General features: G+C 35.2%; 6 protein-coding genes across 6 annotated transcripts; 3 read left to right on the forward strand and 3 right to left on the reverse strand.

Annotated features, from left to right (window-relative positions):
• Positions 1-6022: 6022 nt before the first annotated feature.
• Positions 6023-7678, forward strand: LOC130715807 (F-box/LRR-repeat protein At3g58900-like). Its single transcript, XM_057565931.1, has 4 exons — positions 6023-6094; positions 6215-7198; positions 7286-7429; positions 7604-7678. Exons 1-4 carry the CDS (start codon positions 6023-6025, stop codon positions 7676-7678), a joined length of 1275 nt encoding a protein of 424 aa, XP_057421914.1.
• A 25044-nt stretch (positions 7679-32722) lies between these two features.
• On the forward strand, positions 32723-34804 carry LOC130728576 (uncharacterized). Its single transcript, XM_057580083.1, has 2 exons — positions 32723-32887; positions 33812-34804. The coding sequence occupies exon 2, from the start codon at positions 33907-33909 to the stop codon at positions 34705-34707; it is 801 nt and encodes a 266-aa protein (XP_057436066.1). The 5' UTR covers positions 32723-32887; positions 33812-33906; the 3' UTR covers positions 34708-34804.
• Positions 34805-38111: 3307 nt separating this feature from the next.
• Positions 38112-40798, forward strand: LOC130715848 (uncharacterized). The gene is made up of 2 exons (XM_057565984.1): positions 38112-38292; positions 39207-40798. Exon 2 carries the CDS (start codon positions 39251-39253, stop codon positions 40796-40798), a length of 1548 nt encoding a protein of 515 aa, XP_057421967.1. The 5' UTR covers positions 38112-38292; positions 39207-39250.
• A 1375-nt stretch (positions 40799-42173) lies between these two features.
• LOC130728577 (chaperone protein ClpB3, chloroplastic-like) lies at positions 42174-49073 on the reverse strand. Its single transcript, XM_057580084.1, has 10 exons — positions 48679-49073; positions 47858-48076; positions 47458-47695; positions 47051-47246; positions 46343-46397; positions 45925-46075; positions 45365-45673; positions 44628-44893; positions 43461-44387; positions 42174-42700 (listed from the first exon to the last, which is right to left on the reverse strand). The coding sequence occupies exons 1-10, from the start codon at positions 48904-48906 to the stop codon at positions 42371-42373; spliced, it is 2919 nt and encodes a 972-aa protein (XP_057436067.1). The 5' UTR covers positions 48907-49073; the 3' UTR covers positions 42174-42370.
• A 740-nt stretch (positions 49074-49813) lies between these two features.
• On the reverse strand, positions 49814-53488 carry LOC130732354 (glycosyl hydrolase 5 family protein-like). Its single transcript, XM_057584419.1, has 3 exons — positions 52594-53488; positions 50875-51472; positions 49814-50311 (listed from the first exon to the last, which is right to left on the reverse strand). Exons 1-3 carry the CDS (start codon positions 53170-53172, stop codon positions 49890-49892), a joined length of 1599 nt encoding a protein of 532 aa, XP_057440402.1. The 5' UTR covers positions 53173-53488; the 3' UTR covers positions 49814-49889.
• A 3134-nt stretch (positions 53489-56622) lies between these two features.
• LOC130728578 (membrane-anchored ubiquitin-fold protein 2-like) lies at positions 56623-60653 on the reverse strand. The gene is made up of 4 exons (XM_057580085.1): positions 60313-60653; positions 59522-59811; positions 58085-58249; positions 56623-57131 (listed from the first exon to the last, which is right to left on the reverse strand). Exons 2-4 carry the CDS (start codon positions 59652-59654, stop codon positions 57076-57078), a joined length of 354 nt encoding a protein of 117 aa, XP_057436068.1. The 5' UTR covers positions 59655-59811; positions 60313-60653; the 3' UTR covers positions 56623-57075.
• Between the last annotated feature and the right edge of the window lie 295 nt (positions 60654-60948).

A 60948-nucleotide genomic window follows, 5' to 3' on the forward strand; every position in this document is an offset into this window, starting at 1 on the left:
TTATTTACCATTATAGTGTACTTTTTTTTTTATTTACCAAAGCAGTATAAATCGCCACTAAGAGTGGCGATACATATATATTTTTTTGCTTTTTTTTAAGAAATCGCCACTTACATTGGCGACACTTTAAATTATTATTATATTTTTAAGAAATCGCCACTACCAGAGGCGACACCTAAATTTTTTTATTTTTTGACTTTCTATTTTAGTGACGGAAACAAACCCGTCACAAAAGCCTGGTAAATAATTGAAAGGAATCAGTGACAGAATATGGAGAAAGAACTTTTCCGTCACAAAGGACTTAATGACGAATTTTATTTATGACGAAGTCTATTACATCCCAAAATCCAAGAGAACAATATTAAATAAATTAGCGACGGATATTTGAAAAGGGATTCTTCCGTCGCAAAAGGGTTAGCGATGAAATATGTTTTTTGTGACGGATAGTTTCTCAATCCATGTTCTGTCACTAATTCTTTTAAATCATATACCAGGATTTTGTGACGGATTTCTTTCCGTCACTAAAATAGATAGTCAAAAAAATAAAAAATATGGTGTCGCCACTACCAGTGGCGATTTCTTAAAAAATATTAATAATTTAAAGTGTCGCCATTCACAATGACGATTTCTTAAAAAAAAACAAAAAATATATATATCGCCACTTCGAGTGGCGATTTACACTAGTTTAGTAAATAAAAAAAAAAGTTACACTATAATGGTAAATATGTTCCAAAACTGCACTATGGTGGTAAAAAAGTCGAATTATACATTCTTGATTCTTATACGAGTATAAGATTGTCTAGTTCAATCCCTTCAGCTTGAAGCTTTCCAAGGATTCTTTCACGGCCATCTTAAAACCATTTTGGATAAAATCATGAAATAAACAACCTAAATTGTAATCAAATCTAAAATTTAAAAAGGTACTAAAAAAATATAGATAAAAACTATCAAAATCTAGCAAATCACAATAAAAACTCATAAAATTCTGAATTAATTAAAAATCCGAAAATTCAATTAAAATACCATAAAAATTAATTAATACTCTAAAAATAAATCAAAAATAAATTAAGATAAAATCAAGAAATAAACAACATAAATCCTAATCAATTATAAAATTTAAAAATGTATTTTTTTATGAAAATTAACCTGAGAATGACACGTGGAATTTTTTTTATGAGAATGACGCGTCACTAAATCAACCTGATAGAAGTTCTTCTTTTCTAATAAAAGTTCTTCTTTTCTAATATATATTGATTGATTGATATTGATATTAATATTGATTGATTGATGATATTGATTGATATTGATATTAATATTGATATTAATATTAATATTAATATTAATATTGATATTGATGATTTTTGACATTTAATTAACTAATAATTCTGCAAAAAAAATTAACTTATAATTAAAAACAATACGTTTTGTTTAAAAAAATCAAATCATCCTAAATTATCATGATAGGTTGTTATATTTAACCTATATACATAATGGGGTTATATGTATTTAACCAATCTTATGTATACTTTCAAAAAAAAAAATCTTATGTATATTCTTTTCTTTTTTTCGGAAACATCAAATCATAGATATATTTTGTTTCAAAATCAATCAATCTTGATATATTTTTGTTTTAAAATCAAATCATCCTAATCTACATAAAGGGACTCATGGGTTGGTAGTGCCCATGCCTCTGTTCGACCGCCAGAGGGTGGATGTATGCAAAAAGAAGATGCCACAAGCAAGGATGGGAGTACGAATTCAGATGGCAAGATGCGACGGGAACGAGAGAGGAGTTTATCTCCTGGGGCCTCTAAGAGGTCTAGTTAAGAGACCTACCACCCTCTCCAAGTTTTTAATGTTAGGGTTCGAAGATTTTTCTATCTTTGTGTGGAATGTTAGAGGAGCGCTAAGCTCTAATGCTAAGCTTGCTCTCAAAGAGTATATTAGAGTGAATAGACCAGACATTGTAGTCTTGGTTGAGACCCACTGTCAGTTCCATAGGGCCCAACGGTTCTGGAGGGCACAGGGTTTCTTGCCTAGTTGCATTGTTGAAGCTACTGGGCACAGTGGAGGAATCTGGGTATTGTGCCACCAAGGCTCAAATGCTCGTATTTCTTTGGTGGATTCTATGGCTCAGATTGTAACCTTTGATATTGAGATAGGTGCTTTCTCTTGGACTTGTTCTGCAGTTTATGCAAGCCCTATACCAGTCAATCGTGAAGCGTTATGGGGATACATGGCTCAACTTCGAGATAGGGTAACAAAACCTTGGATGGCAGTAGGAGACTTTAATGAGGTTCTTTATCCCTCTGAGGTCCGAGGAGGAGCTTTTACCCAAGGCAGGGCGTTGCTCTTTGCTGAGGCTCTTGAGAATTGTGACATGCTTGACCTTGAGGCTAAGGGCGGTTTGTTTACTTGGCACAGGAAGGAGATAGGCATACTGAGCATTTCCAAGCGTCTTGATAGAGCTATTGCTGATTGTTCTTGGCGTTTGACTTTCCCAGAAGCATATGTGGAAGTCTTGACTCGAGTTTATTCGGATCACAATCCTCTCTTGGTCCGTTGCCATGCTCCTTCTCCTAGCCCCATGGAACGTCCTTTCCGTTTTCTGGCTGCCTGGGTGGACCACGAGGAGTACCGAGGAGTCGTGGCTAATGCTTGGAGAAGCCTGGGAGGTGATGTCCAAGGTAAGCTCTCTCGGGTCCAAACAGATTCACTATGGTTTAATAAGCATACCTTTGGAAATATTTTCCAAAGGAAACGACATGTAGAGGGCAGACTTAAAGGCATTCAAAGAGATCTTGATATGGAAGTTCGCCCTAGCATGGTTCGTTTAGAGGCCCAGTTACAAGGAGAGTATCGGGAGATTCTTCGTCAAGAGGAACTCCTTTGGTACCAGAAGTCCCGTGAGCAATGGGTGCGCTTTGGGGATAGGAACACTAATTTCTTTCACGTTCAAACGGTAATTCGGCGTAAGAGGAATAAGATCCACAGGCTGCTCCTTAGAAATAACACGTGGAGTACAGATGAGGCAACACTAAGGACGGAGGCCCAGGGTTTTTTCCAGGAGCTTTTTGGTGCTGCTAGGGATGGCATTCATCATGAGTACGAGGTGAGCAACATGCCTCATATCCCGAATGTGTGTGCTGCAGCTTTGCTTGAACCTGTGTCTCTTGAAGAGGTTCGGCGAGCTCTTTGGTCTATGAAGTCTTTCAAGGCCCCTGGGCCGGATGGTTTCCAACCAGTGTTTTTCAAGAAGTATTGGGACATTGTGGGTCAGGATATTTGGAGGTTGGTGAGCTCTGCATTTTCTTCAGGTTCTATTGAACCTTCTCTTGCAGAAACCCTGGTGGTGCTTATTCCAAAGGTAGATGTACCTACTAATATCAAGGAATTCCGTCCGATAAGTTTATGTAATGTGACCTATAAGATCATTACGAAGGTCTTGGTTGCTCGTATCAGGCCCTTCTTGGATTAGTTTATTGGGCCTCTCCAGTCCAGTTTTGTTCCTGGGAGAGGAACAACCGATAATGCAATTCTTGCTCATGAGGTGATCCACCACCTAAATAATTCCCATGCAAAAAAGGGGTCCATGGCGCTAAAGATTGATCTAGAAAAAGCATATGACAAGCTTTCTTGGAGTTTTTTGGAAGGTACCCTTAGGGACTTGCACTTCCCGGATAGCATTGTGAGATTGATCATGAGTTGTGTGACTTCGTCTCGTTTGGCTCTTTTGTGGAATGGCTCTAAATTGCCTTGGTTCTCTCCAGGGAGGGGATTGCGTCAGGGTGATCCCATGTCCCCGTATCTTTTTGTCATGTGCATGGAAAAATTATCTGTTCGTATTCAGAATGCGGTTCATGACCAGATTTGGCACCCGATTAGTGTTTCAAGAGGAGGCCCATCTCTTTCCCACTTGTTCTTCGCGGATGATGTTCTATTATTTTGTAAAGCTGAGCATAATCAAGTTGAGCTTGTGGCTAGGATGCTTGGGGAGTTTGGTGAAGCGTCTGGTTTGTATGTTAATGTTGCAAAGTCTAAGGCTCTTTGTTCTCGTGGGGTTCCCGCAACTCTTAGGAGAAATTTAATGGATTCTTGCCCTATCCCTTTTACTCGTGACCTTGGTAAGTACCTAGGATTTCCCTTGGCAAGCGGCCGTGCTTCTCATGACAAGTTTAAGTTCTTAATTGATCAAGTGTCTCGACGGTTGGCTTCCTGGAAGAGTCGTCTGTTGAATACTGCTGGTCGCATTTGCCTAGCTAAATCCGTTCTTGCAGCCATTCCCACATATACCATGCAGGTTGTGTGGCTTCCCAGGAGAACTACGACGTGCCTTAATAGAATCACTCGAAGTTTTATCTGGTCTAGAAATTCTGGGGGGAAGGGTTGGCATTTGTTAAATTGGGAGACTTTGGTCTTACCCAAGCATGCTGGGGGTGTTGGTATGAGGGATGTTGCTCATGCTAATACCTCTCTAATGGGGAAGCTTGTTTGGTCTCTCCTTCAGAATTCTGAGAAACTTTGGGTCCGGGTGTTGGCTCATAAGTATCTTGGTAATGGGTCGGTGCTAGAGGCAACAACGAGCCCGAGCTCTTCTTCTCTCTGGAAAGGAGTATTAAAGGCTAGGGATGTTTTGAAAACGGGGTTTGAATTCAAGTTGGGTAATGGAAGGACCTCGTTTTGGTTTGAAGATTGGTCCGACCATGGAGCTTTGGGGCGGTGCATCCCTTTCATTCATATCTCTGATTCTGCTTTGACGCTGGCGGATGTGTTAGTGAATGGTTCCTGGAATATATCGCGGCTAGCTACCATTGTTCCGGAATATGTCCAGCAACGTCTTGTGGAAATCCAACCTCAGACAAGGGCTAATATTGATGACCATTGGGTTTGGAAGCATAGCTCGAAAGGAGTGTATACAGCGTCAGATGCTTATGCCTGGATGTGCCATTCTGGACCCCAGCTCCCTTCAGCAGATTCTTGGTCGTGGCTTTGGAAGACACGAGCTCCTGAGAAGGTTCGTGTGTTTCTGCTCCTACTTTTGCATGGTGTGATCCAGGTTAATAGCCATAGATTTCGTTGCCATCTCGCAAATTCTCCTGCTTGCCCCCGGTGTTCACACCATCTTGAGGATGGGCTTCACTGTCTTCGTGATTGTCCCTATTCGCGGGAAGTCTGGTCTAGGTTGAACGCGCTCAACTGGTCGAGGTTTGCAGCTGATAATGTGAAGGACTGGGTTCGTTACCAGGTACAGGGGCCTCATGCGACGTTATTTGTCGCGGCCATATGGGGTCTTTGGCGTTGGAGAAATATCTCAGTGCTAGGAGATAATGATTGGACTGTTGATGTAGTGGTTCGTTGGATTCTCCAAGAGCGTAAGGAGTATGAGATGTGGCTTGGGAACGGGACAGGTCTCGAGGCAGGTACGGAAGTTGTTCGATGGAAGCTCCCCCCATCTGGTTATTGTAAGCTCAATACTGATGGGGCCTATAGTCATAGCCAGCAGCGTATGGGGTGTGGAGGGCTTGTTAGAGACACTGGCGGAGCTTGGGTTAAAGGCTTTATGGCTGGTAGTGGTGGAGGGGATCCTCTTATGGCAGAGATCCTAGCTTTGAAGATGGGCCTTACCCTCTTGTGGGATAATGGCATTAGATATGCATTGTGTGAAGTGGACTGCAAGGAGATTGTTGACACGCTACATGGTGATCATTACCACTTTCATCAGCTAGCTACTGAGTTTGGGGAGATTAAGACGTTGATGAATCAAGAATGGACCATCCAGATTACTCATATTCCTCGTAGTGCGAATGATGCAGCTGACTGTCTAGCAGAGCTGGGAGCTGTCCGCCAGTGTAACATTCTTTGGTTGGAGGATCCTCCTCCTGAGCTTAATCCCATCTTGGCTAGGGATCTGTTAGCCTTGTAGCTTTTCTTGTCTTTTTTTATTTTCCGATGTACCAAAAAAAAAAGGGACTCATGGGTGGTGGTACCGTGATCATAATTTAACCTAATAATCTCTTTTGCAATGGCGGCGTGTAAACATCTTGAAGGGTCTCCTCCTGCAGTGCCTCGTCTTCTCCAATCAGATGTTGAGGGAGTTAAGTGTTATTTTTTATTTCTCATGATGTGCTGTTTCCATGACATAACTGTTACGTATAATTTTAAGTCAAGTCAATTTAATTTATTAATTTTTTGCTGTTCTGCAAAATTTTCACAGCCAAAAGTGGATTATATTAGTGCGTTGCCTGATTGCGTCCTGTCTTGTATCCTATCAATGATATCCATGAAAGATATGATGAAAACTAGCATACTGTCTAAAAGGTGGTGCAACCTCTGGCATCTACGGAGAAATCTCAAATTCGATGCTCACAATATGCTTGGAAATGGTCGTATTATGAGCAGTCATGATGAAAGGAATGAATTCGTAAAACGAGTGAATCAATTTCTCAAGAATTATAAAGGAACAAAGATTGATTCATTCATGGTAGATTTCGAATTAAATTACGAGCCGAGCAGCACCATCGATGAATGGATCAGGTTTGCAATTGCAAGAGGAGTTGGAAGAATCGAGCTGCTTACACCATCTTATTACAAGTTTCCCTTTGGCTTATCTTTTGAGGGTAAAGATCCGACACTCAAGCATATGCATCTCAGACGGTGTATAATTTGTGATCCTGGAACATGGTTTGGCAGATTTTGGCGTATGGAAACAAAAGAAAATTGTCATCCTGCAACAAACATTGACCTTTTTACGTTCACAAATTTGAGATCTCTTAAAATTGAAGGTTCAACTGTGGATGTAAACTTGCTCACAACGCTGCTATCTAATTGTCTCCTACTTGAAGAGCTCAGCTTAATTAGTAGCAGCATAAATTCATCATCCTTAAAAATAGAAAGTTCATCATTATGCCATCTCAAGATTGAAGAGTTGTTCTGTTCAAAAAAAAAGATTGAAGAGGATTTGGACGACCACCATTACCATAGGCATTTAAAATTCATTTCCTTGGATTGCCCAAAACTCACATACTTCTATTTTGACAACACTATATCAGGGAGCTTATCGATGAATGCTCCTATATTGAAGACTATTGAATATATTGTTTCCTCTCATGCTGAGAAAATACATGATGCTTTTGCCCTCTTCGCCAAGCTTCCTAAGCTTGAGACTCTGAATTTATACATCAATAAAAATACTTTTGAGGTTAGCCTGAGAAACTGTCTGAACAGTCTAGATTTTAGTTTCTTTTGGTATTTTAGTTTCATCAATATTTTAAATGTCATTGGTCAGGTAACACCATTACAAGGTATTCAAACACTGGAAAATCTCAGACAATTCAACTTGAGCATTGATGCTACATATGAGGATTTTGATATTTGGTGGATTTTACCTATTCTTCAAGCTTCTCCCTTTCTGCAGAAACTTTCAGTTACGGTGAGTCAATACACATGCCTTATTTTGTTTTTTGTGGTTAATTATTTTATCTCATATTTAACCATCCATAGCTCTGAACCATGTTTTTATTATTAATATTTATTAGAAACCCTAATAGGGTGAAAAGAAAAGGAATGGAAATTATTTTCTATTAATTTAACGTATCAAATACAGCAGAGAGGTTCTCTTTATATAGAGACCTTGGAGGCTGGAAGGCTTGCACAGCAAGCTTATCTTAACAAACCCTAGCCGTCACAGAGGCTACAAATAACCTAGCTGCCACATAGGCTACAAATATTTATTTTAATATAAAATAACAGTTATACTAATTATCTCTAATACTCCCCCCACAAACTGAACTGTGCATATCTGTCACGGTCAATTTGGCTCTCAAATCTTTGAATAAAGCTGAACTGAGGGGTTTGGTGAGAACATCAACAAGTTGGTCTGTTGCAGGAATATGCTGCACATGTAGTTGTTGTGCAATGACCTTTTCACGAACAAAAAACAGATCTAACTCCATATGCTTAGTTCTGGAGTGTTGGACCGGATTGTGCGAGAGCATAATTGCACTTAGGTTATCACACAACAGAGTAGGTGTAGTGGCAGTGACCTTGAGTTCTTGGAGAAGGGACTGAATCCACAATAAATCTGTTGTGGCCTGAGCAAGACTCCTATATTCAGCTTCGCAGGTGCTGCGAGCAACCACTGTTTGCTTGCGTGACCACCACGTAATGAGGTTTGGTCCGAGAAAAATACAAGCACCTGAAGTAGATCTGCGATCATTTGGGTCAGTTGCCCAATCGGCATCACAAAAACCCATCAAGGACAAGGGAACACTGCGTGGATCAGGTTTGAGATGAAGGCCAAAATGCTGACTTCCTTGAAGATACCTCAGAATACGTTTGACAGCCAACCAATGACATTCCTTGGGATTTGACATGAATTGGCATACCTTATTAACAGAGAAACTGAGTTCTGGTCTTGTAATAGTAATATACTGCAACGCCCCTATTGTGGAGCGATAAAGTGTAGGGTCCCTAAAAGGAGAGTCCCCATCACGGGTAAGCTTCAATCCGGCAACCATTGGGGAAGAAATTGGACTGCAATCCGCCATTTTGGATTTTTCAAGCAGGTCGCGAATGTATTTCCTTTGGGAGAGCATAATGGAATGATCTGCCAGATGTTTTACTTCAATGCCCAAGAAGTAGACAAGTTGTCCTAGATCTTTCAAGGCAAAAACATCTTTCAACTTTGAAACAAAGAGTTTAACTAAAGAAGCTGAAGGACCTGTGATAATAATGTCATCCACATATACAAGAGCATACATTGTAGTTGTGGAAGAGGTGTAAACAAAAAGTGAGGGATCACACTTGCTTGAAACAAATCCAAACTGCAAGAATGTTGATCTTAACCTCTCATACCAAGCTCGTGGGGCCTGTTTCAGTCCATAAAGAGTCTTGTTTAACTTGCAAACTAAGGTCTTATCATTGCTCTCAAAACCTGGGGGTTGTGTCATATACACTTCCTCTTCCAGAGTGCCATTAAGGAAGGCATTGTTGATATCAAGTTGTTGAATGCACCAGTGATTGGTGACAGCCAGAGTCAACATTACTCTTATTGTGTCAGGTTTCACAACAGGGGAGAAGGTTTCCTTGTAGTCAAATCCAAACTGTTGATGAAGTCCTTTTGCAACCAGTCTTGCCTTGAGCTTCTGAACCGAGCTATCGGGGTTTTGTTTAACCCTAAACACCCACTTACAACCAATAGAAACTCTGTTAAGAGGTAAGGGTACTAAAGTCCAGGTACCATTCTGATGCAGTGCAGATATTTCTTCATGCATAGCTGTTGTCCAACCTGGATCCTGCAAAGCCTGTTTGGCAGTACTGGGTTCAGCAGTAGTTAGTAACAATGTAGGATTCAACCTTGGTTTAAAAATTCCATTCTTTGACCTGGTTTGCATAGGATGTGTATTAGGGACAGGAGGCGATTGATGAACTGCAGAATTTGGTAAGGGTGAAGTTGCAGTTTGTGCAGGTGAAACTGACTCAGACTCAGATTGAGGAACAGTTGAGACTCATGGAGTGGAGAATGGGGCTGTGAGGAAATGCTCTCAGTTGCAGGTATAGGTATCTGATTTTCTGGAGGAACTATGGGATCATTGAGTCGACTAGAAACAACATGAGGTGGTGGAGTGGAGAAATCATTAGTGACCTGTGGTGGCACTAGCGAAGGAATAATAGGAGTAGAGGAAGGTATGGGACTTTGATCAGTAGGTGAGACCGAAGAAGCTGTGGGAAAAAGCCTAGGATAAGGAAAGCTTGTCTCATGGAAAACAACATCCTTAGAAATGATTATCTTTCCTTCAGATGTAAGACACTTATACCCCTTGTGCATAGTAGAGTATCCTAAGAAAACACACTCTTGAGACCTAAATTCTAACTTGTTTGTATTGAAAGGTCGAAGGTGTGGGTAACAGGAGCAGCCAAAAACATGTAAGAATTTGTAATCTGGTGAAGTTTTGTACAGCTTGAAAAATGATACTTGATCCATATGCTGGTCTATATATAATATTTAATACATGTTATTTACAATATATTTCTTATATTTTTTATAAGCACGATATATTTTTTATGTGCTCAAACTAATTTATAGAAAATCAATTTTAACTTGTAAACTAATTTTTTTAGTGCATGGTAGGCAAACCTATATATATATATATATATATATATATATATATATATATATATATATATATATATATATATATATATATATATCCATACATTCTGGTTTACGTACATGCATTAGTTAGTATAAGTTTGTTGTATTGGTAATATTTTTAGCATCATTAACATTATTTAAAACTTTTTTTTCCAGCTGAGACATGCTTTGTTTCTTCCAAACCAAAGCCCTCAAAATCTCATAATGTTCTCTCATGGTGAGATCAAAGTTGTTGAGCTAGGAGGATGTGTGGGAAATTGGTATGAAATTAAGTTCGCCATGAATGCTTTGAAATATTTCGACAAACTTGAGCAAATGGTTTTGAGTCCTTATTGCACTTATAAAACCTTCGGCGGAGAAGGAGACTACACAGCTCACAATCCAAGATGGTTTAAAAAGAATCGTCGTACAAGAATCCTTGAAAAGTTTCAAGCTGAAGGGATTGAACTAGATAAACTTAGAATCGTGTAAGAATGTATAAATTCTGCATCCTTTATTTTGGATATCGGTAGAATTGAATAATATGATTTTAATAATCAATTAATGCGGATAATTTTAGTCTTGGTTATGATCCCAAATTCCCAATCATGTTCAATGTACTAATATGCAGAATTACATATGTGAATATGGTTGGGCGTGAACTTAATCCTTGTGAATGATTAGCAATTTATTTGTATTATAATTTTTTAAATATGTTAATTATTTCCAAATTGAAGGCTTGTAACTTGTAAGTTTTATTAATCGTTGAATTAATCTTAATTTAACATAATCTAGCACGAATAATATATGTTAGTTGGGATTCTTGTATGATATAACTGTATGTTACTCGGAGAGTTGAGTCGCATCACCACCACTTTTTTGGTCTTATCTAAATTGGAGAGAGATGAGTTTATCTTCAAATCATTCATAGTAACCGGTGTTTTTTTACCCGTGTATTGAACGGTGATTTAATTTATTGTATCGCTACATCAGTAGAATAGCTGTAGAATAGAGAATACGTTCCAAACATATACGATGAATAGACTACAGTAAAAAATTTGAATAGAACAGGATGTATAGACCTCCCAATGTCAACACTTGAACGGTAAAAAAAACCAGTGAATCCAGCCAGCTCTCACACTGTACTGGGACTGATGGTGTTACCGTCGGCCCCACGGTGGACGCCAAAAAGTGTTCTTACACGGCCAAGAGCCCCCGAATCGGAGGGTTTATGGTTTAGGGTTTCGAGACGGAAACACTGTAAATGTAAGTAGAAATGAGAACCTGTATATTCAATGAAGTCTTTTGCCTTTTATAGTGGGGTTGTTACATTAACCCTAATCTATTACATATGGGCCTCATCTATGCTCTATGGGCTGACTACTAGCCCACTATCTACCTGGTCCATTTCCCACGCAAGTTTTTTTTTTTTAGAGCAAACTGAATTTATTAATAAGGAGTAAAAAGTTTCATGAGAACATTCCTCTCATGTAGACTTGAAAGCAAATCTACAAAAACTTTGCCGCTATGCTATTTTGGTGTGGTAGCAACTCATGAGCGAGCCTCATGAAAACCTCCCTAAGAAAAACTCAGTGGGAAAAATCATAGGGGAGGAAAAAGAGTACTCAAACGTGAGCCAACACCAAAGTTGAATAACTAATCAGCTCACAAATTCCCACTACAGAACCTTGACCACGAACATTAAAATAAATCTAACTTCCAAAGGCCAAAACAACATCTGTGAATTACACCTACAATGCCCAGTAAGCTTTTCCAATTATGAGAATTAAGGAATGCATTGCAAGGATAATCAAATAAAATAAACATAACAATGACAACAGCATGAACATTTAATAGAACTTGTATTCCATGATGAATGATAATAACTTCAAAATCGAACTTGAAGTCTACTGTGTAAACATATTTGAGCAACAGAACCTACAAAGGAAAAAGTATATATAAGAGTAATAATTAGTAAGCAATATAATTAAAGATAAACTCGATATCCTTTGAAAATGATAAACAAACCTTATAGCAAGGCCAATAACCCTTCGAAATATATGATCAATAAATTGCTTGCCATTTTCTTATGCTGTCAACAATTAAAAGAAAAATATATCAATTTTCCTATTAAAAAAATATAATTCAAAATAATTTTATGAAATATCAACAATTACATGTCAAATATTATCAAAGACTTCTTGATTCACAACGTTGCATGTAGTGCTAGAAACAACTCATTCGTCATCTATGATGAGTATCTTCAGCCATTTTCTAGATTTAACTCTTGAAAGTGCAACATATAACTACCTGTGAGTAAAGACAAGCCTTGACAAATACAGTCCTACACGGGATAAAAATTGGTCTTGGCTTTTATTTATAGTCATTGCAAAACATAAAGCCAGAATCAGATGGAGTTAAGCTCATCCAAGCAATAAAGGATGTTTCCCTCATCTTGTTTCCGTTTAAAACAGTAGCAACAATTATATATTTCCATTGATTATTCCTTGCCTAATATTGCTTTAAATAATGGAAAAAACTTTGGCTATTTATGGTTGATTGAGTTCAACACTTAATATCAGCGCTCATTTGGTTACTTAAACACACTTAATATCAGCGCTCATTTGGTTACTTAAACTTTGAATGTTTTTATAAATTGGTTGAATATTTCTTCCCTGATATTCATTTAAAAACTATTTTTTTCGGTTTAGGATAAATGTTTTAAAATTTGACTAAAAATTCGGCTCCAATTAATATTATTCAGTACTCATTATTTATTTCAAATTCAAATCTCTTTTAAAAAAAATGCATTAACTTAAATTGAATATTGATTTCTTAATCTATGAGTGATTCTTTTCATTATTCTTTGTGGGTAAAAAATAAACACTTTCTCCGGTACCTTTGGTTTGTTTCAGTAACCGATGAAACAGTATATTCAATCCAAACCTGCCCGCAAACCGTTGCAAACCATTTCTTTTACCTGTTTGGCCAGATGCCCATACCCACCCGTTTAACATTCAAAAATTTCGGATAAGTCGGTTTTCAGTCGGGTGTACATTTTTGCTCACCCCTAGGTAAGAATTAGGGAACATAAGAGTTGAGTGAGATGAAGGGTTCAGGGTTCAAATCCTGAGGATAGACTAATTTACTAACATTACTAACAACTAACATTTGCTTATAAAAATCAACATAAACATTTGTGCTGATACCTTTCAGTCAGATATACAAATTGGTAATGGTTATTAAGCACCACAACAAATTGTATAAGTTAAAAACCTTCAAAGTGTTGCCTTAAGGTAGCGTTTGGTAGACAGGTAGGAAGAGAACGGAACAGGACACATGGATTTCGTTCTGTGTTTGTCGTGTTTTTAAGATGGAACAGAACGGGACAAAAGGCTCCAGGAACGGGACACTTTGGTTCCCTGAAAAAGGGTGGAACGGAAGGGAACGGAACGGAACACTCTCTTAAAACTTTTGCAAGTTCAAAAATACCCCTAATTTATATTTGAAATTTTATGTATCTAAACAATTTAAAATCACTTATAAAATTGAAAGCACTTATTATATTTGTAGACAAAATAAAATAAAAATCTACTTTTTCAAAAAAATCACTTAAAATTAAATCAATTATTTTTTTCAAAAGTAAAATTAGAGTGTGTTTGATTAGAGTGCGTTTGTAAGCAATGATAAACGAGTCAATTAGAGTGCGTTTGATTCAACTTATTTTGGAAAAATCAATTTTTAATCAAAAAATCACTTTTAAAATTAAAAAATCACTTTTTTAATCAAAATATCACTTTTAAAATCAAAAAAATCACTTTTTTAATCAAATATCACTTTTTGTGTTTGTTTCAGCTGAAGCTGAAAACAGATTATTTGAAACAGTTACTTTAGCTTATCATGAAAACCTATGATGATAGATGAGAGGAGATAAAAAAAGTGATTTTAATTAGAGTAATCAAACACGAATCAACTTAATTAAAATAAAATCAATTATTTTTTCAAAAGTAAAATCAGTTTTTGTAAGCAATGATAAACAAGTCAATTAGAATGCGTTTAATTCAACTTATTTTGGAAAAATCACTTTTTGTGTTTGTTTCAGCTGAAGCTGAAAACAAATTATTTGAAACAGTTACTTTAGCTTATAATGAAAATCTATGATAATAGATGAAGAGAGATAAAAAAAAAAAGTGATTTTAATTAGAGTAGAAGAACACGAATCAACCTATGCTTTTCTCAAAATCTCTTAAAAAATTATAGTTAAAAATCAATATTTTTAATCTAGATAAACGAACTTAAAATAGCTTAAATAGATAATTAGGTTTCTGTTTTTTTCAATAGCATACTAAAACAACTTAAACAATATATAAGTGATTATTTTAAAAAAATAAGTGATTATTTCATGAAGTAAGCAATAACAAACGGTTTCTATGCAAAATGTTTAATTGAGTTCAATTTGTTTTCCTCAATCAAATATTAAACATGCAGGGTTATATATGTAATTAAAATCATGGTTCTGTTCTATTGACTTGAAGTTACCAAACACAACATATAGAACATTATTGTCCTGTTCCATCCTGTTCTGTCCCGTTCCGTTCTGTTCTGTCCTGTTCCGTTCCATAACCAAACGCTACCTAAATATAATGGTATTTTCCATCAATCATTTTCGTTTTAGATTGATACTATTACTCTGCCTTGTATTCTGATTACATGTGCCTTGATATATTTTCTATCCTATGAAGGTTGTTGGCATTCTTTTAGGACACATTTTGCATATGATTGAAATTTGTTTGCATGATTAAAATAAGACTAATGAAACACATGCATAAACATGAAATGTAAATGAAAAATATTTAGAACCTTCACTAATAAAATTTCCAACTCTTAGTGTGGTAGAAAAGAGAGAGTAAAGAAGAGAAAAAATTTAAGTAGAGAGAAAGATATGAGAAATAGAGTATATTTAGATATTGTTTGATATGATTGAAAGAGAACAAAGATATAGATAAAATAATTTTAATTTTTGTGTTTAAAAATAATTATTTCTAATGTAAAACACTTTCTAGCGGTCATAATGTACTCTATATACTTTAGAAAAGAAAATCACTGTGAGACTCACTTAGATGAGTTGGCATTCTATGGTTCACTCTCACACACGCCCCCCTCATTAGCTCACAAGCTAAGTGTCAGTCTCTAATTCATTTGGACCAATTTATTGCAAGCCTATTTTTCTTTGATTTTGGTATTGAGGCTCATCATTAATAACTTATTGAATGATCATTATAAATATCATTAATATTTTATTTTATTTTATTTTATTTTATCGTCCATTATTGCTTAAATCCCAAAATAGTCTTAATTTCATAGACTGGTTATTACATTAATTTCGTTAGTTAAATTTAGTTAATTAATTTCTTTTTTTTAAACTCACAATTTAACAGAAGTAGCCTCTCCTCATTGACAACCGATGGAATAATCATTCAACAATTCTACTAGTATATAGCTCGTTACCCTGCGATGCACGGGACATATGTTCAACAATTCTTTCAGATTGATTATGTGATAAACACATGAGTTATATAATTATTGATGTCATATTAAATAAATTAACAGTCATTTTTATCTATCACCAATGACATTTTCTATTCATTATAAATAACATTGTACAGTTACTTTATACCCTTACTTTATGAGTAATATATATATATATATATATATATATATATATATATATATATATCTCAAAGGTTTTCACTTCATAATTTCTTACATATTTTGAATTTGACAAATTCAACAAATTAATTAACCAACGCTTCGCAGTTGATGATATTTGTTTTCAAGGAACTTGTTCACAGTTTTGAGTCATATATTTAGGAAACAATTTATTCTCCACATATTTCAAATTTTTCTACATTCACCAAACAAATAAGAATATCTATTATTATTTTTTGAATATATATATATATATATATATATATATATATATATATATATCTAGTGTTGAGAATCAACCCGTCTCAATATGTGCAGAAATATCTCTTATATAAGATATTTTTTCGTCTTTAGCTCTAATAAAATAAATAGATAAATAAAAAGTTATTTTACAATACATTTGAAAGAACTATAAACTTATTATAGCATAAATAAATAAATAAACCACTTTTCTTTTCTATTACAAATACATATACCATTTTTTATACTTTTTATGGGATTATGAAAAAAATACAGTTTAAATAAAAAGATTGATTTTAATAATACATTTTCAATACAAAATTAGAAATTAAATTGATCATCCAAGTAGAAAAAAACAAAACACAATTTGGTATATTAAGCAAATCACAGCTCAATAATCAGACTAACTGTTTCCAATATCCTGCCAAAACTAATACAACACTAACAATAAGGCCTGAACAGTGTGCAAACCATTTAAGTGAATGGAATAACCAAATGAACACCATGTGTTCATCGAAGAGTAGTAAAATTTAAATAGAAATTTAGATTACACTACTCCAAAACCTGCAAATTTTACTATCAATGGCTCTTGAGGATAAAGAGACCAACTTTAAAAGTACTTGCAGCCCGAAAATTGATAAAATAAGCAAAGTTGATTACTAAAGCAATCAACTTCAGGAGATGCAGTAAAGCAATCAAGAATCACCTTACATTTCATTTTAAAGAATGAATGAATACATCAATATGTTAGATCTTCAAGACTCACTTCAATAGAAAGGTTCCAAACTCGAGAGCAAACTAACTTTAGGAAAGAACCTACACTAAGACAAATAGTGAAGGTAAATGACTAAATAGTCAAAGACTAAACCACTACTTTATAAGTTACCTCTAGAGTTCTTCAAAACCGACTCAATACAAAGGTTCAAGATTCTAAGAGAGGACCTACAGTAAAAACTAATTTAATAGTTTCAAATGTAAAAAATATAAATATTAAAATATGAAAATTCAATCAGTAGATAACCTTGGCTAAAATTTGAAATGTATTTTTGTAAAAAAAGATCAATATATAATTTTTTTTTGACATCGGAAAGATAAATTGATCCTTGTACATCCTCCACCTAACTCATATATCTCATAACTCTTACTAGTTAGCTATCGTTCATTGACTATATAATTTTATATAAAATAAACATTAAGAATATTAAAAAATTGATAGATAAAAAATGGTGTACATTTTTTTTTCTTAAATGTTTGATTGAATTGTCTTTCTTTTGTAACAACAAAATTGTTTGATTGAATTGATGACATGTGAATAAATTAATTGAAATGTAATTAATAGATAGTAAAGATATATAGCAGAGCAATGATTAATTGTAAATTTGTACCAATGATCCTTGGAAAGTCACTTGTTAAATAAACATTACGGTAAGAAACACAAAGCAAGTTATGTTGAAGAAAAATAGGTGCAAAGAAACACAAAAAACTGAGTAAGCTATCTTATAAAAATAGAGTAAATTGTGTTACTTTTTTTTTTGAATACATCTCTATAATATTAAGCTTCATGTTCTTCTTTCATGAGTTATAATACATCTCTGTAATATTAGTATAGCACACTCGCTTTCATTAGTTTACAACTCCAACTGATAAGTCGTGAAAGAAGTAAATTATTAACATGATAGGGGGATAAAGAGGTGTAAAGGGAAGAGATTTCAAAGAATTGATAAATGAATGACCAGATATGTACAATTCTCATTTATATTGAGAGTAAAAAGAAAAGGCAATAAAGAAATCTCCAGAGAATCCCATGAGGAATTTTTAAACCTCTAAGCCATGCAAGACACCAGCATACTTGACCAGCCCATCATCTTTGTTACCAAAATAGACTTTCATGGTCTTTTCAAACGCATGCAGAATTAGCCAACTGTCTGAAACCCACTTGGTGACTTCTTCCCAACAACAACCTTCTTGACATCCAGTATCTTACTTTGTTTCCCATATGTATTCTCAATAAACAAATAATGAAAACCGTAAAACATACTTTTGGCCAACCCTATTTAAATTGAAAACCATAAATAGATACACCTTCCAGTCACTATTATAAGCAAAAGTTAGTTTTATAGGTTCATTCAATAAATGATGTATGTGACCATTTTAATGACTACATACATCATTTATTGAATGAACCTAAAAAGCTAACTTTTGCTTATAATAGTAACCGGAGGGTGTACTTAATATAAGTCGAAATAGATACTCAATAGCATAAAGGAGCAAGGCATATGCATCTTCTGCAATGGTGAATGCTAGAGAAAATAAAAAGCCACTAAGAATGAAGCTTTAAACATTGAAGATGAGCAGAAAGGGTTAATCTAGATTTTGACTGATTCATCCGTTTAAACATCTCTTATTATGCAGATTTCACCATCTAGAATCCCATGTGTGATAAAGAATCAGCACCTGATGAAACATAGGGTTCATCCACAGCAAACATACACATATGGTTAATAAGAAGAGGAATAGTCTAATACATGGTTCAGATTTTAACATATGGAAAATATAGAGTTTGGGTAGTGGTTCTTATGAACATATGTCCTGCAAATAATGCATTAAGTTAGCATCTGAATTTACAAACTAATAATAAAAAACCACATAATTAGGGGCTTACCTGATAAAAGAGAAAATCTATGTCATCCATTCGAGATCTAGATTCACTGCATTCAATACTCACTGCAGTCACTTGATTCAGCTAGTCTCTCCACCCTTTGGTTTATCTAAAAGCTTGAATAGTGCCAGGTCAAAAGCACTATCGTTTGCAAAACACAAAATCGATAAATTCAATTACCCAAAAGTTCAACATGCTGTCATATATTAGGATTTTGAAAATGAATTATGCAGTGGAATGGAAATAGGAACGAAAGCCATGAGTAGAGTAAGTGAATATGTCCAAAAGATCAACTATCTCTTACTCATGGATTTGAATTATGTCCTTATCATCTCTATCATTTAGAAATGAATTATGCCATCTAGTTCACCGCACAACTTTGATGGTTTCTTTCAATGTCTATGGGAAACACAAAGAATCAGGTTCAACTCCCACAACAAAGAAAATTGCAAGTTATGACATATTTAGTTAACCAATTGTAGAAAAGTTATAAGGGTAGCTTAGATAGGATATAGATACAATATCATAGCATGTTCATTAATCTATACATATTATAATTGAATCATAGCATTTGCGTACCTGGTGCAAGAAATGAAGAAGAATCCATGTTCTTGAAGACTTAAATCAATCCTAATAGGTGTGAGAAAAACTGCTCTCTATTCTGATAAGTCATTAGAATAGGTTAGGTTAATTGTCTAATGGGGAGACAAGTTTATAGCCTATCAGTTGAGAGCAGGGGCTTCTCACTGGGCTTAAATAAATAACTCAACCCATCACGGGTTACTCATCAGAAGAGCCCAATAATAATATCCATCAAGTGGTTTAGCGTTAGAATTAATATTAATTTCCAATAATTGATATATTAATAATTCAAGGATTACACATTCTAATTAAATCAATAATGCTAATCCATAAAATATCCAACAATCTCCCACTTGGATAGCATTAGTCAATTAACAGAATTGCAAGAATTATTAAGAGTAGGATATCAATAATGGACAAAATGCAAATCCACCAAAAGCAAGAAAATATAAGCTTTAACACAAGAGAAGATAGTATCCGATAGGGATATGTGTCATGTGTGTTAAGAATATCCGATAGGGATAAAAGACTCATATTTCATAAAAGAATGATGGATGTGGAAAAGCATTATAGAATTTAGATAAACATGCAATTCCAAGGAATGGCCCAAGCATCTTAAAATGCTATGTTTTCAGACTCCCACTGACCTTAAACATCAAAAGACTTAACCATATCAATTTATATGGTTTAGATAGGCTCCAAGAATAAAGTCTTTAATCAATGGATTAATGTACTCAATTAGAGTCCGAAATTTTAGAATTTCTTTTCTCTCTAGCAAACAAGTGTTTTGAATGCATAGAATTATTGTTTTGAGAGAAAATATATCACAAAGGGCAAGTATAAATCCACATAGGTCTAAGTGCTTTTAATAGCCCAAAAAAGTGATTACATGTGGGCTAAATAGAATATGCTCAAAAGAATTTGACATAATTAATTCAAGGTTTTTCTAAACAAGTGTCATAAATCCATGAGAAAAGAGTTTAATAATAACATGGATAAATGAAACTTATTTAGTCAAAGGGTGTCTTGAACTAATAAAGAGTAAAATGTCAATAATGAGCAAACACTTATAACCAATGACCTAATTAAGATTATAAGTACCTTAAAATGTAAGATATCATGCTCGATAGGAGTAGTGATACTGTACACCTAAGACACTTATGTTTTTAACCATAGAGAATGTAAAATGTTGGTCAAGAGACGCACAATAAATTGCATGCCAAATGTGCTATTACCAACAGAATAGGCCAAAAGAATGAGACTGAGTACCAAAGTCTCCAAGAGCTTGTCATATGATCATTTAAGCGCGCATAAGAATATATGACAACAGAATAGCTCTAAGAATATACCATATTAACATAGAAATGCACACAAGAGTATATGGTATCAATATATCAACATGTCTCGAGACAAAACAGTGTGTGAACACTCCCACTAATCCAATATACCATGGTAAAATTAGAATGTCTCATTAGAGCTAACTAGTATAAAATACTCTAATGATATAGTATTTAATAGTCGGATCATGACTCTGTGGAAAAGAATTGTGTGAGTCTGAAACTCACAATCTTTCTCTCTTCAAGACTACATAAATTAGAGAGAAATATATATAATAGTGCAGAGTTTTAAGAGAAGTGGTTACATAAAAGAATTCACCAAATGGAGCCAATATATAGAATTTATCAACCACATAGCCTTATAGAATTTATATTTACACAAGTAACCACATACTCTGCATATAGAATTAGGAGATTATAAGTGCTTATTTGACACATTTTATCATAAAATCTCCTTATATATTCACACATAAAATCATTAAAAGATCTTATGAATGAAGCAACCCATAGTTTATAAACAAAAGAGTGATCCATAATATTTTAAACAGAATATGGGATCACTTACAAATATCACTCAAAATTTCAAGTGCTATAATATGAAAACAAGTATACGCACTCGAACATAAAAAACTTATGGATTGTCAATAATAAAAGCGGAAGCATATGAGACTTATAATTGATCACTATTGAGGATTAAAAAAACAGTCTCTAACTCCTAATTTAGAGTTTATATGTGTATCCCAAAGTATTAAAGATAACGTACCATAAATATGGACAAAGATTAATGGTACAAAATAGAGAATTTAATATTTAAATATTTATCAGCTAATTGGGGAGTTTGTCATATTGTCTTAACAAGAATAATTGATTAACAATTGTATAAGACAATCATAGAGAGTTTATTATATTATAATATTCTCAAAGAGACTTAATGGTATCCTCAATATAGGTCTGACGATAAAGTGATATATGACATTATGTTAAACATAAGTGTAGTAGTTTCTCATATACAATTAACTGAGCAATTAATTAAGTGAGAGACATTGTATAGTTTCTCCCACTTGATAGAGAAAAATAGTTAAATTAAAAATAAAAACTATATTAGGATATTTTAAGTATTTTAAATAAATATCCAAAACTATTTTCTCTATCACACAAAAATCATGCCAAGCAAGCAATGTCATGCCGATAGGGTATGTCCGTTACTTACATAACAATAGTTTATTCCAATAAAGAGTTTTATTTAGTATAAATTTGCACAGCGATAAGTAATGCAAATTTTAAGAATAATACTTAATTAAAAATAATAATAAATAAATATTGTCCAATTAATGTAACATGTATAATATTATGTCATAGAGATATTCTAATACCGATAGAGTATTTGAATTGATTGACACAAGTTTACAACAAATAATACATTATATAAACCACAAATTACACTAATAACAACATACTGATAGGGTAAATTATCATCAATGTAAATACACATAAAATATCATTTCAACTATTGAAAGAATTTAGATTACATAATTTTCACACAATTTTGCACAATTGTGCCCATGATAGGTGAGATCACAATCACACAAAGTATAACCCTTATAGTCACACAAGAGTTTGTACCAAGCATAGTATATAAAAATGGTCAAGGATTACTGGGCTTTAATTTTAGAATGATCTAAAAGAATTTAGTTCCAAAGAAGAATATACTAGCAAAGAGATTATAACTATAAAATAAAATTTCTAGCAAATTAAGGAACTTTTCTTATAATTTTATGGTCTATAAGCCTGAAGTATGGTAATATAAAATTACTATATATTTTCTTTATACAAATAAAAGGATAGAAGAGAATCTTAAATTTCCCAACATGATACATAACAAAATTTAACCATAAGAATGTGATAATAAGTTCATGAATTTGTATTTAATTTTCACCTTAATTAGGCAAGAAATAACAAAATATCACAATGGTTAAATAAATAGATTGGAATTTTAAATTTTATGCCATAAAATCTTGGAGAGATATATAATTGCACAACTTAGTAAATATATAAATATATATCTATATATATATATATAATATGAGAGTATATATCTAACAAAATTCTCCACATATTCAATTACATTTGAATCAGTAGATAAAGATTTTATTCAAATTTGCAAAGTTACACCAAAATTGCAGAATAACAAAACTTGTGCAAAATCTTTTCCAGATAAATTCCTCAAGATATATTAAAAGAAAAATATATATTTGCACTGAATTTGGGAAGGGAGGAGATAAAGATTTGGTCCCTTTCAAATAATTTCTTTTTTGGCACTACCCACGTACTGGTGTCTAGGATCAATTTTTTTTTTTATTTGACATGTACAGTAACTGATAAAATAATTGGGTCGCGGTGTACATTATTCAGAAAACGTAGCAAGAGACGATTAGATCTCTCAGTATAGAGCATGGAAGAGAGAGAAGTTTTAATATGTCATGCGCAAGAGATTTCTAGTAGAAGCCCTAAAAGAATTCATGTAATTATGGACCACATATAGAGAAATTGCTGATCAAAATTTTAGGTTCATTAAACTCAATGAAAAGAAAGGTAAATATCTAAGACCACTTTACAAAACCACACGAAATTAAGTATGCTGGGTCGTATGGTATGCAGCATGGAAACCCCTTCAAACATTTTTTTTTTCAAAAATAGGGATTTCTGGATTGATAGAACACGTTTTCTCATTTAAAAATAAGAGTACAACAATTTTAATAAAGAATTAGAGATAAATAAGTGAACAGCCATAACATGTATCTATTTAGCTCTGATACCAATTGTATAAAAGTTATAAGGATAGCTTAGATAGGATATAGATACAATATCATAACATTTTCATTAATATATACATATTATAATTGAATCATAGCATTTGCGTACCTGGTGCAAGAAAGGAAGAAGAATCCATGTTCTTGAAGACTTGAATCAATCCTAATAGGTGTGACAAAAACTGCTCTCTATTCTGATAAGTCTGTAGAATAGGTTAAGTTAACTGTCTAATGGAGAGACAAGTTTATAATCTATCAGTTGAGAGCAGGGGCTTCTCACTGGGCTTAAATAAATAACTCAACCCATCACGGGTTACTCATCAGAAGAGCCCAATAATAATATTCATCAAGTGGTTTAGCGTTAGAATTAATATTAATTTCCAATAATTGATATATTAATAATTCAAGGATTACACATTCTAATTAAATGAATAATGCTAATCCATAAAATATCCAACAAATAATGCATTAAGTTAGCATCTGAATTTACAAACTAATAATAAAAAACCACATAATTAGGGGCTTACCTGATAAAAGAGAAAATCTATGTCAACCATTCGGGATCTGGATTCACTGCATTCAATACTCACTGCAGTCACTTGATTCAGCTAGTTTCTCCACCCTTTGGTTTATCTAAAAGCTTGAATAGTGCCAGGTCAGAAGCACTATCGTTTGCAAAACACAGAATCGATAAATTCAATTACCCAAAAGTTCAACACGCTGTCATATATTAGGATTTTGAAAATGAATTATGCAGTGGAATGGAAACAGGAACGAAAGTCATGAGTAGAGTAAGTGAATATGTCCAAAAGATCAACTATCTCTTACTCATGGATTTGAATTATGTCATTATCATCTCTATCATTTAGAAATGAATTATGCCATCTAGTTCACCGCACAACTTTGATGGTTTCTTTCAATGTCTATGGGAAACACAAAGAATGATGTTCAACTCCCACAACAATGAAAATTGCAAGTTATGACATATTTAGTTATTCAAAAGACACCTAAGAAACAATTCATGCACACCCTCAAATTAAAGTAAAATCAATTGTCCTTTTCTGTGGCAAAGATCTGAAATGGTTGACATCCCTCTGAAAGCCAGATAAGAGACACAATGGAGCAATAATAATAGAGAAATAACAGGTAAATAGCCAAGTTGATTCCTGAAAGTGTCAATCGCCTTCAAGTTGGTCCCTTAACATGAAGGCGGTTGACACTTTCAGAGACTAACTTGGCTATTTACCCGAGAAATAACTTACAATGAATGACAAAATTCTGTTGAAGTCCACTCACTTCCTAATCAGACCCCAATTCTTCCCTAAAAGTAAAACAATTTCAAAGCTAAAATGGAATGAAGTCTTACATATCAAAGAAGGATGACACCCTTGAATCCAAGTTCGGGGAAAAATTCAAGCAGCCCACAATTAAAACAGGTAGTTGTGAAATAGAAATAAACCATAATCATTTCATTTTTATGATCATCGTTTGTTTCTCGTAAGAAAGAAGATCTACAATGAAACCTATCATAAAATCTGATTGGAGAAAAAAAATAAGGTCATAGCAGTAAATTAACTTCAAGTTGATATGAACTTACCTTTATGTTACCCACCACTTAGCAAAAAAAGTCTTTCACATGTCTGAAAGAGACAAATGGAGTGGACCAATGTTGGAAGTGTTAGAACAGCAACACGAATACAGATTAGAGTAGAGAGAAACACACAAAGCTTTGTTCACGCAGTTCGGCCAAATTGCCTACCTCTGCGACTATAGAGCAGCTAAAGTTCCGTTTATTGATTCGAACCTGAATACAATCACTCAGCAATTGCAATTTCTCTCAATTGCACTAGTGCCTCTTGTGTCTCTTGTGTTTTTTAGGGTTACATTGTTATCCTATTTATAGTGGATTCTATTTTACAATAAAATCCTAATAAATCCTATAACAATCTCTTAAAACCTTTTACAATCCTCATTAAATCAAATCCTTATAAACCAAAGATTTTAGCCCAAAATATAATGAGTCAAATCTCAACAATCTCCACCTTGGCGAATTCCGGACTCCCCCTACGAAGATCTGCTGCTTTAGTTTCCTGATTCTAATTTCTGGGATTGTGTGCCTTCCCTGCTTAACATTGGAGAACATGCAACAAGTTGAAGCAATGCTTAAACTTGTCACTGGTGACTGGCTTGGTCAACATGTCTGCTGCATTCTCTGATGTGCGAACCTTCTGAAGTAATATCTGTCTGGACGCCAACAACTCCCTGATCTTGTGGAACCTCACATCAATATGCTTGGTTCTAGAATGATACACCTGATTTTTCGCTAAATAGATATCACTCTGACTATCACAATGCAACTGAACTCCACCTTGCTCAACACCCAACTCTTTCACTAAGCCTGTAAGCCACAATGCTTCCTTGGTAGCTTCAGCTACTGCCATGTATTCTGCCTCAGTTGTAGACATAGCTACTATGGATTGAACTGATGACTTCCAACATATAAGTCCCCCTGCAAGAGTAAAGACATATCCTGTTGTAGACCTTCTATCATCCAGATCGCCTGCATAGTCAGAGTCCACATATCCCACAACTGATGGAACAACACCTTGCTCCCTGCTGAACATGATACCGCGATCCGCTGTACCTTTCAAGTACCTTAGGATCCACTTGACTGATTCTCAATGCTGCTTCCCTGGCTTGGACATGAACTTGCACACTTGACTAACTGCTTGTGCCAAATCCGGTCTAGTGCAAACCATAGCGTACATCAAACAACCAACTGCACTGGCATAAGGAATCTTAGACATACCTTCAATTTCTGAGTCTGTCTTCGGACATTGTTCCAAAGAAAGCTTAAAATGATTCGCCAATGGAGTACTCACAGGATTTGTCTTGCTCATGTCAAATCTGCTCAAAACACCTTCAACAATCTTCTTTGCAGCACCCAGATCCTTCATGTCAAACTCCTTACCCAACTTGGTCTTCAACTCATTTACATCATGTAAATGGTTGGCAGCAATCAGCATATCATCAACATAAAGTAACAGGAAAATAAAAGAGCCATCATCAAGGCTCCTCACATAAACACAACAATCATAGTCACACCTTATATAGCCAATCCGGAGCATGTATGAATCAAAGCGCTTGTACCACTGCCTTGGAGACTACTTCAAGCCATACAAAGACCTCTTCAATTTGCAAACAAGTCTGCCATCTCCAGTTTCACTGAATCCCTCTGGCTGCTCCATGTAGATTTGCTCATCTAGATTACCATGGAGGAAAGCTGTTTTCACATCCATCTACTCTAAGTGCATATCCCTGCTGGATACCAAAGCTAATACTGCCCTGATAGAAGTGTGTCTAACCACCGGACTGAAAATGTCATCATAATCAATCCCCTTCTGTTGTGAAGACCCCTTTGCAACTAGGCGAGCCTTGAACTTTTCCCCTTCTTTTTTTGTTACTGCTTGCTTTTTCTTGTACACCCTCTTGCAACCAATAGCTCTCTTTCCATGTGGCAACTGAACAAGATCCCATGTCTCATTCTTTTTCAAGGACTCCATCTCCTCCACCATTGCACCCATCCACTTATCTTTCTCCTAACTAGCCATAGCCTCATTATAAGTAGAGAGGTCTCCTGAGCTGGTAAGAAGGGCATATGCTGCTAAGTCTTCAAACCCATATCTCACTGGAGGTGTAATACGACGGGGCTCCCTATCACGCACAAGTGTATAGTCTTGTACTCCACCTGAATCTGAGTCTGGTTCACTATGTTGTTGGGCTACAATCTGCCTAGGACTCACTGGTGTCTCCTCAATGTCCACCTGAATCTTGTCCTGACTGGAATTTTCTACCTCAGTATCTGGCACAACTGTCACATCTGACTGTTTCAACATTGACTGCTCATCAAATACAACATCTGCTGACAACCATCTTCTTCTTGACTGGATCCCACAACTTGTACCCCTTCACACCTTTATTATAGCCAATAAAGATGCACTGTTTTGACTTTGGGTCAAGTTTAGACCGATTCTCACTGGAAATATGCACATATGCTGGACACCCAAAAATCCTCAAATTACTGAGATCAATGGGGTTACCTGTCCACACCTCCTCTGCAACTTTTCCATCCAAAGAAGCTCGTGGTGACCTGTTGACTAGATAGCACACCATATTGATTGCTGCTGCCCAGAAACCTTTTGAAAGACCAGCATTCAACCGAAGGCACCTTGCCTTCTCTGTCAGAGTCTTGTTCATCCTCTCTGCAACACCATTCAGTTGTGGTGTCTTCCTCACAGAAAAGTGCCTCTGAATTCCATTCTCCTCACAGAAATGCATGAAGTTCTTGTCAGTGTATTCAGTTCCATTATCAGACCGCAAATACTTTATTTTTCTCCCTGTCTAATTCTCAACCTCTGCCTTCCACAATTTGAACTTGGCAAAGACTTCAGATTTATATTTCAAAAAATAAACCAGACCTTACGAGAAAAATCATCAGTAAATGCAACAAAGTACCTGAAACCTCCAACGGATGGCTCTTTTGTAGGCCCCCAGACATCAGAATGGACATAGTCTAATATTCCCTTAGTCTTGTGTTGCCCGGTCTTGAAACGAACTCTACACTGTTTCCCAAGAACACAATACTTGCACAATCCAATTGTGCAACTGCGAACACCCTTCAACAGATTCCTCTTATGTAGTTCAATCATCCAACGTTCACTGAGATGACCTAAGCGCATGTGCCACAGTTTGGTTGCATCATCATCAGTTTCAACAGATGTCACATCACCCATAACTGTGCCCCCCAACAACTTATAAATGTTGCCTGCAGTCCTCTTTGCTCTCATCACTATCATTGCACCCTTGCTAACCCTTAAGATGTCTCTATTTTCCTCAAACTTGAATGAATACCCATTCTCATGAAGAGTTCCTAGAGAAATCAAGTTCTTCGTTACCTCTGAAACATAACGCACCTGACTCAACGTGCGCACGCCACCATCATCCAAAGCAATTTTGACTTGTCTCATTCCCTTGATGATACAAGGTTTATCATCACCTAAATAGACATAACCAAAATCACCTGATTTAAATGAGTTGAACCACTCCCGGTGCGGCGTCATATGACAGGAGCATCCAGAATCAAGAACCCATGCATCAGTGCACTTTACAGATGAAACACAAAGCAAATCCTCCTCACTGCAAGAACCATCAGACTGAATTACATTTGCTGAACTGCTGTTGTTGCCTGATTTGTCTGGCCTGTTTGGACAGTCCCTCTTCCAATGCCCAATTTGCTTGCAACTATAACATTCTGCTGTTTTTCTATCCTTGGACTTGGATCTCTTCTTCTTTCCAGAATCCACTGCTTTACCCTTGCCTCTTTCGCGATCTTGACCTCCCTTCACAAACAGACCTTCACCTGAACTTCCTCCACCTTCTTCGACACTCTGGCGACGTTGTGCGTGTTGCAAAAGTGTAGAAGAAATAGAATCCAACGTGATTGAGTCCTTCCCGTAGGTGAGAGTGGTCACCAAGTGATCATAAGAGCCTGGTAAAGAGCACAACAAAATAATAGCCTTATCCTCATCGTCCACTGTCACACCAAGCCGTGTCAGATCGGCAAGGATATTGTTGAAAGCGTAGACATGAGCCTGCAAATCGCCTCCTTCTTGCATCTTCAGGCTGTAGAGACGCTGCTTCGCAAACAACTTGTTCATGAGTTTCTTGGACATATACAGACTTTCCAATTTATCCCAGACATCCTTCGAAGTTGTGAGATCCAGGATATGATTCATCACGTCATCAGAAACGCAAAGTCTTATCAAACCTGCAGCCTTCTCCTTCATCTCGTTCCAATCAACAGTTGCGATGTCCGCCAGTTTCTCATCGTGCAACGCCTTCTGTAAACTTTGCTAAGCCAACAGATCCTTAACCCTCCTCTGCCATAGTCCGAAATTGCCGGTTCCATCGAACCGCGTCACTTCAAACTTCGCACCTCCAGGGTTAGTAGTCATCTGATACCAATTGTTAGAACAGCAACACGAATACAGATTAGAGTAGAGAGAAACACACAAAGCTTTGTTCACACAGTTCGGCCAAATTGCCTACCTCTGCGACTATAGAGCAGCTAAAGTTCCGTTTATTGATTCGAACCTGAATACAATCACTCAGCAATTGCAATTTCTCTCAATTGCACTAGTGCCTCTTGTGTCTCTTATGTTTTTAGGGTTACATTGTTATCCTATTTATAGTGGATTCTATTTTGCAATAAAATCCTAATAAATCCTATAACAATCCTTTAAAACCTTTTACAATCCCCATTAAATCAAATCCTAATAAACTAAAGATTTTAGCCCAAAATATAATGAGCCAAATCTCAACACTTTTTTTGCTCTAAACAAAAAAAGTGGACTTGAGAGCAAATGGAAGAGACTGAAAGCTTTAAGCAACAAATTAAAAACTGAAGAAGGCCATGAGAACACTTTGGCTTCTCTAGTGCAAAATAACATACTCATTATATAACCCCATTTAGATGACTTCGCTTCCCAACCCAGTTAACATCTACTTTCAGTCCTCTGTTCCATAATAGGAAATTAATCCAAATCAAAATATTACCATGATTAAAGTGAGGATTGCCTTACTCTTGTTACACCATAATTGATGGAACATAAAAGAAACAACCTATTACTGGTTATCATAATGATAAGTGTATATTAAGTCATTCTTTAAAGAATATCTTAGATAACAATTATAATGATAAGATTATACTAACAATTAATGGTAGCTCTAAGTTGTGACATCTCTGCCGTTTCAATGGGTATTTGATTTGGTAGTCTCAACTTGTTAAAAAGCAAGTCTCTAAACTGTTCTTGAATATCCTCAAGTTAATGGTATATGGTTTTTTCACTCTTTGAGCAATAGGTTAGTGTAGTGTTTGAATTAGTGTATAATTATTTTATCAAAATTGTAGACATTTGGTATCTGCTTCTAATTTACTTAGAACTGATAACAATGAGACCATCAGACCAATGGCACAGATAAAGGCAAAATATTCTGTTAGATACACAACAACATGGACAAAATCAATAATTAAGACAAATAATGAACACAACTAAAATATATTATATGGCTAACACTTATTTTGTATCCTCGTCTATTAAACTATCCATGCTAGTAGTTGCCATTGGAACTGTTAAAATATATTGATAAACTATATATGTATTCTTAAGAAATTTGGATTTACCACCTTCAAATGCTTCATCTGTCCGTATCATAATTTTCACACTCATTATACTTTGCATTATAAGTTGCAGCTAGCTTGATGGTCCATTTCTTACAGAGAATTTGTTAGATGTATAATATTCTGGAAGAGTGAGAAAGAATAAACAAAAATTGTTCTGGTGAGACTTGCTAGGCTAACTATAGCTATATATGTATGGTGCATAAAAATGGTACTTGTTGCAAATGTTTATGTATTCCTCGTATGGTACATGTATCTCTCTCTCTGCCAAGACATAAACTGCGCAGGGGATTCACAGTTCCAACTAAAATTGAGCTTAATAGGGAAAGCAACAAACGCATATGCAGGATGGGGAAAAAGCAAAACCATGAGAGTATTTATAGGGAAGCTAACATGTTGATATGGCTCCACCAATCCATGCCGTGTGGTACTCAACTAATGTGACCGGGCGGCAGGCGACGCATCCGATGACGAAAAATCGGCGAAGAGCTACAAAAATGAACAGTATTGAAAGAATGACGAATGGACAATGGATAGTTTAAGATGTAGAACCATGAATGGTTCCACCATATACGGAGGCAAACAACAACAGGCGGCTGAAAGGAAAGCCTCAATCGGAAAGGACGCAATTGATGGATTTGGTGAGAAGTGGGTGAAAAAAGTAAGCCAGCTAAGGTTGATTGGAAGGAAGGTGATGAAGAAGGACGGCAGAGTGGGTAGAAAGGGAAGGAAAACACACTAAGCCAGCTATGGTTGATTGGAGATGGGGAGAAAGAGTCCGGAGATAGAAACGACGTCGTTTCTAATTCGGAAAAACAAAAATAAATGACAGCTGGCGCAATCTGATTGGCTGTTCTTTACGAATAGTAAAAATGGAACTCAAGAATAAGAAGTGGTAGATTCTACATATTCAATGGTAAAATCCAAAAGGCATTGGAATAAGAAATGTAATCTAAAGTGTAAGTGAGATGTGGGTTGCGAGAAAGCATTGTAAAGGAAAGGGGTAAGTAGATCTTGAGCAACTCTCTCGAACCCATCATCCCAGTTCTCTTTGCTTGTGGCGATGCATCGATCATGTTTCGAGTTGAAGTAAGGAGCTCATCTTTCAAGCTTATAAACAAAGACGATGAAGACCATGGAAGCGGTGGCATGAGTGAGATACAAATCAAAGACACTAGTGGCAAGCTGGTCCAACAGAGAGGGAAGGTCATCAACAACTCAGTTGTTCAGCAAGAGGATAGGCTTGATTAGAAACAGATCTAGGCATGTTTGGGGTTTAGGTTCACCTAAAATTAGGGTTCTTCCTTCTGTGTTTTTTCTCCATCAGTTCTTGTGAATTTTTTTGGCCAAAGAAGTGATTGGGCTTAAAAACCCGTGTGAACTCACCCGAATAATTCGTTCACCCGCTTAACCCGGACCCGGTTAACCTGAAGTGAACCATGGTCGGCCACAGGCCTATATTATTTTAGTCCGTATTAAGTTGGTTGGGCCAAAATTTGCCTGAATCCGACCAAACCTGCCCGTTGCTCAACCCTACTCTTACCACTTGAGCTAACCTTCGGGAACATGTAAATCTCTATGTATAAGCGTCATCTCTATATCTAATAAAAATATGATGTGTCACCTCTTATAGTCAATTCAGTGTTGAGTTTGAACCTATTCTCATTCTATACAACTTTTAATCAACTCACCCACTCAAACCCTTCTCTCTCAAGGTTAGTTCAAATGGTAAGAGTTACGGGACATAAGGGTTTGGGAGGGTGAAGGGTCCGAGATTCGAAACTTGAGGATAACTAATTTACTAACATTAATAACAACTAACATTTGTCTATATTAAAAAAAAAAAAAAACAACCCACTCAAACCCTTTCATTGCCACACTTCTTTTTGTCATTGCCACACATTTCAAAAAAATATATAACTCCTATTATTATTAATTTTTTTGTCTCATTATAACTCCTATTCTAAACTGAAAATCATAAAACAATTCACATAGTCTACACGGCGTCGTTTTGTCTGCCACTTGGATCCGATCATCAAAACAAAACTCCATAGCTATCTTCTGTCTCCACCCTGAAAACGTTGTTACAAACAAACATTCATTTGACTCCTCTGTCCTTTTTTCCTCTTTAAATCTCTCCCTAACGTCAATTTTTCCTCTCAGAGCTTCCACCTTAAGGTACGATTTCCATTATCTCTTTCGATCCATCTTCACATTTTGTTTGCAATGATTTCAATTCCATTTTAATTGCATGCCTCATTCGGATTTCACATTTGTAAATCTTGTCAATGATATCTTGAGCTAAATTGGATGTTATGTTATGATCATGTTGGCTCAATGAGCTAATTTTGTGAAAATTGTTGGAATTCGGAGCATGCTGTGAAAAGGGTTTGTTTGGGTTTGGGAGCTGGGAAGGGATATCAAAGATTATGAAATGATAATCTGAAATGGTGTGTGTTTCACAATGTCAATGTTTGTAAATGGAACTAATTTGACGGATGAATTATATATCTTAAAGACTGGACTAGTTTGATGGACAAATGGCATTCAAGGACCTTGATCATATATTTCACTGTTCAAGAATGAATATGAAAATATTTGTATTTGTTAGGAATAATTTGACTATTTACTCATTCTTGATACTACCCATTTTCTGAGGTAGGCCTAAATTGTTTTTCAGGTTAAAAAGTCTACTAGGTTTTATGGCCATGTATTGGTGTAAAAAGTGAAAGAAACTACTTTCATAACTGCTTAGTATAATGGATTATAGTACTATTATACTAACTAATTTATTTGTAATTGATTATGCTTTTTGGATTGTTTTAATGCATGTACCATGTGGTGTTGTTATGGTTGAAATCTTTGCATTGAAAAAATGGTAGTCATGGATTATGACATCCAACTGTTTATTTCCCAGTTGTTTATTCTTATAGAAAGTGTATGAAATGCATGTGTAAAATTGACATGAGTTCACATTTATGATCTTTGGTATCTGCATATGATGATGTACTTCAAACAGTTATTTCATTTCTGTTAATACAACATTTCTTAGTATTGTATGACGGTGTTACAGGAAGCTTTCTGACACTTATTTTCGTTCAGGTTTAAACTTGGTATACTTTGTTGCAATTCACATGTTCCAAACTCCAAATGGTGCCTGTTACTTGAGAATTTTACCTATTGTGACGTGATTCAGAATGTGGAACTTTGCATCAAGTTGCATTTCTGGAAGTGTAGGTCTGAAAAATGATTGTCTAAAGCCAACTCACTCCGCTTCAGAATGCTCTGACGATGAGACTTCTATGACGACCAGGGAGGAAGGGCTAGAATGCCCAATATGCTGGGAATCTTTTAACATTGTTGAAAACGTTCCTTACGTTTTATGGTGTGGCCACACCCTCTGTAAAAATTGCATCCTGGGACTGCAATGGGCTATGGTGAAATTCCCAACTCTTCCAATTCAGCTTCCACTTTTTATCTCCTGCCCCTGGTGCAACATTTTATCTTTCCGTTTAGTTCATCAGGGAAATTTGAAATTCCCTCGCAAGAACTATTTTCTTCTTTGGATGGTTGAGAGCATGAATGGTGACAGAGCAACGCCACATTCAACTCGCTGTGGGGATGATCAACCAGTCTGGCCTGGTAAAGAGAATTCAACTATGGGAAGCCAACTAAGCCTTGGCAACCCTCGGAGAAGACAAGTTCATCATCCAGAGTTGTCAAATTCCAACCAATTTAACGGCAATACCGGTAATCACCTCAGAATGGAAAGACTGCATACTTCTCTGCGGAAGTCACTGGTTTTGTTTGTTCACTTGACAGCAAAGTTCCCATTGATCATTATATTTCTTTTGATTGTGTTATATGCAATACCTGCCAGTGCAGCCATTTTGGCACTGTATATAGTTTTTACTATTCTCTTTGCTCTCCCATCATTTCTCATCTTGTACTTTGCATATCCTAGTTTGGATTGGCTTGTCCGAGAAATTATCAATTGAGATCCTGGGGTTGTACATTCTTCTGCTTTGCAAGGATTAAAACCAGACCTGATGTTTTGAAGTGGATCACTATTAAAAAAGCTGTTATATTGTTTCATGGTCACATCTATATTTTCCTTATGATACTGCTTTATAGTTTTATTTTTGCTAATTGTAATTATGTATTACTTCAGTGGCTTATCTGGTTACATAAGTATTGGATGGCTGCTGCCTGGAAATGGAAGGTCTTCCATACTTGTTGGAAATGTATCTTGCATTTATGGTTGCACAAAGTTGAAAGCAGTATGGAAGTTTAACATTTTCAAAGGAATTTAGGCTGCATTTGAAAAAGTTTACTTGAGTTCATCCTATAGCATATGCACTCATGTAAGTGTTTGAGTATGTTTATGATGTAATCTCTTTTGAGCTTATTTTCGTAAGTTTCTTAATTAAACGTTTATATCTACTTATAATAAGTTAATTTGAACTCATTTCATTAAACCTATGAATAAGCACTCATGTAATGTAATGACATTGCTAGGCTTTTCTTTTTGGTCAAATTGCTAGGCTTAACGTAGAGATGGACAAATATTGGACTCTCCAATGGGCTTCCTAGCAAGATGGCTATTATCAAATAAAGCCCTATTCCTAAAAGTAGTCCATTAAATGGAGGAAGCATTTATTTGATTAAAGAAGATTTTTTCATTTTTTCTTTTACAAAAAAAAGATGTTTTCTATTTTGATTGACAATAGGTTATCTAATTTAACTCATGGGGATATTTAACCTCATCCTAAGTCAACTAATGATGTTATAAATGAGTTAGAAATTTTATAATTTGTTAATCGGTATTTTACAAGTAATAATTCTACTACTTGTTGGTTGAAGAGGGATAAAGTTGTTTACATGTTGTGATTTACTCTATCACACTCACAAATCACAATCATGTTTACTACTTTTACCTAACATGTAGCTTTTAAAAACATGATTGTTCTTTTTATGTTATCCCATAATTAAATTTAGAGCATTGCTCTAGTATCTTCTAAAAACAGAGAGTTTTTGTACTCTTCATACAATAAAATAAAATTATGGATTCAGTTAAAAGGGTACTGAAATCCCTCTACATTAACGTGTTCCTGAGAAAATTCTTGAATTTAAAGGATGGGAGAAGATAACTTCTATAATGACGTTCTTAAGTTAGCATTACTACGCAACTCCAGAAATCACCAATATAATTTTGTAAATTTACAATTGTACTTGAATTAGTTTAGCTGCTAATAATTTAGAGAAGAGGAAAGCATAACTCATCTAACATTATAGAAAATAACAAAAAAACACATCAATTCTTCCCTTGTTTCCTTGAAAGTTCCTCTTTTGTTCTCTTTCCAAAAAAATTGATAATTTCTCCTGCTATTTTTTAATAATTTATTTATTCGTTTAAGTTTTGAAGTTATGGTAAAAAATGCATATAATTTAAAGATATACACAAGATTGAACTTATAATGTGTTGTAGAATTTTTAATTTTAGCCTCTTATAGTGATTTCCGTTCATGAGTGCAATGGGAAGTTTCCCATTGGATATCTGCAAAACTCTACGTATTTTATAAATGATACAATCTGAATTAACAAAGCATGTACAAATGCAGCCATCCACTCCACTGCACCACTTGTTGGGATATATTCAAGTCTTGCATGTGAGTATGAAGTTTCACATTAAATCATGTGAAGAAAAAGAAGTAAAAAAGCAAGCACTAATTTAACTCCACGTTGAGTAGTATGAGTTATTATAAATATGAAAGTTAGGTTAAATTTTATTCACCACACCAACACTAGTCATATGTGTGTATTGAACTCGGGCAGTAGGTGTTTTTGTCCTTAAATTGAGTTGATAGAGTTCGTAATTTTATTCCTGCATTTGGATAAAGGAAATTAGTATATATGAATATTCTACTATTCTAAATTCACCAAGCAATACACCGATTCAAAATAGAAAAATATCAAATATTTGCTCTTCATACTCTAATTTCACATATTTCAAACTTTATCAAATATTCACTAATTTTTAACTTTGAAACCTTTAAAGTTTTTCGATCACAACCTTTCATAACCAGGGATGGCAATTTTGCCCAAACCCATGGGTACCCGTCCGAACCCGATCCGATTTGACGGGCAAAATTCGAGTTGACTGGATTTGGGTTTGGGTTTGGGTTTTGCCCGTTACTGTAGCCATTTATGGGTTTGGATTTGGTATTAGTTAAATCCGTGCCCATACCCGCTCAAACCCGAACCCAAAGATACTCGAAACATAAAATTACAAAAAAACCCTCATACATATATATATTTATAAACTTTGTTCTTAGTGTTTGATGATTAATTGTACTTTTGTATGTTTGAGAAAGTAAACTTTAAACTATTGTTGCCTCACTTTAGTGATGGATGAGGATGATGAATAGTATTTTTTTTTTCTTTATATGAATTTCACCTTTTTTTATATGAAAGTAAGTTCTGGATTAAGTTGCTACGTAACTAATGGGTTTGGGTTTGGGTTTCACGTAAATCCGAAACCCAATGGATTTGGGCATGGATTTCATTTTATCGCCCATAAGGGTTTGTGTTTGAGTTTGGGTTTGGGTTCTGGGATTTGGGTTTGGGTTTGGTAATTGTAAAACCCGTGCCCGATCCTACCCGTTGCCATCCCTAATCATAACAAAAGCGGCAAAAGGAAAAAGAATGTTTGAGTTTTAAATAAAAGTTTGACCGCATTATTAAATTAATTAATTTGTAATAAATAAAATTAATTGATTTAAAATTAAAGGCTATTAAAACTAGAAGCTAAAATAACACATTTTAAATTAGAGTGATAAAAAATTGCATTTAAACTAATAATAAATTATAAGAATAAATGAAAACTGAAAAAGTGCCCGTTGGTGTGAGAATCCTGTTAATTATTACCCTTTACCTTAACTTTGGAAAATTTCCAAGTCAGGTATTCAGTTTGTTTTCATTTTCATAACAAAAAAAACTGATTCATCTTTTTTTTTTCATTTTCATAGCAAAAAAAACCGATTCATCACTATTAATTATCCGTTAAAACAATTTAATTAATTTTCCCGTCAACAATTCAAAATTTGAAATTCAGACATGTATGAAAATAAATTAAAACATTAATATAAATTTAAAAATCAACAAAACTTTAGGAAACATCTTGAAATTTTGTTCAACGGTGGCAAATAAAAATTTACTGCATGCTAATTTTGAATAAAATTTTCCATAAGAGTTAAAAAGGTACATCCTTTCAAAATAAAATACCAGGTACATTAAGAAAATTAATATTTCACTTTCCAAAAAAACAATAATATTATTATTATAAAATTGAAAACCATTCACAACTAAAATAAAATAACATGTTCTTCTCTTTTGCATTCTGCAACAAACAAACGCGCAGTGAAGAAACAAGCTCAACGAACTAGAAACTGTTGCTTTGTTTCTTGCACGCACATTCTCACCTGAATCCAAAAAGAGTGGCTCAGTGTTCATTCCGTTCCCTTTTCATCGCTTGCTGTTGAAGCTAGCGCCATTTTCTCTGAAACTGTTGTATAAAAGCAAAGGTACGTTACTTTGAAATATTCGAAATTTTTATCATCTGGGTTTCGCTTATTTTCTCATAAAATCAAGTGGGTTTGCCGAGAAATGTGATTTTGATTGGATATTGAAAAGGGTTTTGCAGAGCATGCCCTGTTTCCAATCTTTGTTGTTTTTGGGGTGTGTGTGTGTGTTTAAGTTTGCTTGATCATTACGGTTGCAATGAGGTTTGTGCTTTTGTGATGTGGGTTTGTGCTGAAGAACCAGTATAAGGTGATGCTTTGTTCTGAATTTGAATATGAATGTCTTCAATTGTGTATGTTATGTTGGCATGAAATGAATATGATTATCCCAATTTTGAAAGTTGGATGAATATTCTTCTATAGTCCTTTGTGTTTTATGGACAAGAATTAGATGTAAAACGTATAATTCTGATGTTATCATGTGTTATTTGGTTAATGTCCTTCTGGTTTCTTGTACTCATTGCCTTGGATTTTTTGTGCATCTCCACTTACAAGAGAGTCAAGAGACATGTTTTGAATTTCAAATCAGAAGGGATCATAAAATCCATACAAAATTGTTTTCCATAAAATGAGAGAAGTTCTAAAAATGTTCTGTTTTTGTATCTTCTAGAGATTATGATTAGTAAATGGTATTAATGTTGATACATGGCATACTCCAGTTATAAATTTGAAAATTGGTTAACAAGTTTTCATTGCAAGTCACCTTTAAATTGTAGATATTCATTGTTTCCTCTAGATTATGCACTTCTGCTGAAATTTTGAATATGCCTTTGTATTGCATTTCCTGTTTTATAGCATGTTTGGACCAACTTGTATTTCCTCAAGATCAATTCTGACACCCTGGAGCTATTGTCTTTAGAATCAATCTTGTATTTTGCTTTGCTTTACTTTAACTTAGACTTGTTTTGTTGTTTCAGAATTGTTTCCTGAATCTTGTTCTGCATATATCTTTTCCCATCTGATGGCTGAGGAAAGTGTTGATGTACCAGTGATCCCAGGAGCAACTATGTCACATGGAGTTGAACTAAGAAGGCACTCTTCTGGAAGAGCAAGTTCTGGGAATGATAAAGAAAAAGTTGTTCCACAATATCTCAGAGCCTCTACTGGCTCTTGTCATGATTTTTGCAAATATGGGGCAAGGAAGCATGTGGTTGAAGCTAAGGAGGAGAGGCTTTCAATACCTAAGAGAGCTGAAAGAAAACCACGTCATCATAGTTTAGAAAACATTAATGGTGGGATCATGACATCATTTACCAAGCTTAGAGCTTCCGCTGATTCTGAGCCGACAAAGATACCGAGGCGCAGACAATCAGTTGATTCTGTGCTCCACATTTCTGTTGAAAAATCATCTGAGATAGGAAATGAAGCTGTGGTGAACAAAAACATAACACCACTTGTCAAGGTCAAATCATCTCTGCTTCAAAACTCCCATGTTTCTTCTATCCACAGGAGGCAAGAAATTTCATCAAGTTTTAAGGTGGAAACTCCATTAATGCTAACTTCAAAGAGGGTGGAACCTACATTGAAATCAACTTCTGAGAGGGTGAAAACTCATCAAAAAGCAGCTTCCCAGATGGTCAAAGCTTCATCCAAACACATTTCCAAGACCGCAAAAACGTCATCAGAGTTTGCTGAGAAGTATGTGATTTCCTTGAATCCAGATTCCATTGCAACAAAGAAGGTATCCTCTAAGAATTCCTCAGGAAACTCAGGTGGCCAAAGGAACAGTGAGATTAAAAAGGAAAAGAAGAAAGTCTCCTGCAAAGTTACTTCACCTTTAAGAGCTTCATTTCCATCCAAACCTCTCAAAAGCATTGCAAGTATTAATGCAAAAATGCGCAGGAGCCTGAAAATTGTGTCTAGTCTTAAGAATCAACCCAGGCCTAGAAAAGTTGAAGCTGAGGAACACAACAATGAGGCTCAGGAAAAGACTTTGTATGTCATCAAGGTAGAAAGTGAAAAACAAGCTTTGCAGTCTGATCAAAATACAAGCCAGGATATTGAATTGTCCCTCCCTCATTCTTTGTCATCACATAAGTTGTCATCTTCCTCAATTTCTAAGCTCTCACCCCAAGAAGACCAGGAGGAATCTGAATCTGAATCTCAAACCAGTGAATATGTAGAGGCATTAGAAGTTGAAGAGAATGGAAAGCCTCAAAAGGATGGGATTGTACCAGGCTTTGAGGGGAAATTGGTTGAAACTATGACTGAGAAGAGTAGTCTTATGAGGCTTAAGTTCAGGAGAGGAATAGTGTTGGTGGGAAATGCTACTGATATTCATGCTGATGCTGACAACATTGATGGTGTAAGTGTAACTGAGAAGGTTGTTTTGAGACATCAAGATATGCAGGACAAAAAAGATGGGTTGGTTTTGTTCAACAATGTGATTGAGGAAACAGCAAGTAAACTTGTTGAAACTCAGAAGAGCAAGGTGAAGGCATTGGTTGGAGCCTTTGAAACTGTGATCTCTCTCCAAGAGAAAAAGCCTGTTGCTAACAGTGTCAATTGATCTTTTGGGTAGACTTTTTTCTAGATTTTCATTTGCTTAGTAAAGGAATGATAGGAAAATAAACCCAAGCTTGTTGCTGTAGATTTGGGTCAGCAAGCTGAAGGCTCTGCAGAAACTGAGATAGATTTGCATGAAGCTTTTGTGTTTAGAGTTGAAAGAGGGATCTTGTGTTTTTGAAATTGATAACCGCTATGATTGACTTTTATCTTTTGAATAAAAACAGTGCACCAGTGATTTTAATTTGTATCTAGCGAATGAATCATGCTTTGAACTGCTGAAATTATTATAAACTTAATGCTCACATGAGAGGAACAGTCGTTTAACAGATAATAATCGAATAATGCAGAGCTAAGAAGGAAATCGCTTAAAATTAAAACAGAACCATTGAATGTATTAGAAACGTAGAAATGCAGATACTTCAAAAATGAAATCATCTCCACTAGATTACAGAATAGACACACCTAAACACCTTAAGAAACATAATGCCTTTACTAGATTCCTAATTATCTTCACTAGATGACAGATGCAGCACATCAATATACCCTAATCTCTCTCACAAAGAAGACACTTAAACTTCACAGCTTGCAATTTGCATCCTTCTTCGTCATGAGTTGTGGCAACGTCTCATCGAAGGAATCATAAAAATTCAACTCATCAGTCAAGGTGAAACACTCTGAAATCTTCAAGGCAGCACTGCTCTCACCAGCTTCATAGAGCTTCATCAGCTCCTGTATTGTATCTTGCTGGAAGAACTACAATGGGAGAAGCTTACAATAAGATTTCAGGGGAACCTCTATGACCATTGCCATCTCTTCCTTCTTTCTGTCTATATTTTCTTATTCTCTTGTTTAGCCAAATTGTGTTCATTGTTCATGATGTGTGGCATGCTGGCTATGTTAGTCACCTCGTCTCTTAACCATCAACCATGAAGTTGAGAGTTTGATCCTCATTCATGGGAAAGCACAATTTGTGGCTAGCCAATCACTGCTCAGTATGGACACTCACAACAAGGAGATCAACCATGACTAGCTATGGCGTGTACCCTAGACCCACTTAGAATGACATTAGGGATGTAATTGGATGTTTTACTTGTAGTTAGTCTTCATTCTTAACCATCAAAACAGAAATAGTAGTTGCAATCTCATGGGATTATTTGTGAAGTGTATAATTTGATTGTGTTAATATTCAAATATGATTCTGAACTACACGTTTAATATTATATATCCAATCTACGGGAAAGAAGTTTGTGAAACTTCATCACTCTTTCTGAATTTATTAACTGCATGTAAAAAAAATTGTAGAGAAATTTCTTTGAGTAACTTATGAGTTTTAAAATTAAACCAAACAGTATAGTAGGACTGAAATGAACTCAGTCTTGATCATTGAAATCACTAGTAACATTATGATGGGGTATGTTTAGGCAATTCTTAAGGATGCTACTCATTCAACAGATAGGGGAAAAAATAAAAAAGATAAATATTTACACTGCTTTCAAGGGATAATTGATTGTGTAGAGGTTGATGGAAAATATTGTAAACTAGATATTAGATGAGACTACACCAGGATCATTGTTCAATTGGTACTAGGAGATGGTTCCAAGCTGTCACGAGTGGTGGGTTCTGACTCAGCCTCAAGCTTCCTAAAAACTAGCTTTTGCTGGGGAAGTTGACCTTTGCCAAATGCTGTGAGTTCAGTGTCTATTAATATTGTGTCCTCATCCTTAAACTCTCCTCTCAAAATACCCTTGGCAAGTTCATTCTCTACATTCTGCTGAATCACTCGCTTCACTGGCCTAGCACCATAGTTAGGGTCATACCCCAAACTCCCAAGAACTTGGACAGCTGCATCTGTCACATGGATTTTCATCTTGCGGTCTGCAATTCTCTTCTGAACACGCTCCAACTGTAATAAACCCAAGAAAACGGAAAAGAGAGAGATTAGGCATGTACCATACAAGAATAACTTGCAATCTTGAAAGAAGACTCTTAATGAAATTGACAGTTTCTTAGCTAGTACTTCCACAAATCAAACACGAAACATCAGAGACATAAAACCGGTTAAATGTCGATGTTTTCTTAAGGTCCACTAACATGGTTTGAAGCTTAGAATTATAGCAAACCCACACACCATGTGTCTTATTTTGGTGAGAACATAGAAGTCCTTATTTTAACTTCAAGCTTCTCAATGATCGCAAAAGAAATCCCAAACTAGTTTCTTACAGATACACAAGAACTAAACAATAAACAATGCTAGTAATAATTGTTAGAAAACAGGAATCAAACAATTTTTGGAAGAGAGGAGGCTGAGGAGTGTGAACATAGCAGCCTGTATTTTGACTTGAACTTATCTCAATGTTTGGATTTTGAAATAGTTTATTTGAACTTATCCTATAACATAAATGTCTATGCAAGTGTATGGAAGAGCTTATGTAAATAGTTTATGACATACCCAATAAGTTGTTTTGAGCTTATTTTCATAAATTGTTCATATTAGCTTATGAATAAGTACTTATACCTATAAGTGTTCAATTAAGTTGTTCACCTGAACGCATTGTACGAATAAGTACTCATGAATGCAAGTTAACCTAAACTCAAGAATTTGTAATAACTGTTAGAACACAGCAATTGAACAATTTTTGAGAGGGAGGGGAGAGTGAGATTACCTGTAATCTGACAATGCTACTAATTTGATCACGGTCTAAAGGCTGGAAAACAATATACTCGTCAACTCTATTCATGAACTCAGGGCGAAAGATGGACCTTGCAGCATCCATTACCCGGTTTTTTATTGTTTCATAAGTTGATTCTTTTGGCACACTATCGTCATCGGTGTTGAGAATGTACTGTGATCCAACATTTGAGGTCATAATGATAACTGTGTTGGTGAAACTCACTGTGCGGCCCTGTGAGTCGGTTACTCTTCCATCATCCAGAATTTGAAGGAACACATTGAAGACATCAGCATGTGCCTTCTCAATCTCATCAAACAAAATAACAGAATACGGTCTGCGACGAACTGTTTCAGTGAGCTGCCCTCCCTCTTCATACCCAACATATCCAGGCGGTGCCCCGATCAATCTTGAAACTGCGTGCTTTTCCATGTACTCACTCATGTCAATTCGTACAAGTGCTTCTTCTGTGTTGAACATGTAGGACGCAAGTGTCTTAGCCAGCTCTGTCTTTCCTACACCTGTAGGTCCCATAAACATGAAACTAGCTATTGGACGATGAGGATCTGAGAGACCGGCTCTAGAACGTTGGATAGCCTCGGCTACTGCCCTAACTGCAGGGTCTTGACCTACAACGCGCCTGTGGAGAACTTCCTCTAAATACAACAACTTCTCCCTTTCGGATTGTTGGAGTTTTGAAACAGGTATACCAGTCCACTTGCTTACGATTTCAGCAATATCACTTCCTGTAACTTCCTCTCTCAGCATAGACTCCCCAGAGTTCATATATTCATCTAATTCCTTCTCTGCAGTTTCGAGTTGTCGTTGCAAGGAGTTCAGGCTGCCATACTTCAATTCAGCAGCATGATTAAGATCATACTCCCGCTCAGCCTGTTGGATCTCAAGATTCACCCTGTCTATCTGATGCATAAATACATAAATCATTAGTATCTGCTGTTGAACATAAGTTAATATAATTAATTTAATTTCTAATTTCAATTATAATTACCAACTTAATTCATATACTTACACTAGTTTTCCACATCATGGAAACACTACAGAATCCTATTCATCCTACCCTACTTTTAAACAATCACTTATTTAAAATGAAAAAGAGAACCTTAAACCAAAGGAAGAAGAAAAAACTGTATATACACACACCTCTTCTTTGATTGATTGGATACGAGTCATGACAGACTTTTCATGCTCCCACTGTTCAGTCAGCTCAACCTGTTTCTCTTTCAAGAGAGAGAGCTCTGCCTCAAGACGACTCAGCCTATCTTTAGAAGCCTTGTCGGTATCATTCATGAGAGAGAGTCTCTCCATCTCCATTTTCAGGACTGCCCGATTGATCTCATCAAGTGCAGTAGGTTTAGAAGTTATTTCCATTTTCAGTTTGGCAGCTGCCTCATCAACTAGATCAATAGCTGTAATTTGGAAATGGGGAGCAATAAGTACTTTATGATCATTGTTGATACCAGTCCAAAAAGAAATTTCACTAAATAAAAGTGTAATAAATAGAGATAATCAGAACTATAATTTGATCATTTAAAACCAATCCTTCAAACTGTCATATAGCATGTATCTTCCTAAAAGTAGCCAAGTTCTATTGATTTAAAGATCCTTTCATAATGATTAAATAGCGGTTTATATCATCTACATCCCATTGGTAACTAAGCCTGAACATTTCAATCTTTTTAAGAACAATGGCATGCTTAAATCACAGTATTCGTAAAAGCATGCTTAAACCAGTCAGAAAATGCTCTAATCCAGAATTCAATTATCATTGATATATAATTTGTAAGGTGTCAAAATAATAATTTAAGTATTAACAACAGAATCAGTGTAAATGCTCCTGAAACTTCAGACCTTATGCAATTTAAATAAGTAATTATTACCTTTGTCAGGCAAAAATCTCCCGCTGATATATCGATCGGAGAGAATTGCAGCTTCAACAAGTGCACTGTCAGAAATTCGGACTCCATGATGTAGCTCATACCTTTCCCGCAGTCCCCTTAGTATTGAAATGGTATCTTCGACGGTAGGTTGGTCAACATAAACTTGCTGGAAACGACGCTCTAGCGCAGGGTCCTTCTCAATATACTTCCTATACTCATCCAGTGTTGTTGCTCCAATACAGCGCAGCTCCCCCCGACCAAGCATGGGCTTTAAGAGATTTCCAGCATCCATAGCACCATTTGTGGCACCTAGCGTGTGACAGATTATAATTGTTATTAAATCCTTAATCAGCATATTAATTTTCAATTTCTGTGGAATCAGCTACATACAGAAGTCAAATTTTAAGAGAATGACAATTAAAATTTATCATCTATGATCAGAATCCATGTTGATCTATCGGTATTTAAACCAATTTGCATCAAGTAATAGTTTGATTTTAGAATACCCAAAAGTCAATTATCTGAAAATGGAAATATCTTTGAAGCTTATTAGTTATTACCTGCCCCAACAACTGTATGAATCTCATCAATGAAAAGGATAGTCTGGCCATCAGATTCTGTTACTTCTTTAAGAACAGCTTTCAGCCTATCCTCGAATTCACCACGGTACTTTGCTCCAGCAATAAGTGCACCCATATCAAGGGATATAAGCTGAAAAGAGACCAGTGCATAAGGTCAATATACAACTCTAACCCAATATATAAACTTCCAGTGGAGGATGAAATAAGAAAATATTACATTTTTCTTTTAAAAATACAATTAAAACCAGGCAGGCATAATAGATATCATTGTAGTGAAATTGAAAATTGGGATAGAAACTTAAACCAATAATTTCCATTCCATGCCCACTTCTCCCCCCTTCGCCATCCATTCTCAGTTCTATCAAGAATAGCCCAAGCATTCAAATAAAGCACATACCCTACGGTTCATCAAAGCTTGAGGAACATCTCCTTGCACAATCCTCTGAGCAAGTCTGTTTTAATGGAATAATTAGGTCAATATGTAGAGTAGTGCAAACAAACACATCCAAATTATATTGCAGAGAAGAACAAAAATACTGAACTTGCTTGGTTTCCAATAAATTGAGAAAATCTCAAACCTCTGATTAAATGCATATTTCAAAGGCTAATGTTTAAACTAAGTACTAAGCATACAACATTGGATATTCCATTCTAAAATATGCTACCTTACAAGGTATCCAATATTCCAATTTTTCTTTCCTAAAACCCCGTAGTTTTGCCTAGAATTTGAAAAGAGAGAAACAAGCCTCTCAACATAATAAAGAAAGTGACATAGTTACCATTTTAGATTAATCACTCATGCCAAACTCTTAAATCTTAATCTCACTTCATATTTTCCAGAAATTACCTTTGCAAACTAAATATAACTATGCATTTTATATTTTTAAATAAATTTTCCTTTATTTTTCTTTTTTTGTTTCAATTTTCTAACCCATGCCGCATGTGCCGTTACTAGTATTTGTGAAGCAGGTTAGTTAAGACCCGCTACTCCTGGTAGAAACTTGTTACATTTATTTCAAAAAGATTTTTAACAGCGAAAGTACTCAACAAAAAGTAATGTAATCCAATCATAGGCAACAACTAGGAGGAAGACATGAGCACATACCCTTCAGAAATTGCAGTCTTCCCAACACCAGGCTCACCAATTAGCACAGGATTGTTCTTTGTTCTCCTGGAAAGAATTTGGATGCACCTGCGTATTTCATCATCTCTTCCTATGACTGGATCAAGTTTTCCTGCTTTAGCCATTGCCGTCAAATCCTTTCCATATTTTTCCAAAGCTTCATACTTCCCTTCAGGATCTATAAAAAAAATTCCAGATGATCAATACAAGATGTTGGCAGTCAAAAGCAATATAAAGATAGAAAATTTGCAGCGTTCCTGAAAGACACTTGAGACTTCAATGGAAATTATATTAAAACAAGAGGTAAGATAAAAAGAACACAATACACAGCTATATCATTATATTAAAACATTTAAAAAGAAGAGAATACACATGGAAATTGCCACTACCTTGGTCAATAACCGACTGGCGTCCCCTAATGGACTCTATTGCAGATTTTAGAGCCTGCTGAGATACTTGAAATTCTCTAAATAACTGTTTCCCAAGTCGTTGATCTTGGGAAAAACCGAGAACCAAGTGCTCAACTGACACAAATGAATCCTCATACTCTTTCCTGTAGTCCCTGGCTCTCTGAATCAATGCCTCCAAATCACGCCCCAACATTGAGCCACCTGATTCTCCTAGAACCTAAACAATTGAACAAGAGTTATACAACTGGGTTATTGCAATACAGAATAAAGAACCACATAACAAATGTCTCATCCACTTATAAGTAGCAGTTAGTAGTTAAGGTTAAACTCAACCAGCAAATAAACTGCAAGTACTCAAATTTCAATTCAAAATAATCACCTTTGGTTGCCGCTGAATGTACTTATCAGTAGCTTCTAGTAGCCGAGTGTTATCCACCCCAACCTTGGAAAAGATCCTGCGAGCAAGTCCATTCTTCTGCTCCAACAAGGCCTTCATCAAGTGCTCTGTCTCCACAATCTGATGCTTGTTTTCTTTTGCTACCTCCGGCGATGAAACTATCGCCTGCCACGCCATCTCCGTGAACTCTTGCTGTGTAATCTGCCATCGCATCAAAACTCCAACATCAAACCACTACACCTCACAAGCTCCAACACACATAACAAACAAAATACAACCCCAATTTACAAATACTCCACATTGCAAATCAGCTTAGAAACTACCACACCTAGTTAAATTGGTTGAGTTTGGCTAGTTAATGATTAGTTAATTAATTCTCTACATCTGGTACCCTGGTTCTATTTATTTGTCCATTGGAATAAAAAACACAAACACATTAAAAAATGCTTCTTTTTGTCCTTAACTCACCATTTGGACTACTCTGTGGAGGAGAAGCATAAGTATATAATTAAGAAAATGAAGTAAACTAAACAGTAAACACATAGATGAGATCATGAGAACAAACTTAGTAATATTCACTTTGTGGTTTACTGTAATCACTTTTCACCATTTAATAATCAAATTTAGTTCCTTCTGTCATCACTTCTCTCTCAAGTTTTTCTGCCCTTTAACCATGTTTTCCAACAGAGTTTGATAATTGGGAAAGCAAAATTTGCAGACTAACCAGCTTCTACCAAAATTTGCAATTGCATGTTTCAAAACGAAAGGAAAAGGGATGTGTGAGTCATGTTATGTGTTATTACCCTTCCATTTGAAGCTTCACAGCGAACAGAGAACCCCTGAGGGTTTCTTCGAATTCTGTGAAACCCATTTGCAAGATGGTGCCTCTGGTTCAACTGAAGCGATTTGAGGGAAATGGGTATTGCGGAAAAGGGGAAGGAGAGTTGGCAGTGCTGAGAATTCCGAGCACGGTTTCTGGTGCAGGAAATGGGAACTGAATGAGGAAGGAGAAACGACGTCGTAGAAGCCATCAACGATGGTACCTAGATGAAGCTAATGTTGAAGGGAAGAAGAGAGTGGAATTGAATAGGGAAGTGAACTCTGTGTGTTGCGTGGGTTTGGAGAAAAGAAGAGAAAAATGTGAAGAAAAAGAAAAGGAAACACGAGAGTGAGTGTAAACTGTGGAGTATTCTCGGAAGTTCGTGAAACATGTCGACGATGTGGGATACGACAGATACATAGTACAACTACAAAGCCTTTGCCACGTGGGATGTTTCAATATGATGAGGAATTTGAGTTTAAATGCAATGAATTAGGTTTAATTGCACTTTTAGTTTTTTAGAATCACGATTGTGTGAATTTATCTCAGTCTTTTAAGATTGGTGATTTTTGAGATATGATACTTTGAACCATATTCAAACAATCTGACTTGCAAATAACCCTCTTAAAGCCCTACCAAGCGAGATGAAGACCTCTGACCACCTCTAACAGTTATGCCATGTGCGCATCACTGCTGCTTTCAAAGCTCAAATATCCATGGAGCCACCGTCCCCGCTTATCACGAATTACACCTCCACACGCAGTGGACGACGTCGTATTATTACAATTCCCATCAACATTCAGCTTTACCCAACTCGCTTCAGGAGCATATGAAGAATTGGAAGTTGAAACTGAATGCGTTATATAATTACATGCTAAGGGGTAATTCTAAAATATTTATTTTATGCAAGAGTGAAAATTGAACCCCATTCTAACAAAGGTAAAATTCAATCAATTAATATTTTCTAGCAATTAAATATAGCAAATTATTGTGGTGCTATTTTTATTTTCAAATATGTTTTAGAATTTGATATCTACTTATTTTTAAATACAATTATCTATTTTTAAATAAATTTCGAAACTTAATTTCAAATCATAAGCTCTGAAAATTTTGAAGGTTAGAGTACTTTATTCAGATATTGAAGAGTATTAATTATATTTTTCATAAGTAAGATATATTACAATGTACATATAATTACACATTAGTTGTAACAAGCTGAAACCACTGGCTTTGAGGGTTGTCCAAACAAGTAGGATCATCATCCACACAGATGCATTTCCTGGTAACAATCTTAGGTGAAATGGTGGATTCCCTTTGCAAGCACAAGTTCTGACCATGTCCATCCAAGGTACTTAAATGAAGATTGGTTGCTGACTTAAACTTCCAAGAACTTTGCTTACTCTTGCAATCATTTGAGAGCTTCACTGGAGATCCATCACCAATTGCTTTTATGCAGGTGCCATTGCCCTCCAGTTTGATTTGTTGTCCTTCTAGACACCACCTACTCTGCCCCTCACAATCGTCCAATTCAAGTTCATTGTTCTCGTTAACTTTCACACATTGCCCACTTCGTGGGTGGTACATTATCAAGGACTTGCTTGAATTTGAACTTGGTTCTGCAATTAAAAAATAATAATTCATAATTTTTTCAATACAGTACAGAATATTCATTAACTTGTGTCATAGAGGATTTCATGTTGAAAATTCTTTGCTGTAATTAAAAACATATTAATCAAATTTTCACTATTAATTATTTCAAAAAAAATGCACTATTAATGATTGTAATTGGCTGAAAATAGACAGTAACAATAAGTCATAACTCTCAAAACAACTTTTACATGTAACTAATCCACCATATATAGTTATGTTACTTATGTATTGTCTAACTTAGCTGATGAGACTATATATAACTCCATTCTAGATGACTAATATATTGTTATTTATAAAAACTCATTTAAAAAGGTGTGTGTAATTTCCAACAAACCACTATATGTTTACCTAAAAATCTAAAATAGAGTTATTCACCATATGTAGTTTGTTAGGAAACATCATCTAATTATGCATTACTCAATTTTAACCCTCTGGTTGTGTATGTTAATCACTAATTAACTCACATAAATGATTTTATATTATTGTTTCTAACATTTATATTATATATATCAAAGGCCATATATCTTACCTAAAAGCTTCTTCTGCACAAGCTGAAACCTTTGATTAAACTGTGGGTATCTGAGTGTGCTAAAATCAGACTTCCACACACCAAAAGTCTCTTCCACAGTCTTGTTATTCTCTCTGATATAGTATCCACCTTGTGCAGCCCACATAGCCCAATCCAAGTCCAGGCCAGCAAGATAGACCAAAACACAAGACATGAACCTGTGGCTCTTCTCATCTGTGTTGCTCATTAGCATGCCAAATTCACTCATGATCAATGGTCTTGGGTTTGGGCCATCCATCAAAAACCCTGCCTTTTCATTCAACCCGTTGAGCACTTTGGCACATTTTTGGTTCAGTGGTTCTTCAATCCAAGCCTCTCGTGACCCTGATGACCATGAATATGAATGCACCTCGTACACCAATTTGTTACCTATGTCAATGTTAAGAGGCCTTGTCTTCAAGAAGCTTAAGTCAGTGTCGTAGCTCAAGCCAGAAACAAACACTAGAAGATTTGGATTTGCTTTGTGAACTGTGGTTGCTCCTTGGGTCATGTACTTGTACCAATCATTGGCATTTTGATTTGGACCTCGTAGTTCATTTCTCAAGCCTATTGCCACCACCTGGTCATAAAGTGAAAAATGTGAGATTAATTCTTTCGAGATATTTAGATCACATTAAATAGTTTTTTTTATAAGCACATTAAATAGTTTTTTTTCAAACATTGTTCAAAGATTAAATTATCGACTAAATGTTTAAGGAACTCAATTATCAATCATGTTTTATGTTTTATTAGTAGCTAAAAAACACTAATATCATGATTGAGTTTCTCTCCTAATGTTAATACGTAAAAGACCTAAATCTAAAACCTTAATTAAAGATAAGACAATTTGTAACCATTTTTGGAGTTTCATATTCATGCCTTTTGTCTTGAATCATCATGTTTTCTTTCATAATAAATATTTATATTTTACAATTTAATACATTATATCCTAAAAAATAACTAAAAAGTACCATACCCTCTCACTTTAGATAGACACGAGAGTAATGCCCTATATATAACTAGGGAGACATATACCACAAACTAACCACCGCGTGGCATGAAAGGTTGCTATGTAATTTTTTATTATTATTTAGACACTACTTTTAATTAATGATTATTTTTTTTTATGGAAAATAACATGCTAGCTAGTAGCTAGTGTTCAATTTTGAAAGACCAATTTGACATTTTATTTCGAACTTAATCATAGAAAACATTTAGTCACACTACAACATGAAATATTGCTTGTAAAATGGATGGAAAATTATTACATTAATAAAATAATAAGAAAATGGGTAATTGAATTTCTCATTGGACAATAGCACAAAATGTTCCGATAGTGATGTAGGTAAGTTTTATCGTTAATAAATTATATACTATGTCGACGGTAGATGATTAACTTAAGAAAATGGTTGGTAGACACTTCATCATGTACATACCCCAAATAAGAAAATCAGAAAATAGGAATGCAATAGCAAAAAATATACCGATAGGGTTGTGGGTAAGTTTTATCCTTAATTATATACCATGTTGATGGGTAGATGCATGATTAACTCATAAAAATGATTAGTAGACACTATTATTGTACATACCTCAAATAAGAATATTCGGAACATAAAAAGATGGAGAAAAATGATAAATGATGTATATGATCTAATGGAATGAGAAAGATTTGAGAGAAATGAAGTATATGTAAATATGAACCTGAGGTTTTCCTTTGACGCGTTTGGCAACAATGGAAAGCCCTTGTAGCCATTCCTGGGGGTTAAAGTGCCGATCTCCAAAGAATGCATTACCATCCTTCTCCCCACAACACCATCTAGGTTCACCAACATGGTTATCAGCCACTACCATCATACCTTGTTTCCCGAACTGATCAATCATAGCATCAAAGGCTTCTATATGTGTGATATTCTCATAATAAGGGTTGTGTTTTCTAAGTCCTAACCTCACACGATGGATCATCAAAGAGTCCAAGGTTTCTCCAACCTTGTGGTCACCATAGCGAGTGAACATGTGTGTGGCCCACGTGTAACGAACACAATTGAAACCATGTTCTTTCATTTGAGCTATAAAAACATTCAATGGTATCTTATCAAGACCCTCTGGTAACATTGCATTGAGGTGGGTTGACCAATTTATGCAATGAAGCTTCACCCTTTCCCCTGACTCATCATTCACTATCCATCTCTTGTTGGTTGAGAGGGGAAGAGAATGGGAAAGTGAAGCAAAAAGAGAAAATGCCAATAGCGAAAACAAGCACAAAGGTTTTGATTTTCCCATCTTGTCTAATGCAAATTAATGTAGATATGAGAAATGGGTTTTTGGTGGGGTTTTTATTCTCTTCGTGCATGTTCTTCGGTTATGAGGTTGATAAATTATGAGATTGGATTTGTCCAATTTTAGCAGGGGGGCTGTTTTGCGACAACTAATGTTAGTCTCATTTGCTATATGCAAAATTTCGTTGTGGCACTTCAAGTCATGTTATATTTGTTCATAGGATTAGTTAGGACATACTTTATATATTGGTTGTAAATGATTAAGTACCAATTGTAACTCTCTTTCAACGATAATTTAATGCCTTCCTTTGGAATCCCCTTAGATATTGCTATATTTAGAGTTTTAAGTTTTTTTTTTTTTAAAATCAGTTTTATGTTTGGAGATTCGTTAATATTATGGCTAAATTTTAACATGTTTTTAGTTTTTAGTGAAGGTTATACATGATAAGTTTTATCAAACAAATCATCATTGAATTAGCTTTCGTCTTGTAAAAAAAAAACCATTAACTTTTTAGTGCCTTCCTTTGGAATCCCGGCCCTTAGATATTGCTATATTTAGAGTTTCAAGTTTTTTTTTTTTTAATTCAGTTTTAAGTTCGGAGATTCGTTAATATTATGGCTAAATTTTAACATGTTTATAGTTTTTAGTGAAGGTTACACATGATAAGTTTCGTCAAACAAATCATTGAATTAGCTTTCCTTGTAACAAAAAGAAACAAATCATTGAATTAAAATTTGTCATCAAGTAAATTAAATATAAAAAAAAAATGAGAAAAAGGATGATGCACTGACGGTGTAAAGTTTTTTTACACCTTCAACCAATCAGATTTTAAGGATGTGTCACGTCAATTAATGAAATTAAATAAAAAAAAGATATTTTCTCACATCCTTGAAATCTGATTGGTTGACAGTGTAAAAAAAAATTTACACCGTCGGTGCATAGAAATTAAACTCAAAAAAAATTATATAAAATTTAAAACTAATTAATACTGCTCCATTTATCACTTTATGGATTCTAAGATTGCTTGTGACCTTATCAATGTCAAAGACCCTAGGGGTCACCCTTGTGCTTATCTAATCCGAGACATCTAATATTTAGCGGGCCAATCCTGGGAGATCTCCTTCAAATGGATTTACCGTGAGGCTAACCGCTATGCTGATCACCTAGCAAGATTGTGACATTCTTCTTCAATCAGTAATTTTGATCATAATCATATTCTCAACTCTTTGTTCCCCATCCTTAGAGATGATATTGTAGGGGTCTTATTCCCCAGACTTGTTCCTTAAGTTTCTGAAATTAACATGTATGTTATTTATGGAAAATGAAGTGTTTAAAAGATGAGGTGTGTATATATCATTACTATTAGTTTATTAGACTACATATATTTATAAATATTTTAGGACCCATTTGGTATGTTATATAGTATAAAATATGATAGTATAAGACTTCAATTGATAGTATTAATTAGGTCTAATAGGATAAGTTTGATAAAATTATTTAATATTAGACGGTGTTTGATCATACACGGTATAACTTATCATATCCTTTTATTAAATGAGAATAAATAGTATAAAAATGAGGATGATTTTAGTGGGTGGTGAATGAATAATTATACATCCACACCTCATTTTTGAAGTGTGGAGAGGTGGAAGAAGAGAGAGATAGGAAGAAAGGATAAAGAAAATAAAGACGTGATAGGTGATTTGATTGATAAAGACGAATAATGTTTCATTCACACCTCTCTTTGAGGTGGAGAGAGGTGGAATGAAGTGTTCATATATCATTATTGATTGATAAAGAGAGAAATAGATAGAAAATGAAGGTGGAAAAATGGTGGGAGGTGTGTATATATTAAACTCGTGGTGAAGATGTTGGTGATGGGTGGTAGTGGTGATGTTCAATGGTGGCAATGGTGGAGGGAGACAGTTGCGGTGGTAGTGACAGTGGTGGTGGTGGTGGTGATGGCGGTGGAGAGTGGTGGGTGGTAATGGTGGAGAGTATTGTGACAATGGCAGTGTTGTAGGGTTGTGCTGGTGGCAGTGGCGGTTTGGGTGGTAGCAGCAGGCCAGCGACGGCGGTGGTAGTAGTATTGGAAGGTGATGGTGATGGTGGGGTGGAAGTGGTGGCAGTGATGGTACCTGCTAGAAAACATGGATTAAGGACAAGGAAAATATACCCGTTATGGGCTCTAAGATGAGATGGGACACATGGAAATGATCCAACATGGAGTAAGGAGACACTTCTTGCATCTTCCCTACGTTGATGCCATCACTCCCAATGGGGGAGAAAACCCCAGAGGGGTGGGAGAAAGTTTTGCTTAGGCGTGCCCTAGCAGAGGATGAAAATTGATTTTCTTTTGTTTTGTATTCTAATTCATGAACCATTTCTTTACTTACCAAGTTAAAAGCATAAGAAGATAATTGGTTCACTCATTCCCATGTCAAACTATGGACGTGTGTCATGAATATGATTTGAACTTTCAATTGCATTGCGAATAATAAGTTTCGATCGGACACTAATGAGTAAAGTTGTCAAAGTTAGTCAATCGGCTCACCCAACTTGACTCTCCATAGTTTGGTAAAAAAAGTGAGTCAGCCCAACTCAATTCAAAAATTCAAATAAACCATGGTAATTTTGTTTTGCGACCTATACCAGTTGTGAGCTGGGTTGCCTTCGAGCCAGAGCCCATGCTAACAACTTTACTAGTGAGATATTGTTAAACTTACCCTTATGAGAATGGAGAGAGATCTTGGCTTGGTAACAATTGAATGTGATGTGAAACATGATCTGATCTCAATGATAGTATATGATAAACCATGGTATGATTTGTACTATGTGAATGAATTGATTGAGAACGAAGGTGGTTTCAGAAAAAGAAAAAGGAAAAAAGGGATTAATATGTTAGTCTTAAGGATGAAATTCTCTTGGAGGAAAGTATGCTTTTAAGGTGTTGACATTTACCGAGAGAGCAATATCATGAAACTTGAATAGTAGGACACTGAAGTTTTTTCTTTCCTCATAAAATATAAATGAAGGTAAAGGGATTAAGGGAATCCAAGCATCAAACCTCCATTTATAAGAAAAATTTAGTCAACCACTGCCACAACTTCTATCCAAGACTAGCAACAGTACCATGTAAATTATGTACATTTTTAGATGCACAGTGTAAAACTACGGTGAAGTCAAAATCGCGGTCGACAATAGCAATTTCTCTTAGTTTTTGTAACTGTCCACTATGATTTTGGCCTCACATTGGTTTTCCACCTGTATCCAAACATGTAAAAGTTCAAATGCATTAATATTCAATTTCCCTTCCATCTCATTTCTATCCATTTTCACTTCCTATCTTTCTCTTCTCTTCCCATCACATATCTCACTTCTTTCGCTTCTGTTTCTATCTCTCTCTTTCTCTTTCTATCTCTCTCTGAGAGTGGAGTGGGTGGAAATCAGGTGTCAACGTAATATTTTCCAAATTATAAGCACATTAATAATGCACATCAAGTATTCAACACATTTAAGTCTGTGAACATTTTACATCAGGCACAGGCATGAGAAGAATTTCAAAACACATATTATCAGGTACAAGATGGCAAACTAGTAGAAATTTCATCTCAACCAACATAGATACCAAATGACTGATGAAGCAACTCCTAGATGCTGAGACCAGAAGGAAAACAAAACATCTCAAATGAAAATTGTGTAAAGAAATTTACCACCACAGAGAAATCAGGGAACACTAGTAGCTTCACAATCTTCACCAAGTAATGGACTCTTTTGCCTGTACTCATAATAAGGCATGCTTCCAAATAACTTGTGTGAGGAAATCTTTGACAGCCACAGATTACATGCAAAATGAAGTGTCCCTAACCACCTAAGAAAGATGACATTTGCTATTGAATCTGGATGCTATAAAATAACACACAGACATTTGTTCTGCTTTGTTTCGCTTGCAGCTTTCTTCTCTGTATCAGGAAAAAAGACCAACATGTCAATAAATATCTGATAAAGTACCAAAAATAAATGACATCAAATTTGGTCAAACAGAACAGCAGCAAATTTACATCTGGATGAAAGTACTTTCCCAGTTTTGACTTGTTTAAGTCACATTTGGCACTGGGAAAGCATTAGTATAACAGATAATTGACGATACAAATCAAGTGTTCTGCAACATAGTCCACCTAGAAATTAAGAAAACTACTCATTGTTTGATCTTTCTGCTTTCTTCTTTTTCTAGAAAAAAGAAAAGACTAAATTAGGATTACATTAAGTTCAGCAAATAAATTGTAGAAAATAATAATTTGATGGTGTTATGATTCAGGTAGTTGCTACCCAATATGAAAATTGAATTAGAGAAAAATTAGTACTCTCTAAAAAGATCAAAAAGTTTTCAATCCTAGCTTCCATGAAGTGATCACTTCACAATTAAAATAGTAAAACTCAGTATTATTATAACTGTTAATGGAAAAAAAAAAAAAAAAACAGGTGATGACTTTTCAACAACAGCTAAGTTGAAGGATTATACGTCAGAATTAATCTGTCCATTAAACGCAGGTCTTAATATCAGAGGAATAGTTTTATAATGAAAATATATGCAGAAGTATATTACAAAAGCCAAATCTAATAGTCACTCATGTAAGTTATCTTTGGCACTCTAAAACAAATATTGATAATTTGATCTTCTAAAGGATTACATCCATAAAGTGATCATTAAACCCACTTAAAAATTATGATATAAAGGAAATGAACTCTTTATACTAGTAAAGAAAAAGATTTTGCAACCGCAAATAAAAAAAAAATGATCGGGAGCATTATTGCAGTCAACCTTTATAAAAAATTATTTTATCATAAAGCTTAATATACGAAAGATGAAGCTATCAGAACTAGCTTTTGACATTCTTGGAAATAAATATTAGACCTTTCTCTGTAGTAGGTGGTTGCACAACCACATGCATTGTAGTAACAGTATCAGGAGCATCACACAATGGGCTCTGGCATTCCCCAACTGTTCTGTTGTTATCCAAAATCTTTCCTGCACTTATTAACTTCATATCCTTTACTGTCCTTGGGCCATTCTCCTTATCTTCAAAACAAAAAAAGAAAAAAAAGAAAAAAAAAACTCAGGAGGTCATGTATGTTATAGCGAAGGTTCAGAATATATTAAACCAATATGGCAAACATTTGATTGGACTGCATGAAGTGTCTATTTAGAATATCACTATTTAGTCTTGCTGCTGTTTCCATCAGTGAATATGGAAAGCTTGGACCTTGGAGAAAGTATACGTATACTCATCAGACAAGTTCAAGAACGGGAGCAATGGAATGGGCACTAACAAGCAAACATCTTTCTTAAAATTACTAAGCAATAAAGAACACCTTAACCGTAAAAAGCTTTCCTCAACAGATTTATTAAAATAATGAGAGAAAAGTCAAACAGGATGACATGGGGTTAAGATGAAGAAATTGAATTTTAAGAAAGAAACTACTAAATGAGGGATGTATTATATATACCCAGAGTTTAACACATTTATAGTTTAAGGCTTTAATCCAGGTCTTATCACCTCAGATACTTTCATAATTAGAAAGCCCTAAAGAGTGTCTTTCTGTGAAGCAAATGGCATTTTATTAATGCAAAGTCTCGTCATTTTCTGATGGAGATCTATCTTGGCGGAAAGGAATCGAATAGACAAAACGTTTGCACATAGATGCCTTCGACATACTTATGCAAAAGTATATGCAGGACAACATATCTTTCACACACATTTAAAAAAAATGTTATATTGAATGGAGAAATATTTTAACTCCTACAATTTATTCTCTGATCTCATCACAAGTGTGAAATATTTTAAAGCTCTTTGCCACTAGCAATGGTCACATCTACACTCACTCAAATAGGTATACCGGTGTACTAAAAGGAAATTATTACTCCTTCGTCCTCAATATACATCTTCTAAACTAAAGGAATACATCCAACCCAATAGCCTTAGCTCAAGTGCCAAGTTCCTTAGGTACTAATTGACCCCGAAATCATATCCCAATAAAGTTGATTTGCATCAACGCAGACGTCAAAACACACAACCCAACCCATGAATGGAGAAGCAAGATTGTGCAATATTGCTCAAACGTGGATCAGCGCTGAGTTCAACGCCAAACCAAACGGGTACTTAGCCTACCTCACCCTCCTCAAACCACCCCAATCTGTTAATTTATATCGCAAAGTTCGTTATAAAAAAACAGAAAATGTACTACAACCTCTTATCATTTCTCACATTCATAATTTATCTATTAAACAGGGAGACCAAAAAGAGAAAGCGTACATGGAAAGACAATAACAACACCACATCTAAGAACTAACCTTTCGGCCACTGAGCAAGAATACTTTCTTTTAAAGTTGCAATACTCGTAGCTGCAGCAAAACTTTTGGGGCCAATATCAGAACCATCCGTCAACCTAAACTTGATCTCAAACTGCTCTTCAGTCCCAGCCATGCTCAGAGATCCAAGAAGCACGTGAAGTTAAGAGAAATCCAATAGCTTCAGCAGTATTATAAGTCAAAGACTATGATAAGAAGTTTTCTAGTGGATCACTTCAATTTAGTTTCATTAAGGAATAGCAGAATCTCAATCAAAGCATACCCTTGGTGTTCTGCAAAAATCAGACACAAGACAAAAGGTTGAGTAAGAGTTCCCTCAGTCACACATCCATACCCACATAACATGCAAAATCTGGCATGGAAAACAAGATACATCATGGAAAAAGTCAGGACAAGTTATAAATGTTCTTACAGAAACTCATGTCATAAGAATATGAATCAAGAAACTGAAAATAACTGAGCTGGATACATCCAAATAAATAAAGGGAATAAAATAACAGAAATCCAACCATTAAGTGCATAAAAGGAAACAAACATCACAACATGATTCATCAACACAGTCACCAGAAAAATAAAAAATAAAAAATAAAAAATAAAAAAAACAATTCAAGCAGCTGTAACAAAAAGAAATCCAATTTTCAAATGGGTATGCATCGAAATAAGAAAAAATCGAAAATTTTCAACTGGGTATGCATCAAAATCAGGAAAAAATCTCAAATATTCAACTGGGTCATCTAAGAATTGGAAAAAAGCAGAAAAGACAGTGAATAAACCTCAAAAAAATTCCGGGTTTCTGAGCTGGGTATGTATGTCACTGATCTGAGTGATGATTATGGCAGTGAAGAATTTGTTTACAGAAAGCCACCGAAGAAGAAGAAGATAAAGTGAATGTTTTGTTTTATCTTTTTCGGTTTTGGTTGGTTTGTGTTTAGCAAATAGCAATAATAATAATTGGTAGTGGTAGTATCAAAATAGGGTAACAAGGAACGAGGTTGGTGCTTCGGAATTTTCAAAGTCGTGGAAATCTGTGGTCAATGACTCCATTCTTTGTTGGCTTCTTCATAATCTCCGAAGGCTGTGGAAATGGAGAAGTTACTATGTAATGTGCATTCTTACAACATACAGTACAGGCCACACAACATAAATTACATAATTAATACATGCTGCCACTTGCTTTTTGGACAAATATATTAAGAATATACTATTAGGTAAAATCTTAGGTGTTTCTTATGTAAATATAGTTAAAATTATCGTAACTCAGGTAATTCAGTAATATTTTAACATATGTCGTAAAAATTTCAGCTTATATTAAGTAAAAAATTACATAATCACCTAAGATTAAGATAATTTTACCTCATATTTATTTGGGCTAATTTAGACAATTCAAAATAGTATATGTGTTGGAATCC

This window comes from Lotus japonicus, chromosome 1 (assembly GCF_012489685.1).
Source record: "Lotus japonicus ecotype B-129 chromosome 1, LjGifu_v1.2".
In the NCBI taxonomy this organism is placed as follows: Eukaryota; Viridiplantae; Streptophyta; class Magnoliopsida; order Fabales; family Fabaceae; genus Lotus; species Lotus japonicus.

Bases quoted from the DNA above. Each gene is read 5' to 3' on its own strand.
- LOC130728578 (XM_057580085.1), bottom strand. From the start codon at position 59,654: ATGGCTGGGACTGAAGAGCAGTTTGAGATCAAGTTTAGGTTGACGGAT. The intron at 58,250-59,521 runs GTTAGTTCTTAG...TTTGTTTTGAAG, and splicing joins TCTTGCTCAGTGGCCGAAAG to ATAAGGAGAATGGCCCAAGG. The intron at 57,132-58,084 runs GTCTAATATTTA...TTCCTGATACAG, and splicing joins ACCACCTACTACAGAGAAAG to AGAAGAAAGCTGCAAGCGAA.
- LOC130715807 (XM_057565931.1), top strand. From the start codon at position 6,023: ATGGCGGCGTGTAAACATCTTGAAGGGTCTCCTCCTGCAGTGCCTCGT. The intron at 7,199-7,285 runs GTTAGCCTGAGA...GTCATTGGTCAG, and splicing joins TCAATAAAAATACTTTTGAG to GTAACACCATTACAAGGTAT. The intron at 7,430-7,603 runs GTGAGTCAATAC...TATCAAATACAG, and splicing joins TGCAGAAACTTTCAGTTACG to CAGAGAGGTTCTCTTTATAT.
- LOC130732354 (XM_057584419.1), bottom strand. From the start codon at position 53,172: ATGGGAAAATCAAAACCTTTGTGCTTGTTTTCGCTATTGGCATTTTCT. The intron at 51,473-52,593 runs GTTCATATTTAC...CTTTATGACCAG, and splicing joins GCGTCAAAGGAAAACCTCAG to GTGGTGGCAATAGGCTTGAG. The intron at 50,312-50,874 runs GTAAGATATATG...TTTTAATTGCAG, and splicing joins TGTGCAGAAGAAGCTTTTAG to AACCAAGTTCAAATTCAAGC.
- LOC130715848 (XM_057565984.1), top strand. From the start codon at position 39,251: ATGGCTGAGGAAAGTGTTGATGTACCAGTGATCCCAGGAGCAACTATG.
- LOC130728577 (XM_057580084.1), bottom strand. From the start codon at position 48,906: ATGGCTTCTACGACGTCGTTTCTCCTTCCTCATTCAGTTCCCATTTCC. The intron at 44,388-44,627 runs GTGTGTGTATAT...TTTATGCATCAG, and splicing joins TCCAATCAATCAAAGAAGAG to ATAGACAGGGTGAATCTTGA. The intron at 42,701-43,460 runs GTAATCTCACTC...GGTTTATTACAG, and splicing joins GTAGCATTGTCAGATTACAG to TTGGAGCGTGTTCAGAAGAG.
- LOC130728576 (XM_057580083.1), top strand. From the start codon at position 33,907: ATGTGGAACTTTGCATCAAGTTGCATTTCTGGAAGTGTAGGTCTGAAA.